Here is a 72,089-nt window from a genome sequence, read left to right as displayed (position 1 = left end):
CATTGAAGGTCCCAATGAGCACAGTGGCCTCCATCATCTGTAAATGGAAGAAGATTGGAACCACCAGGAATCTTTCTAGAGCGGGCTGCCCGGCCAAAATGAGCGATCAGGGGAGAAGGGCCTTAGCCAGGGAGGTAACCAAGCACTCAATGGTCACTCTGAAAGAGCTCCAGCATTTCTCTGTGGGGAGAGGAGAACCTTGCAGAAGAACAACCAACTCTGCAGCACTCCACCAATCAGGCCTGTATGGTAAAGTGGACAGACGGAAGCCACTCCTCGGTAAAAGGAAAATGGCAGCCCACCTGGAGTTTGCCAAAAGGCACCTGAGGGACTCTCAGATCATGAGAAACAAAACTCTCTGGTCTGATGAAAGAAACATTGAACTCTTTGGCCTGAATGCCAAGCATCATGTCTGGAGGAAACCAGGCATCACTTACCACCTAGCCGATACCATCCCTACAGTGAAGCATGGTGGTTGCATCATCATGCTGTGGGGATGTTTTTCAGTGGTAGGAACTGGGAGACTAGTCAGGATCGAAGGAACGATGAATTCAGCAATGTACAGAGACATCCTTGATGAAAGCCTGTTCCAGAGCGCTCTGGACCTCAGACTGGGGCGACGGTTCATCTTTGAACAGGACAATGACCCTAAGCACACAGCTCACATAACAAAGGAGTGGCTACGGGCCAACTCTGTGAATGTCCTGGAGTGGCCTAGCCAGATCCCAGATTTGAACCCAATTGAACATCTCTGGAGAGATCTGGAAATGGATGTGAACCGACGCTCCCCATCCAACCTGATGGAGAGGTACTGCAAAGAAGAATGGGAGAAATTGCCCAAAAATAGGTGTGCCAAGCTTGTAGCATCATACTCACTCAAAACAACTTGAGGCTGTAATTGGTGCTAAAGGTGCTTTAACAAAGTACTGAGCAAAGGCTGTGAATACTTATGTACATGTGGGGGCTTTTTTAGTTTTTTATTTTTAATAAATTGCAAAACAAACTTATTTCACGTTGTCATTATGGGGTATTGTTTGTAGCATGTTGAGGGAAAAAATTAATTGAATCCATTTTGGAATAAGGCTGTAACATAACAAAATGTGGCAACAGTTAAGTGCTGTGAATACTTTCTGGATGTACTGTACATGCGTATGTGTGCATGGAAATATAGTCTAACATGAAGGAGCTTTCAGAGGCAGAAAAAAAATGCCAAACGCCTCTAAAAGCAGCAAACAGAGCAAGAGAAGTCTTAGGCTACTTTCACACTGAGGAGTTTTTGAAGTGTTTTTGCGTTACAAAAAGCATCTGAAAAGCTCAAGAAAAATGCTTCTCATGTATGTGAAAGTATATCTATGTATGTTTTGCACACTGAGGCATTGTGCTTGTGGTTCAGTGTAAAAACTCCAGCTTGCAGCATGTTTGGTGAGTTAAAAAAAATGCCCCAAAAATGCCACATCTCGTTGAAATCAATGAAAAACGCCTAAAAAGCACCTCAAAAACGCCCCTGAGAAGCATTTTTGGTGCAGTTTTTAAGTCATGTGTCCTTTAAAATATGCTCAGAAAGCACAGCAAAAGTGCAGTAAAAATGCCTGTGCGTTTTTGCTGTGTTTTTGCAGCGGATCTGTGTGAAAGTAGCCTTACTCTGTACCTATATATACAAAATAAGAACACATGCTGAAAAGTACATCCGGTATATCGAGGTATGAAATGTAAAAAAAAAGTGAACAAAAATGTTGTATTACACAATATATATACAATGTATTCATAAAGTATTCAGACCTCCTTCACTTTTTTCAATTTTGTTATGTTGCAGTCTGATACTACAGTTGGTTTAATTAATATTTTTTTCTCATTAATCACACTCAGTCCCCCATAATGACAAAGTGAAAACAGAATGTTAGAAATGTTTGCAAATGTATGAAAAAGGAATAATTAAAATATAAAATTGGCATAGGTATTTAGACACTTTGCAACAAAGGTTTCTACACCTTGATTAGAGTCCACCTGTAGTAAAATAAATTGATTGGACAGGATTTGAAAAGACACACAGCTCTCTATAAAAAGGCCTCACAGCTGACAATGCATACTGTATCAGAGCAAAAGTCATGAGATCAAAGGAACTGCGTGCAGAGCTCAGAGACAGGATTATTGCAAGACATAGATCTGGGGAAGGCTACAAAACAATTCTGCTGCTCTGAAGGTTTCGTAGAGCAGAGTGGCCTCCATAATTCTCAAGTGAAAGAAGCTTGGCACAACCAGGACTCTTCCGAGTGTTGGTCGCCCTGTCAAACTGAGCAATCAGGGGAGAAGGGCCTTAGTAAGGGAGCTGACCAAGAATCCAATGGTGAATGAGCTCCAGAGATCCTGTGTGTAGATGGGCGAAAGTTCCACAAGGACAACCACTGCAGCCTTCCACAGATCTCAGCTTTATGGCAGAAGCCTCTCCACAGTGCAAAACATGTGAAAGCCAACTTGGAATTTGCAAACAAGCACCAGAAGAAGAAATATCAGTATTTCAATATAAAAATATAGAAAAAATAAATAATGTGTGATTCAATCAGTATTGATAAAAGTGTCCAAGTTCCCTATATACTGTAAGTCAACGCAACAATGTATACTACCATGAATAGGTGAATCATGATTAAAAGGCTCTTGTCTATGATGGATTAGGATTAGTTCTATTAATTTTCTGCATCACCCAGAATGACTTTCCCTTTTGTTTTTATACTTTCCCTTTTTTTCAAGAAAATCAACTCCCAGCTAAAGTGCATGCGAAAACAAATGACACAGATGTTTATTGATACACAGATACTATTCTTATTGTGCTAAGATCACTTTGATCCCACAACTATGGGCTCTTTGTCTTGGTTAATTATCAATTAATTTGCCTATTAAGGCATTAAATTAGGAGTAGCAGCCCCTTAACTCTGCTCATCAAAAGAATTCAATTGCAATTACAAACCATAAGTCAGAAAGCATTCCTTAACCGCTTTAGGACCGCCCACAGTAGATTTACTGCTGCAGGGCGGCCCCCATGCGCAAAATCACGTATATATACGTGATTCTGCATTTCCAGGTAGGGGGCGCGAGCACAACCTACCTGCGCCACCGACTGTGGCCCCAGGTGTCAATTACCCACCGTCGCCCGGGGATTACCGGCGATCAACGACAGGGAAGAGGGCTGCGTTGTTTACCAACAGCCCTCCTCCCTGTCAGTTTAGGAACACTGCTCTGGGTGGCTGAGCAGAGCCATCCCGATCAGTGTGCTTACAGTGAAGCACACACCCCCCCTAGTAAAACACTCCTAGCACACAGTTAACCCTTTGATTGCCCCTCATTGTTAACCCCTTCTTGCCCAGTGCCATTAGTACATTGTCAGGGTTTTTTGTTAGCACTTAACACTGTATTGGTGTCACTGGGGATGTCAGTGACACCAAGTCAGTTCCCCCCAGTGTCAGAATGTCCGCTGCAGTCCTGCTATAAGTCACTGATCGACGCTATACGTTGCTGATTGCCGCCATTACTAACCGTTCCATATCTGCCACCCCTCTCTGCTAACCCCTCCACTGGCTTCCCATTGCCCAACAGATAAAATTCAAAACATTAACAATAACATATAAAGCCATTTATAACTCTGCCCCAAATTACATCACCAATCTTGTTTCCAAATATCACCAAACCATACTCTCCGCTTCTCGCACGACCTCTTGTTCTCTAGCTCCCTCCTCCTGCTCATCTACAGGACTTCTCCAGAGCTTTCCCCATCCTCTGGAACTCTCTACCCCAATTTATCAGACTATTGCCTACTCTGCTCACTTTAGGTGATCTCTGAAAACCTATCTCTTCAGGGAAGCCTATCCTGCCCTCAGCTAACAATGGAACCTTCTATTCCTCCTACCAGTCCATCCCCCAGTTATTACCTTTTGTACCACTAGCCCCTCCCTCCTAGATTGTAAGCTCCAAGGAGCAGAGCCCTCCTAACCCTCTTGTATTGACCTGTATTGTTGCTGTATTGTCTCCCATTATATTGTAAAGCGCTGAGCAAACTGTTGTCGCCATATAAATCCTGTATAATATTAATAATATAAATCCATCCACCTGTACCAACAATAAAGTGTTTCTGCTGTGCCTTCTTTGGAGAGATTTACTTATGCTCCTTGAGCTGATGACAGGGAGACAGGGAGTGAGGGGAAATACCCCCAATGAGGACACAGCAATAAAAACAATAGAGGATTAAATTCCTCTTCATTATAAAATTCTTTATTCACTATGTATTTATAGAATATATATAACATTTTATTTTATTATTTTTATATATATATATATATATATATATATATATATAGTGTATATTGTTTTTACTATATCCACAGTTACTAAGGCAGCTTCTGGCTTTAGCAATAGAAGAGGTATGGGGTGACGGTGATCTCTACTGGAGCCTGGAGAATCCCTGAAAACTAATAACCTTTGAACAACAGTTCCCTGAATGTGAAACAATTCCTGGACCCAATCAAAGGCCATACTGTGCATAAAAGAGATTTTTCATAGCGAACAACAGATCAAACAAATAGTGGAGGTTTGACGGTCCTGTAGTCTAAACATGAAGACACATGCTACTTGGCAATTAGTGAAAACAGTTATGTTGAGAACAAGATAAGACTTCAGTATGATGTCATTTGCTGACACTGCACTCCCTTATTTCTTCATAGGAAGTATAAAACACTTGAAAGGGGACCCGGGTAACCCGCAGATAATGGGAACTGGGTAATTTATTTACAATTCTTATGATGTTGACAATTGCGGCCAACACTCTCTGTGCTACTCACAGCTATCACTCTCTTGTGTTGTTTAACTATGTCACTGACAGCACAGAACATTCCAAGTTCATGATCTACTTATCAGTCTCCTCAGCTTGATGTATAAAATGTTCTCATATCCACAAGCTGAGTGAACTAATAAACATAAACAGTATTCCTGCAGGAATGATATCCAATCAGGAGCTCAGTGTGTGGTAATCTGTTCCATGGAGGCAAGCTGGCAAATCCAATGTGGTGTTTACCAGTAGGACCAGTGAGTGCAACATCAACAGACACATTACAATCCTGTAATATTTTGGTTGGATCAGTAGAAAATTAAAAAGTGTACTGATATTTTTTCATCACTTTTGTAATATTTGTTTAAGTCATACTGGAAAGTATAACATTTTTAGGCCTCATGCACACTGGGAGGCTTTACATCTGCTGTTTTTGGCCTCTGTTGTTTTTTCCTACAGCCTGCAAATTCCCCAGCATGTTATCCTATGTGTACATTCACACATAGGCTTTAATCAGCATTTTATGGCAGGGGCATTTTCTGTCTGGAAAAAAACCCAGAACTGCCTTCTTCAGCTCTATATATACAAAGGAGCATGGGGGAGCTCTTGTCCATGATGGGCATGGTATTGACACAGCTCCAGATGATCCACATTGGCTCACAATTGATATGATCCAGAAATATTTAGAATGAATAAGGGTAAATAATGCACCTGGGTGGCATACCCCCACAGGTCCTTAAAGAATTGAGCTCTGTCATTTCAAAGCCATTGATTCTAATTTTTAGGGACTCTTTAATGACTGGCATAGTACCACTGGATTGGCGTAAGGCCAGTGTGGTGCCTATATTTACCAAAATATCACAATCTTTACCAAGTAATTATAGACCTGTTAGTTTAACTTCTATAGTTGGGAAGATACCAGAGAGTTTAATAACAGACCACATAGATGAGTTCTATATTTCATACTCTGAATGGTCTAGGGTTATCAGTGGTGTACCCCAGGGTTCTGTGTTGGGACCCTTACTTTTTAATATATTTATAAACAATATAGGGTCTGGGATTAAAAATATAATTTCAGTCTTTGCAGATGACACCAAGCTGTGCAATGGAATAACGTCCTTACAGGATGTCTCCAATTTACAAGCCAACCTCAATGCACTGTTTAATTGGGCAACTATGTGGGAAATAAGGTTTAATGTTGATAAATGTACAGTTGGGGGCTACGAATATGCATGCATTATACATACTAGGGGGGTACAACTGAGGGAATCAATGGTGGAGAAGGATCAGGAAGTTCTGGTAAATCACAAGCTTAATAATGGCATGCAATGCCAAGCTGCAGTTTCTAAAGCGAGCAAAATCCTCTCTTGTATTAAAAGAGGTATAGACTCCAGAGAGAGAGATATAATTTTACTCCTGTACAAATCATTAGTAAGACCTCATCTGGAATATGCAGCTCAGTTTTGGGCACCAATTCACAAAAAGAACATTGGGGAACTGGAGAAAGTACAGAGAAGGGCAACCAAACTGATAACTGGCATGGAGGAGCTCAGCTATGAGGAAAGATTAGAGGAACTGAATTTATTCTCTCTTGAGAAGAGGAGATTAAGGGGGATATGATCAACATGTATAAATACATCAGTGGTTCATATAGTGAACATGGTGTAGAGTTATTCACCTTCAGGTCATCACAGAGGACAAGGGGGCACTCTTTATGTATGGAGGAAAAGAGATTTAATCTCCAAATACAGCAAGGTTTTTCCCCTGCAGGGGCAAATTAGATCATGCTTTGCTGGGGGTTTTTTTGCCTTCCTCTAGATTAACTGTGGGTGTAGGATTATAACTTTTTTATGGTTGAACTGGATGGACTTTTTTCTTTTTTCTGCCAGACTATGAAACTAGTGGGTTTGAAGAAGAGCTTTTTAGCTGTAAAAACGCTCTAATGCTGAAAAATGCTGATAAAAGCTGAAAAACACTAAAACAGTGCAGCTATCCGGTGTTTATGAGCGTTTTTGAGCCTCAAGCTTTTATGGGAATATTGTTTTGGCAAAAAATGCTGTAAAACGCAAACGCTGAAAAACGCTAAATAACACTGAAAAACACTAATGCAAAAACAGAATTTTTATAGCATCCAATGTGTATGAGGCCTTATGATTTTCATTGACACCATGTGTAATTTACTATAACTTCATTATGATCTCTCAGAAATTGAAAATATAATAGAACAAAGAAAAATGTCCAGCAATTTCATTTTCAAATTGAAAAACACTTTGGGCACATCTGTAGCACCATCTAAAGAAAACATTACAACCTGACATAACACCCAAAATAAATATAAAAACTAATATCCATAACGACTTAAAGCAAAACTTTACCTGCTACAGTAAGTACTGCTGATCCTTCTCCCCCCCCCCCCCCCCCCACCTTTTCCTGTATTGGAATTTTTTTTTTTTTAGTCTGGGAGCAGGTACCTATTTCTGACGCACCCCCACTTCCACTCTTCTCACCTAGGTTCTCCCACCCTCCACATCAGCAACCTTCCTGAACACGTCACATTTCCAAGGAAGCTGCAGGAGCATTCAGAAATCACAGCACACCTCAGGCATGCGCAGTGAGAAGCTGACTGTGATACAGCAGTAAGTCACAGCTGGATTCCCACAGTTAAGATGGTGACGGCAGGGCCCAGAAGACTGGCGAAGAACCAGCCTGAGTGATGACAGCGCTGGATCTCTGTTAAATGTCTATTTACTAAAAGTCAGTAGTCAAAGTATTATCAGCTGCCGATTTTTATTTATTTTTTATTTTTTCAAGACCAAAGTTCCTTTTTGTAGTGTGCGTCAAGCTAGAAATATTTTTCTTTTTTAGTTTTGAGTAAGTTGGGGAGTGCAAGAATATCTCTCTAATGGAGCCCTGGATAGCAATGCATGACAATGAAAACCTGATAGGGATTCTAACCCTTCCTCACCGTTTCTAAAGCTAAGTTTTGGCTTGACCTACAACATAACATTCTTGGTTCATGCTTCAACTTGAGCTTCTTCAAGCTTTTTTGAAACTTTTTTGTGCTTTTTTCAAATGCGTATTTAAGTGTTTTTAGGCATTTTCAGGCTTGAGCAGTTTTGTTTTAGCCATGAGAAAGCTAGTTACTGCTTGGAGAGGTAAGCAATCATGTTACAAGTCTTTCCAGGTGTTTTTCAGGCACTCCCATTGAAGTCTATAGAAACCAAAAATGTACAACTGTGCCCAAAAAGTTAACTCCCTCATATGTATTTGACCAGTTTGTTTAGTTTTCTGCCTGTTGTTTAGCTTTAAAAACAAAATCTACTTTAGCACCCTGCTATGCTAAATGACATTGCATTTAGTTGATATTCTTGTACTCAGAAGACTTTGGGGTAGATTTACTAAAGTCAAATAGACTCTGCACGTTGCAAAGTGCAGTTACACTCTGCAAGAGCAGTTGCTCCAGAGCTTAGTAAATTAGGTAAAGATTAACTTTGCAAACAATATCCAATCACATGCAAGGAAAATTAAAAAAACAGCATTTTTGCTTCAACATGATTGGATGAAGTCAGCAGAGCTTCTGCTCATTTACTAAGCTCTGGAGCAACTGCACTTGCAGAACGCAACTGCACTTTATAAAGTGCAAAGTCTATTCTCCTTTAGTAAATCAACCCCACTGTCTGGAATGGAGAGGGGTTGGAGGTGGCAGATCCTGGAACTCAAGTAGTTAAATTATAACAAAAGCTGTCTTTTTTCTCTGAACTCTTCTTTATTCATTATTTAATGACCATATTTATCCTAAATTGCTTGTAAAAATGCCATGCTTAGTTTTTTCTCTGGTTATTTAACTCTTCGGTTTGAAACTCATTAAAAGAAAAACGAACTGTAGTAAGTAAAAGCTGTAACAAAACACTCCTTTTTCTTTTTTCTCTCTGCCAATTAGCACTCCTCAGAAGAAGAAAGGCAGGCTGAGCACAATAAAAGGGGTCTTACACAGGCCAGATGAATGAAGCCTTTTTTTGAGGCTCCAATATACAGAAACCTACTTGAAGACACATATTGTCCAGATATAGCATATAATTCTGTCTGCTGGAATATCCTGAGGCTTCTGGACTACTGGAGCTTAATGGCACAATGTGAGCATGCCATTGTATACATGGTCTAAAAACCAATAGAGACTCGAGCGGGGCTAACACAATCACTGCCCAGAAAACTCAGTGGGATCACTGTGGCTACCCATCTTTTAACAGTGTCCTTAATTTGACCCACACATTTGAATTATTGCCCCACTGTTAAATTTGCCACTGGACTTTGTTATGTCCTAATGATTTTAATTAAATATTATTATTTTTATACCGGATTTATATAGCACCAACAGTTTATGCAGCACTTTACAGCATAAGGGCAGATGGTACAATTATAATACAAATTAATACAGGAGGATTCAGAGGGCCCTGCTCATTAGAGCTTACAATCTAAAAGGGAGGGTTGCGAGATACAAAAGGTAATTACTGTGGGGGATGGGCAGATGGACAAAATACATGTACAGTTGTTAGGTGGGGCAGGATAGGCCTCTCTGAAGAGATGAGTTTTCAGTGATCGTCTAAAAGTGGACAGAGATGGAGATAGTCGGACACATTGGGGAAGGGAGTTCCAGAGGATGGGAGTGGCTCTGGAGAAATCCTGGAGGTGAGCATGGGAGGAGGTGACAAGGGAGCTAGAGTGCAGGAGATCTTGGGAGGAACAAAGAGAACGATCTGGTTGGTATTTTGAGACCAGGTTAGTGATGTAACTAGGGGCTGTGTTGTGGATGGCTTTATAAATTGTAAATATCTTGAATTTTATTTGCTGGGTGAGCGGGAGCCAGTGGAGGGACTGGCAAAATAGGGTGGCAGACACTGAATGGTTGGTAAAGTGGATGGGTCTGGCAGCAGCATTCATGATGGATTGGAGGGGGGATAGCCTATGCAAAGGTAAGCCAATGAGGAGGGAGTTGCAATAGTCAAGACGGGAGATGACCAAATACCTCCTCTTGGGTTAACCATTAAAGGTCAACTCCTCCTAAAACTCTCAGTTTACATGAATGCTGACAGTTAAAATGATATGATGGCTTTTTGTATTTCTTGGTAACTTCAGTGGTGATATAATTCCATCAGGAACTCCAGCCCTGTCCAACTGAGATGGCCATTTGAAAGCCAAATGAAATATTATCCATTATGTAGACTAAACTAATTCAGGCAATGTAGTTACGAGAGGCTTTGTTATAGCTTTGTAAAAGGGGACTAATACATAAGTTATGGAGTGGAAATGAAAGCAGGCCATACACACAAAGATTTTCCTCGTTCCCCCCAGGAGGCTGAACAAAAGAATTCCTCCTTCATCCATGTCAGATAGCATGGATTGATGAATTTTACACTGGAAGTTATTGTATTCTGATAGCCAGCTATACACATAAAGCGTGCCATACACACAAAGATTTTTCATGTTCATCCCATTGGGCTGAACAAGAGAAATACAATACACAGATTCTTCCATCCAAGCTAAATAACATAAAGAATTTTTTTCTTTCAGCTTATGTATTCTGACAGCATTTGCTCCAGTCACGATTCGGCCAGCTTTTTTCCACCCTGCTTCTTCGCTTATTCAACTGAAGTTTGTTGAGTTGTGTTGGCAGGGCCACCCATGGCTCAGATTTCAGCAGATTTACAGAAATTGGTTGAAATTCGAGCCATGTATGGCCAGCTTTGTTCACTGGAATGTCTGAGAAATATAGGAAGCTTCTGGGTGCTTTAAAGTGTGTGTAAGGTGCAAATATTTTTTGGTTGTTTTGAAGTTTATAGTTTTTTCAGTGGTGAGGGATTAGAACATCTTTCAAGGTTTTTATTGCGGTCTGTGTCTCTGCTAGCGAGATTTACACTCTTTAGTTGTCCTGGTTACCATTGTCTCCAGTGCAGAAAAAGGTGGACATGAGGACAGGAGATGAGTGCATGAAAACTGTCTAAGAAGGGATTCCTTCATGTAGAGAATGCATGTATTTTCTGCATTAAAGTAAAAAACACCCAACTTCCTGTAAATACTACCTCTCTCCTTAAACATTTACCTCCAGCAATGTTCTGGCTGCAGCACCGCTCCTCTCAATTCCTGATCTCACAGAAAACACTGAGAGCAGCGGGAGCCACTGGAGACACTGTGAGAAGAGAGAGGGGGTGTGGCTTACTGGTGTTGCGTATGCCTATGGACTCACACAGTCTGGCTCGGGAGCTCCTTCAGGGGTGCCCCCTTAGCACCTGGCTTGCTAAGGAGCCACCCAGAGGAAGGAGGAGCAGATATCACTGGCAGGGGATGTAAGGGACCTCTCTTTGCAATATCATAGCACAGAGTAGGTAAGTATAACATGTTTTTATTTCAAGACAAAAAATATAATCCTCTTTTATCACTTTAAAGAGACATCATTTTATTTATACTGATTCAGAATTGAAAGGAAATTTTCTCAATGGAACACAGACAGCAAAAAAAACCTGACAGGATCTTAACTATTCCCTGCTTTATCCAATACCAAAATTAGGTTGACCTGCTGGGTGGATGGATCTGAGAAGAAAGGGTTAACATTCCTAGCCAAGTTTTCCCACTAATATTTTTAGATCCATTGCCCCCTGCAGGTCAGTCAATAAAATTAGGGGCTCTTCAGTTCCCTAGAGAGCTCTGCCTGTAAAATACTGCCAAAATGTAGATTGCTATGCTACTGGACTGTGCCCAAGTTGGGGGGGGGGGGGCAGTTGGGGTTCTCTGAGAGGCTAGGAACCTGATGACTTTATGAACTCTTAGCTGTCAGCTATGGACTGTCTGCCTTTAAGGACTATTACCAAACATAAATCTAAAGACACTTACTACCACTATGGGGTATTTGCCTTCAGGGACTCTTGCCTTTTAATAGACTTCTTTAAAGACTTTGCTGCTTCTCAGGTATGAGTAGCCACTGGGCACTAGAGCACCTCTGTACAGGATTATATGAGAAGTTGCTTTGTAAGGACTGATCTTGTACATTTTCATTACTTCGGTAAAGTCTGTTTGTGTTTCTTTAGATGCCTGGTCTGAAGTCTCCAAGTGGTGGACTGCATGGTGTATCTAAAGAACAGGGCTTGTAAGAAGGGGACTGTAGGTTAGAGGAAATATAGTACATTTTAGTCCAGCATGTAGTTTGCTGTCTAGTGTAGGCTATTTTACCATTGCTAGAGATAGGCAGCCAACCAGCCAGAAGGTGAGTGATTTGGCATAGGGTGACAGTTACTCTGTTACTGAAGGAGTGTTTTACCTGGCTCCCTAACTTGCGGCGAGTTCCCCACATATTGGGACCAGATCTGTGGCACAGCGTATCTAGGGACCATGTCTGGGAGTCACAGGAGAGAGAGTTATGTAGAGGGACCCATGAGAAGTGAACAGGCATGCAGTTGTGGTGGAGTACGTTTCCTGTATCCAGTAGCAACAGTTGGACATGTCACTGAGAGTGAGGTGACAGGTGTTACTGGGTTGGTGGATGCCGGAGCAGGCACTGTGGCACCGGTTCCTGAATGCTGCACACCTGGGAGTTGGTGTTCTTTAACTGTTGTTTTGTCTAGAGTCCTTAGTGTTAACAGTACAGGCAGATAGCCTCAGGTTACTAGAAGGTTAATTGTCTTCATTGTGGCTCACTTTTAAGTCTGGAGTTGTGCCCTAATCCTGATTTTGCATGACCACAAACTAGAACCTAGACAATTATCAAGTGTAGTCCCGCCAACACGCTGTTACTTGAATACAGTTTAGAGTAGGCACTACAACCAAGTGACAAATTATTCACCAAATGTCTGCATTCCACATATCCACGTAATGACATCAGTTGTATCCCCGACCCCTCTGTTTATATTTGCCTTTCAGCCGGGGAATCTCCCGGCCATCAGCTGGGTGGGGCGAGGGATGCAGCCCTGTGCAGGAATCTGTTATGTACATGACAGCTTCCCAGCACAGACATGGCCTGCTCTGAGTACTGGCGTACCTCTGTACACCAGTTCAGAGTTGGTCTTAAGTACAGCCAGTTTCTTTAAGAATTTGTCACAGCAATAGATTCTTATGTAGCACCCTTCTAGATAGGTGCTAGGATTTGTACAGTTAGGATAGTATAGTTGTGTTTCTCTGCTTAACAGAGAGACTTAGGTAAATTTAGTTTGGCATCCTGCTTAACAGAGTGCTGCAGTCTATTAGTCAGGACTGCTCAGGATGCTTTGGTGCTGTTTGAGTTTGCCTTGAGCTCCTCCTGCCTTTTGGAAGCAACTAGAGCTTTCCAGAACCTAGGTGGGAACTAGGCAAATGAACAACATGAATATTGATACACCTCTGGCCAATTACAGTGGAGGATTGACCCATTGCATGCTGGGAGCTGGTATTTATATTCTGTGAACATAGGGCTCAGTGTCTGGTATTTATGTTCTGTGAACATGGGCTCAGTGTCTGGTATTTATGTTCTGTGAACATGGGCTCAGTGTCTGGTATTTATGTTCTGTGAACATGGGCTCAGTGTCTGGTATTTATGTTCTGTGAACATGGGCTCAGTGTCTTTCCAGGAGTAGACTGCACTACACCAACATCAAGGCAGGCTTGCCTCCCCTGACATCTGCTTCCATGCAGCCTCGGGTGGGTGACTTGAGGGCCTGAAGTCAGAGAGAATGACCCTGTTTCTACAAAGAGCTGGCTGAGGGGGGATGTCTATTGAAGATCTGGTTTGGTATCACTGGTATAGAGTGTTGCTTGGAAGTTGAAAGGAGGGACCAACTGTCCCTGGACATTTTGTGAGTACAGACAACCTAAATGATCTATAGACTTGTGCTTTTAACCCCCTCATGATGCTATAGAGTCAGCTAAGGATCCAGACAAGGGAATAATGGCTAGTGTTCTGAAGAGCTCTGTCCATTTACTATTTGCTTCAATCAGGGCCATCTTTAAGGTGGGGCAAAAGGGGCAGCTGCCCTGGGCCCAATCATTGTTGTGGGGCCCAAAGCAGCTGTCCCATACTTGCCAAGTGTGCTGGTTTACATTCCATTGTCCCTGGAAGTCTGTGTTCCAGGCTGTGTCCGATATCTCAATGTGAAGTGCTGTGTCCTATTGCCATATACAGATGATTCAAGTGTGCAGACCCTGTCACCATTCACATATCAATAATGGAGGCATAACATAGCCTAAACAGAGATGTGACAGTCATATGTTAATACGTGGCAATGGCATTCACATGTAAATAGTAGTGGCAATGTGGCATTCATATGTATATTATGCCCCCCCCCCCCCAGAGGTTCCAGCCACCAACACCTCTGCTGGTGGTCAGTGTAAATTCCCCTTTACATTGGTGACCAGTGTAGAAATGTATTGGTTATTGGTGTAAAATCCCCCATTACATTGGATGTCAGTGTAAATTCTTCATTACATTGCTGGTCAGTGCAAATTCCCCATTACATTGCTGGCCAGTGTAAATTTCCCTTTACATTGGTGGTAAGTGCAGAATTTCAGCAAGCAGAAATTACCTCTAGCAACTAATCCGTGAGCCGTAATGTGTACTGTAACCAGTCAGTGAGTGGTAATAATATGCTGTAACCTCCAGCAATCAATTGCAATTGCTGCCTGATCTGCTGCAGTAAACTGATTTTGGGTCTAGCTGCTATTTATTATATGTCCCAGAGCAGATGAAGAGTTAAATTTCATGGTGGCGGGGCAAGAAAATATTTTCCCAGGGTCCAATCAATATTAAAGATGGCCATGGCTGCAAGGGATTCTGCTCTAACCTGAAGTTACTGGTACTGCTACTGCAAAGGAGAAGTATTTTACCTGCTTCAGCATGGACTTCACCTAAAGCTTGACTAAGATCAGATAGTGTCCTCAACTGTAATTAGTTCTAGTCTTGGAGTATCCTACTAAATTTCCTATCCTAATCCCAGTTCTACAATAAAACTAAACAAACAACATCCCCTAGACTGATCATTGGAGTAACGAATGAAAGTTGTGTGCAGCTGGCTATAGGAAATACTTGGCTGTGGGTGAAGATTTGGGGAAAGGCCTGGAAAAAATACCAGTGTCTAATATGGGGGTAGCACTACACTTAAAATGGTGGTAGGTAGTAAGAACTAACTGAATTTGTCACACTCATCAGTAATGTTACCAAGACTGGTGCAAATGCTTGCCTGAACGAGGCAAAGGTAATTCTTAAGGAAACCACAACCAGAAAAGTGTGAATTACCCCGACAATGTCTGCAATCTCCATTATCAATGCTGACATTTTTGTCTGAATTTCTTTTGGGTTCTGTATCTTTGGCCATCTCGATTGGTTGGACCAAGAAGATGTAACTCCAACATGTGTACTGGCATTAAGGCATGGCAATAACCTACTATGTCTCTTCTGCAATAAAAATACTTCCTGCTTGTTTTTTTTTTCAGGTGAATAGCTTTGAATAACAGAAACACAGGGGAATTACAACCTGCGTAAACCCCTGTGTAAACATCTGAAAGTTCTGAGACTTGTGCTGAACATCACTATATTGGATGTGATATCAGCAGCCCCAGCAGACTCAGAGCTATCACTCAATCGACACTCTATCGTTTGCCCCTTCACCCCTTCCCCAGCAGCCACATAAAAGGTCATGTGCAGAGGTGAAGGAAGATGCACTAGTGCAATAATTAGACACTTCCAGAGGATAGTGGTTATGGCACACAAGGAGGAGGAGGATGTGCTATGGAATTGTCTCCTCCCGGAGTTGTAAAATTTTCTACCAAATTCAAAGGCACATTTCAAGTGAATAAAAATAATTTATTAAGCAGAAAAACACTGCAGGTAAGCATGGACATTTTTTTTTTCTGCAGAGTGGATAGGTCATAGGACAGCACTAGGTTTCTGGCAGGATCATCAGGTATTGTTTGCACTTACTGAACAGACAAAACAAAATGCTTCCTATTTTATTTAACAGACTAAACGGGAGCAGATAATAAACATTTATAAGATACTGCAGTACCTTTTCTGCCACTAGATGGCCTCAGTCTGATGGTCAGCGTCTTTCTCTGAGCCCAGGTCATCTGGAACCTGGCCTAGCCTGTGACTGTACTGTAAAAGAAATAGATTAGTTTATCTCTTCATCCCTTTGTTCTCTTCTCCTATCAGCATGTTCCTTGTCAGCACATGAACTGATTGGGTCCTTATGCTGCTTTTTCATCTCACACTCCAGTCCTGCTGCACAGGGATTGCAAGAGGCTGAAACTAGGTCAAATTCAGAGACACTGCTTGAATTAAAACAAGTTTAGTGATGTGTTAATAGTTACAGGGCTACATTTATTTGGAGTTCAGCTATAAACTCACCAATGTCATACAACTGCTTGAGGAGATTTTCTGTACCATGCAATTGTAAATTCTATTAGGAAACCAATTAGTACATGCAATGAACTGGATAGAAGCAGAAGGCAGCAGACACAGAGACTTCATGTGACAGATATTGCTTGGATACCCAAAGAAACCTTACAAGCCAATTACTTAGTTACATATTCCAAACACGAGAACAAATGAAAAACTGGTTAGAACCAAACTTGTTTGGGAAGAAAAACATGAAATGTAGATGATTTAGAGGTGAACTGGGACACAGACTTAATTTTTTTCTGCTTTACAATATTCAACTGGATTTGTCTGATATACTATGTTTATTACACATGACTACTAGTTATTGTGCTGCTGGATTTACTAAATATGTCTTGTATGTACAGTGCCAATTATTCTGGTTTCAGCAGTCTCTTTACTGGGTACAGTTATCTATAAGTCATAAGATACTACACATTAGAAAGAACAAAGGGGTCATAAAGGTTCAAACCATTGTGTTTTCTGGGGCTGCTGACATCACATCCAAGATGGTGGTGCCCAAAACAACAAAAAAAGATGGTGGCTCCCAGCAGAAGTCTCAGGGCATTTGGAAGTCTTTTACAGGTAAATAACATTGCTAAAATACGCTAAATGCACATAAAATCTTATGGGGATATTTTTTAAATGAATGGTCTGGCAACTGAAAGAATTTTACCTTTTCATAAATATTATTCACTTGTTATGTGTCTTGGAACTTTCTAGAAAATTTGCCTTTTTGCATGCCATCGCCCTTGTCTTCTAGGAGTGTCTAATTACTTGTCTGTGCTGGCCCAGTTGTTCCACCCCTCTTCTCACCTCCATACTTTTATGCACAGTGGGTAAAGAAAAGATTCCCCCCCCCCTTTAAAATAATCACATTTTGTTGTTTTGCAGCCTGAAATGAAGACAGACACAGTTTTTGTTTTATCCAGCAGTATTTATATGCAATTTATAATATCCAAGTGAAAGCTATAGCACAAAAAATAAAAAAAAATTCAAAAACAGAATCATTGAGTTGGAAAAAAGGATCACTCCCTTGTTTCAATATTTAGTTGAACCGCCTTTTGTTTTAATTACAGCCTTTAGTCTGTTGGGATATGTCTCTACTAACTTTGCACATCTGGGCTTTGCAATGTTTGCCCGCTCTACTTTGCAGAACTGATCAAGTTCAGTTAAATTTGATGGTGACCGTTTGTGGACTGCAGTCTTCAAGTCATTCCACTGATTTTCAATGGGGTTTAAGTCTGGGCTCTGACAAGGCTATGCACGGACACAGGGGCGGACTGACAACGCATGGGGCCCCCGGGCAATATGGGATCATGGGGCCCCTGTGCCCTTGCCCAAACTCAAAAAAGCCTATGAAAAAGGTACCAGGGGCATCTCATGGGGCCCCTTACTGACCCTGGGCCCTCAGGCAGTGCCCGAGTTTCCAAATGGTCAGTCCGCCCCTGCACGGACATTCACCTTTTTCTCTTTTAACCACTGTGTATTCATTTTTTGCTGTGTGCTTTGGGTCATTGTCATGTTGGAAGGTAAACCTTCTTCCCACTGAAAACTTTCTGGCAGAGCGCAGCAGATGTTCCTCAACAATTTGACAGTATTTTGCCCCATCCATTTTTCCTTCTATCCTGACAAGTGTTCCAGTCCCTGTTGCAGAGGAACACCGCCATAACAGGTTATTACCACCCCCATGCTTTACTGTAGGAATGGTGTTATTTGGATGGTGAGCTGTATTGGATTTCCGCCAAACATATCGTTTAGTGTTGAGGTCAAATAGTTCAGTTTTAGCCTCATCTGACCTTAACACGTTTTTCCATGTGACCTCTTCAAGGTGTATTTTGGCAAAGCTCAGTTGTGACTGCATTTGGCCTTTCTTGAGGAGTGGCTTTTTTTTGCAACCCTCCCATACAAAGCTTATTTGTGGAGAATTTGTGATGTTGTTGTCACATGCACACAATGACCACACTTTGTCATAATTTCCTGCAATTTCTTCAGAGTTGCTGTAGTCCTCTTGGTAGCCTCTCTGACTAGTTTCCTCCTGGCTCTTTCATCCAGTTTAGAGTGACTTCTTAATCCAGGGACGGTCTGTGTTGCATCAAATACCTTCCACTTCTTAATAATAGACTTCACTGTGCTTATAGGCATTGATAAAACCTTTGAATTTTTTTATCCAACTACTGACTTGTGCTTGTTCACAACTTTATCCTGGAGATCTTTTCACAGTGCCTTGCCACCCAGTTCATTGTTTGCCTCAGTAGCACTATCAGGGACTGAAATTCTCCAGGAAAGCTCTTTTCATGCTGAGTTAATCAAAATGGTCACAGCTGATCACAGTTGAAAATCAAATGGCTTTGTGTGCCATTGAGAAGGTGATGAGTTAAACCTGATTGAGTTTACAAATCAATATTAGGAGGGGGTGTTCATTTTTCCAACTCAGTTATTCTGTTTTTGATTTTTTTTTTGATTTTTTTCTGACATGTTGGTATTATATCTTTCACTTAGATGTTATAAATTGCACTGAGTAAATACAGCTGGATAAAACCAAAACTGTGTCGGTCTTCATTTCAGGCTGCAAAGCAACAAAATGTGATTATTTTAAAGGGGGGTGATTCTTTTCTATACCCACTGTAGCTGTCAGGGGAGGAGCAAAGGGGACTACTACAGAGTATCACTTGAGTGACAGCTGGGGCTGCTGACATCACATCTCAGGGCTTTTGGATGTCTACACAAGGGAGGCTTCTACAGGTAATACAATAAAAAAGAAGTTTGGGAATTAAAAAAAATAACATCCATACTCACCTAGGTGGATGCTGCATCTGTCCCTCGCCACCAAGAAATGAACTGTCAAACACCAGTGATCGCTCAATTCTTGGTCTTCAGTCTGCAGAGAGCAGCTGACTGTCCATCCAGTATTAAGAATGTAGGAAAATTTTAAATGCAAAAATCAACAGGTAATTTTTGTTACCTCTTACTCTGCAGAGTATCACTATATTGCTAATATCATTAAAAAGAACCTCCCAATTTTTTTTCCTGATAAGATCTTGCATGTTTTTTCTGTTTTATCTCCCAATCATGTAGTTTCCAGCAGCAGAGTAACACCTTGATTATCTTTTATCTGGTTCATATAGATGTGGACTAAAATCTTGCAGATACTGCCATCTGCACTGTGTGACCAAGGAATTTATTTCATATCCCACAAAAAAAAATGTAAGATTCAACAATATATCAGTTTTGGTACAGACCATTTAGTTTATCTTATCCAGTGTACTGCATGTAAATTACAGTATGCACCATCCGTCTGCTTCCCTGTAGAATAGCTGAACACTACTGCGATAGTCTTAATGAAAATTCTAAGAACATTTCAAATGTATTATTTATTTCAGGTACTTATATAGTGCCGTCAATTTACGCAGTGCTTTACATATATATATTATACATTCACATCAGTCCCTAACCCTCAAGGGGCGTACAATCTAAGGTCCCTAACTTACATTCATACATACACATACTAGGGCCAATTTAGACAGGATCCAATTAACCTACCAGCATGTCTTTGGAGTGTGGGAGGAAACCGGAGTACCCAGAGGAAGCCCACGCAGGCACAGAGAGAGCATGCAAACTCCAGGCAGGTGGAGTTCTAATCCTACCTCTACACTCTCCAAAAATGAGAGTTCCAGTTTCAAGAGATACACAGGATAATGACAGCACAGTTTAATTCCGTTTTCAACTGCTATTAGTTTACAGATCTCATAACATTAAAAGCTGCATGGTTACTACTGATTCCTACCATTTACAAATTGTTTTTTCCTTATGAAAACAATATTATAGTCCACAGTGTTTAAGTCTCCATCAATGGTCTGAGGTCTCTTCCCAGCATCAGCATCTTCTATCTGGATTCTTCCGGGTGCCAGGATGCAGCCATCTTCATTGGGTGGTGCAGGATGACGTCACTCCTGCACATCCTGGTACATAGGATCTGTACCACAATATACATTCTAAAGAAGACTATGAGCAGGCATGTCTTCTCTGCAATAAAGAGCCGGCCTGCTTGCAGTTTTTTATTTGGAGACTTCTGTTCAACTTTAAATAAAGCCCTTACTAATAATGGCCATTACTGTGGATACCAGTAATGAGCAGGTGAAAGTTGTGCCCTGGAGCCATGAGTGAAAAGAAACAGACAACACCACCCAGAAGAGCAAAACCCTTCACAGACAAATATAGGCCTTGTGTTACCGCGTGACCAAACTACATATTTTTACAGACTTTCTAATATATGTCTATGTATATGTCTGGACAGTGATAAAATGACTGATGACTTGTCTCATGAACAGACAATGAGGGTTTTATTCACTTTTATAAAATATAAGGAGGAGCTGAACTCACAGAGCACTATGGTCTCTATCCTCAATGTATGCACTATCTGCATGGGAACCTCTGGATGATAAATCATGTGATGCAATCCTGAATGGACAATGGATAATTGGCTCGGTCACTCAACTTTCTTTGACATCACCGAGAAGGCAAACATGAAGAAATCATGATCTCTGGAGAGTTTATAGTGTTTATGAGGAGACCATTCAGGATATTAATAAACACAGGAGCATGTGGTATTGCGAAGGAAAGGTTTTGTACAAACTAAATGATAAAATTGTTGCTTCTCTACTTTAAAGGTGTCGCATATATAATAATCATGTAAAAAAAAGTTTATTATTTTGTTAAATACAATCACATAATAAAAAAAACAGTACTCCCACCATACTGTACGGTATTTGGATAAGATTTATGCACACATACCAACGCCCTCAACCATTCCTGTATACAGAAATAATATTCTGAGCGCAATGCTTCTTCCTTACAGAATATGCTAATTGTCAAAAAATAGTAGGGAGATGGTACTTTTCTTGACATATTTCAGACATAATACATCAAATTAATGCTTACTATTATATATACGTGGTATGCCACCATTTTTTTTCTTACTTCATATCATACATACAGTATATAAAGTTACATTGTATGCGATGTATGATATGAAGTTAGAGGAAATGGTGTAATATCACCATACTGTATATATTTATGAAAAAATGTGGCGCTTGCTCTCATCCACAATGATAGATACAATCAAAATAATAACTCAATACATGACCCAACACTGATGTGCATCAAATAGATAATAATCATAAAATATCCTCATAAAATCTAATTCACAATGTAAATACTAAATGTGCTCACTTCCATGAATATACCTATAACCAATATTACTAAAGGTAAATCAGTTAATCAATCATTAAAGACAAAGTGCAAAAAACAAATATATGACAATTGTAAATCACATTGTGAACATTTCTTTGTGTCCCATAAAGTGCTTTCAGTACCGTATATACTCGAGTATAAGCCGACCCGAATATAAGCCGAGGTACCTAATTTTACCACAAAAAACTGGGAAAAACTATTGACTCGAGTATAAGCCCCATCATTAGTATCAGTTGGAGGAATAGTGCCCCATCATTGGTATCAGTGGGAGGAATAGTGCCCCATCATTGGTGTCAGTGGGAGGAATAGTGCCCCATCATTGGTATCAGTGGGAGGAATAGTGCCCCATCATTGGTGTCAGTGGGAGGAATAGTGCCCCATCATTGGTATCACTGGGAGGAATAGTGCCCCATCATTGGTGTCAGTGGGAGGAATAGTGCCCCATCATTGGTGTCAGTGGGAGGAATAGTGCCCCATCATTGGTATCACTGGGAGGAATAGTGCCCCATCGTTGGTGTCAGTGGGAGGAATAATGCCCCATCATTAGTATCAGTGGGAGGAATAGTGCCCCATCATTGGTGTCAGTGGGAGGAATAGTGCCCCATCGTTGGTGTCAGTGGGAGGAATAATGCCCCATCATTAGTATCAGTGACACCAATGATGCGGCACTATTCCTCCCACTGACACCAATGACACTTGCTGACCCCTGTTGCAGTATGGTGCTGCTGCAGCCAGCATATGTGGTTGCAGCAGCACCTCTGCACTGCACACTTACCGGCTTTTCCCTCACTCGATTTTTGTGGGTCCGCTCGGCTCCGCCTCCTCGCCCGTGATTGGCCGCCTGTGTACCTTTCCTGAGCTACAGTTCTGGCAGCCAATCACCGGTGAGGAGGCGGAGCCGAGCGGCAGGAGTGAGGGAGTGGCCGGAGTGACGGAAGGATCAGCGCTTCCTGGATTGATCATCGTGGGAGCCAGGTAAGAGACAGCAGCCCTCTGCCCACCCCTGTACACGCCCCCCTTGACGTTGACTCGAGTATAAGCCGAGGGGGCCGTTTTTCAGCACAAAAAATGTGCTGAAAAACTCGGCTTATACTTGAGTATATACGGTAATTGTCCATGCATTCACAGAGTCCAGATATCAGCAATGACAAATCTGTGGATAAAGACAATGAGCCCCCTTAAAAAACTCCACTACACCGTGCCCAAAACTCCTGTGCTTCACCCGTGTATAAAGTGGCCGCTCACCTTAGGCTTAGACCTATACTCTCATACAGGTTTAACAGTGCTTGGTCATGGCTCCATGTAAAATCTCCGTTCCTGCTGCAAGCTCCGCTCCTTTCTGCCATATTCTCCAACATAATCATACAAATAAAAGGAAGCTTGCCATAGTGTGAACCAGTATAAAACACGTTTTATTTAAAATAAGAAGTGCACTCACATTTAATAAAACCCTTAGTCAGGTAAAGGATACAATACAGTGACCATAACATGATTTCATTTATTGTTAGCTGTAAACAGCGAGCACATACGGGAAAAACAAAAACACTCAATTTCAAGAGAGCTAATTTTCCAAAGCTGAGAGCTGCTCACCAAGACTTAGACTGGGAGAGAATATTGGCATCAATGAACACAACACAGAAATGGGAGTTCTTAAAAAAAAACTGTATGTGAACACACTGCAAAATATGTATTGGCACAGCTCCAGATGATCCACATTGGCTCACAATTGATATGAATCAAAAATATATAGACAGTATAAAGATGAATAAAGCACCTGGACCAGATGGCATACACCCACAGGTCCTTAAAGAATTGAGCTCTGTCGTTTCAAAGCCATTTTTTCTAATTTTTAGGGACTCTTTAATGACTGATATAGTACCTCTGGATTGGCGTAAGGCCACTGTGGTGCCAATATTTAAAAAGGGGTCAAAATCTTTACCAAGTAATTATAGACCTGTTAGTTAGTATAGTTGGCAAGATACTGGATAGTTTAATAAAAGACCACATAGATGAGTTCTTGCTGGAAAAAAATATTTTAAGAAAAAGACAGCATGGATTCATGAAAGACAGAAGTTGTCAAACAAATCTGATTTATTTTTATGAGGAGGTGAGCAAAAACTTGGACAGAGGGGTGGCGGTGGACGTGGTACACTTGGATTTTGCAAAAGTGTTTGACACAGTTCCCCACACACGGTTATTGTGTAAGGTACAGTCTATGGGCTTGGAAAAATCTGTATGTAAATGGACAGAAAACTGGCTAAAAGATCGTACTCAAAGAGTAGTGGTTAATGATTCATACTCTGAATGGTCTAGGGTCATCAGTGGTGTACCCCAAGGTTCAGTATTGGGACCCTTACTTTTAAATACATTTATAAACAATATAGGGTCTGGGATTAAAAATACCATTTCAGTCTTTGCAGATGACACCAAGCTGTGCAGTGGAATAACGTCCTTACAGGATGTCTTCAATTTACAGGCCGACCTCAATGCACTGTTTAATTGGGCAACTATGTGGTAATTGAGATTTAATGTTGATAAATGTAACGTTATGCACTTGGGGGCTAAGAATATGCATGCATCATACATACCAGGGGGGTGCAACTGGGGGAATCAATGGTGGAGAAGGATCTGGGAGTTCTGGTAGATCACAAGCTTAACAATGGAATGCAATGCCAAGCTGTGGTTTCTAAAGCGAGCAAAATCATCTCTTGTATTAAACGAGGTATAGACCCCAGAGAGAGAGATATCATTTTACCCCTGTACAAATCATTAGTAAGACCTCATCTGGAATATGCAGTTCAGTTTTGGGCACCAATTCACAAAAAGAACATTGGGGAAAGTACAGAGAAGGGCAACCAAACTGATAACAGGCATGGAGGAGCTCAGCTATGAGGAAAGATTAGAGGAACTGAATTTATTCTCTCTTGAGAAGAGGAGATTAAGGGGGGATATGATCAACATGTATAAATACATTAGTGGTTCATATAGTGAACTCGGTGTAGAGTTATTCACCCTGAGGTCATCACAGAGAAAAAGGGGGCACTCTTTACGTCTGGAGGAAAATAAATTTAATCTCCAAACACGGAAAGGTTTCTTCACGGTGAGAGGTGTGAAAATGTGGAATAGACTCCCTCAAGAGTTGGTTTTTGCTGGTGGATTGCTTCAAAAAAGGGCCTGGATTATTTCTTAGATACACAGAATATAATTGGATACTAACATTTATAGGTAAAGTTGATCCAGGAAATATCCAATTACCTCTTGGGGGATCAGGAACAAAATTTTTTCCCAGCAGGAGCAAATTGGATCATGCTTTGCTGGGTTTTTTTGCCTTCCTCTGGATCAACTGTGGGTATAGGATTAAAACTTTTTTTTTTATGGTTCAACTGGGTGGACGTTTGTCTTTTTTCATGCAGACTAACTATGTAACATTAAAAATCCAAATGCTGTAATGCAAATGAGACTCACAATCGAACTTCCACTATTGGCCATGACCAGAAGTGACGTAACCTAGCTCCATCCAATGTGTTGCGTCACTGATCAGGTGACTTCATCAGGGATTTATTTATTTGTTTATCACTATTTTGTTAATTTTATGCACTTTTTGGCACAGTAGTAGTGGTTAGCTCATAGGGTCAATTGTTTCACATACAGTATATTGCCAAAAGTATTGGAACGTCTGCCTTTACTCGCACATGAACTTTAATGCATCTCAGTCTTAGTCCGTAGGGTTGAATATTGAGTTGGTCCACCCTTTGCAGCTATAACAGCTTCAACTCTTCTGGGAAGGCTGTCCACAAGGTTTAGGAGTGTGTCTATGGGAATGTTTCACCATTCTTCTAGAAGCACATTTGTGAGGTCATGCACTGTTGTCGGAAAAGAAGGCCTGGCTTGCAGTCTCCGCTCTAATTCATCCCAAAGGTGTTCTATTGGATTGAGGTGCAGGCCAGTCAAGTTCCTCCACCCCAAACTTGCTCATCCATGTCTTTATGGACCTTGCTTTGTGCACTGGTGCGCAGTCATGTTGGAACAGGAAGGGGCCATCCCCAAACTGTTCCCACAAAGTTGGGAGCATGAAATTGTCCAAAATATCTGGTATACTGATACCTTAAGAGTTTCCTTAACTGGAAGGGGCCAAGCCAAACCCCTGAAAAACAACCCCACACCAAAACCCCCCCTCCACAAAACATTACACTTGGCACAATGCAATCAGGCAAGTACTGTTCTCCTGGCAAATACCAAACCCATACACGTCCCTTGGATTGTCAGACAGAGAAGCGTAATTCGTCACTCCCAAGAACACGTCTCCACTGCTCTAGAGTCCAGTGGCGGTATGCTTTACACCACTGCATCTGACGCTTTGCACTGCACTTGGTGATGTAAGGCTTGGATGCAGCTGCTCGGCCATGTTAATCCATTCCATGAAGCTCTCTATGCACGGTTGTTGTGCTAAACTGAAGGCCACACAAAGTTTGGAGGTCTTTAGCTACTGACTCTGCAGACAGTTGGCGACTTCTGCGCACTGTGCGCTTTAGCATGCACTGACCCCACCCTGTCATTTTACGTGGCCTACCACTTCGTGGCTGAGTTTCTGTTTTTCCCAATTGCTTCCATTTTGTTACCATACCACTAACAGTTGACCGAGAAATATTTAGTAGCAAGGAAATTTCACAGATGGACTTATTGCAGAGGTGGCAACCTTGAATTCACTGAGCTCCTGAGAGGGACCCATTCTTTGACAAATTTTTGTAGAAGCCGTTTGTAAGCCTAGGTGCTTGATTTTATACACCTGTGGCCATGGAGGTGATTGGAACACATGAATCCAATGATTTGGAGGGGTGTCCTAATACTTTTGGAAATATAGTGTATACGTTTATGCTTGTTTATAAATATTCACCACACTTCTGTGGACTTTTTCTAGGAAATGCATCAGAAAAGAATACCATCCTCCTACTCTGACCATCAGCATATTGTAGAAGGAAGCATTCTCTGAATATTATATTTAGATAGAGGAATGGTTGAGGTGTTTCCAATGAAGAAAACAAGACTTTTTTTTCTGCCTAATTCAATTTTTTTCTTCAGATGTAACTTTTATACTGGCCTATCCAAACAAACGCTATCCCCACTCCAGTCTATCCTGAACTCAGCGGCTAGACTCATCCACCTCACCAACTGCTCTGCATCTGCCACCCCCCTCTGCCAATCCCTTCACTGGCTCCCGATTGCCCAGCGCATCAAATTCAAATTATTAACTCTGACCTACAAAGCCATTCACAACGCCGCCCCAAACTACCTAACTGACCTGATACCCAAATACCACCCTACCTGTGCCCTTCGCTCCTCACAGGACCTCCTACTCTTTAGCTCCCTGATCTCCTCCTCCCACGCCCGACTGCAGGACTTCTCCAGGACTTCTCCCATCCTCTGGAACTCCCTACCTCAATCCATCAGACTGTCACCTACCCTCCTCACCTTCAGGCGCACCCTGAAAACCCATCTCTTCAGGGAAGCCTACCCCACCCTCACCTAACAATCGATCTCCTCCACTCCTCCCACCACTCCATCCCCCACAGCCACTTCCTCCTGTACCACTATCCCCTCCCTCCTAGATGGTAAGCTCGAAAGAGCAGGGCCCTCGAACCCCTCGTGTATTGTATTGTTACTGTATTGTCTCATGTTCAGTCCCCCTCGCTATTGTACAGTGCTGAGCAAACCCTTTGGCGCTATATAAATACTGTTTAATAATAATAATTTACTTGCATATGTTATTAAAAAAATAACATTTTTTAAATTTGTCATCCTTTGTTGCATCTCAATAGTGCTAATATAGTGCAGTCTGAGTGGGCTTTCTAGTGGTAACTACAGTGGACCGTAATTGCATAATGTGTTTTGAAATGGCCACTTGGAGTCAACATTAAAAGCCCTTGTGATAGGATGACAATAAAGAAGCATAATCAAGAGACAGGCACAGAGTGTTGTCACGCTATAACAGAAAGTGCCCGAACAAGGTCCTTTATGACAGGATCTCTAAGAATTATATTGATGAAAGTTGCAGATTTAAAAGTACTAAAAATGACATTTATAATGACATTAAAATGTTAAAGTTTTTTATGAGATGTTAGCAACTGGGTTTACATATACTTTAAAACCAAACACTAACTAAACACTAATTAATGCAGCTCTCCAACCATTAATACATCATTAAATTACCTTTTTAAAGCAAGCAGTGTAAGTACCTGAATTTGACCTGGTATCAGCCTCTTGCAGTCCCTGTACAGCAGGGCTCTGATGTGTGAGAGCCAAAAGCAGCACAAGGAGTCAGTCAGTTCATGTCCGAAAAGAAGCATGCTGATAGAAGGAGACAGCTGAAAGACAAAGAGATAAACTAATCACTGTGCTGTGTCTCCTTTCACTGTCCAGTCACAGGCTAGGGCAGGTCCAGGACAATCTGAACTGAAGGTGAATATTGCAGCAAAACCCAGTTTTGCTATGTTATCTTTTAATCAGCTATTCACTTTTTGCTGGAGTTCTTCTTTAAAGGATATTTCCTTCAAGTGTTACATAGTCAATATTGGGTATTGGAAAGGTTACTCGACACACTATAATTTGTATGTGAATGCCATAATACCAAATTTATATGGTCTACTTTTTGGGAGGTCCAATGCTGCATATTTACATACCCATCCATCAGAGTTTTCCCACCCATATTGTGAATGTGAGCAGAAATGTGCCTGCAGGGTATTTTTCTATGTCATTGGCCGGTACAGATCTGCTTAACCAGAGAGAATGAATGAGCAGACAATAATCTTATTACTGTAAATAAGCTATGGAGCCTGAGTCGATTCTTAGAAATGAAGATAAATTAATTTGTGTGCCACAAGATTGTTATCAGCTAGTGGATAAAAATTAGGCATTTGCTAATTATGCATCCGCTATGGGCAATCCGGAAGACTCTCTATCCAAGATTCATAGAAATGTGGTTTTTGCAGCTGGATTGCTACTCTGATATTTTGTCTTAAAGAAAAGGAGTTGGCAACAAAAGCTAAAGTGTGAAAGCTTAAACCTACTCCTGCCCCCCAAGCCCTATACTAACTACCCTGTAAAGGAAAGATGCCTAATCTAAGGGCGCTCTGTTCTGGTCATGTGATCAGCTCCCACGCTGGCTTTGGGGAAGAGGAGGGACAGTATACAATGGATGCCTCATAGTAAGTCTATGGGTGTTGTTACCACCCAGGGGAGTTCACATGACTGGACCACAGTACCCTTAGATTAGGTAAGTATACACATTTTCCCTTACAGCATAGATAGTATAGGGCTTAGACGGGGGTGGAGCAGGTTTAAGCTTAGGTTTTGACTAGACATCCACCTTTTAATGTTCTTCCAGAAGATGCAGAATATAATGTTTGCTTTTTCCTGAGATAATTTAACAAAGAGTTTGTAATCCATGGTTCTGCAGTCTTCCACCCTGCTGGTTCTAGTAGTGACAGCTGGTCCCCTGAAGTCACTTTTCTTCTCCGGTCGCCATCTCTCTTGCTGATATCATCATGTAAAATGGAAGACCAGCAACCTCTTCTAATTCTGTACTGTGCTTGACGATGTCAGGGGTCTGCCTATATTCTGCCGTTGGAGAGAAGAGGACCAGAGCACCAGTTGTAGGTGTTACTCTGTTAAATCCCCACTAGGCTAAATTATTATATTTATTTATATTTGACATATTTTGGGGAAGGGCAATTTCATTTTGTTGGCCAACCCAGAGTTCAGCTTGAACAGACTCAATCATTGCAGCAGGAAGGTTTCTGTAGTACTCTTGTGTTTAGGTGGCACTATAGAGGTGGTAACAGGGTATCCTTAACAGTAGGGTTACCTTGGGGTTAGCCACATCCTAGAGCCAGCAACCCAATAAAATCCAGACTTGCTGAAAGCAGCTTAAGACCTGCTACTGGGCCTGCACCAAATATTTTAAATCAAAAAGTGTCAACTACTCAAATTAATCTATAGATAAAGTCCTGAGGGAAGGGTGCCCCAAGGTAAAGCAATGTACTGCGTGTAGGTGTTTTATAGTTATTGCACCAATTAAATTTAAAATAATTGCTTGAAGTCTTTTAATTAGTGTTTAGTGAGTATGCAAGAGAGAAACACCTTTGATAAAAGATCAGATATATACCGTATTCTTCGCTCCATAAGACACACCTGACCATAAGACGCACCTAGGTTTTAGAGGAGGAAAACAGGAAAATAATATTCTGAACCAATGGACTGCATACATAGTACAGGAGATGACCAGAGACTGCGAACATAGTACAGAAGATGACCAGAGACTGCAGACATAGTACAGGAGATGACTAGAGACTGTAGACATAGTACAGATGACCAGAGACTGCAGACATAGTACAGATGACCAGAGACTGCAGACATAGTACAGATGACCAGAGACTGCAGACATAGTACAGAAGACCAGAGACTGCGGACATACTACAGGAGATGACCATAGACTGCGAAAATACTACAGGAGACCAGAGACTGCAGACATAGTACTGGAGACCAGAGACTGCAGACATAGTACAGGAGACCAGAGACTGCAAACATAGTACAGGAGACCAGAGACTGCAGACATAGTACAGGAGACCAGAGACTGCAAACATAGTACAGGAGACCAGAGACTGCAAACATAGTACAGATGACCAGAGACTGCAGACATAGTACAGGAGACCAGAGACTGCAGACATAGTACAGGAGACCAGAGACTGCAGACATAGTACAGGAGACCAGAGAATGCAAACATAGTACAGATGACCAGAGACTGCAGACATAGTACAGATGACCAGAGACTGCAGACATAGTACAGGAGACCAGAGACTGCGGACATACTACAGGAGATGACCAGAGACTGCAGACATAGTACAGGAGATGACCAGAGACTGCAGACATAGTACAGGAGATGACCAGAGACTGCGGACACAGTACAGATGACCAGAGACTGCGGACACAGTACAGATGACCAGAGACTGCAGACATAGTACAGGACATGACCAGAGACTGCAGAAATAGTACAGGAGATGACCAGAGACTGCAGACATAGTACAGATGACCAGAGACTGCGGACATAGTACAGATGACCAGTGACTGCGGACACAGTACAGAAGACCAGAGACTGCGGACCTTTGGAGGGGGGGAGCGGGTACCTGAATTTGACAGATACCCGCTCCCTCTTGTTGTCCTTCCCTCCCATAATCTTCTGGGACACGTGAAAGGTCCCAGAAGATTGCAGGGCCATTCACAAAGCGCAGCGCTTCTCGCGCATGTGCAGTGGGCACCTGGCTGTGAAGCTGCAAGCTGTCACAGCCAGGTGCCCATGCCGGCACTGGGGAGAGAAGACTGAGGACACCGCTGGACCGAGGAACAGGTAGGACCGCTGGAGGTCTGCAGAGAAGAGCCAAGCGGTGGACCCGATATTCTAACACGGGGAGAATACTGGACCAGCTGCTCCATATTTGCTCCGTAAGACGCACAGACATTTTCCCCCATTTTTTTGGGGGTGGGGAGTGCGTATTATGGAGCAAAAAATACAGTAAATGGATTTTTTTTTTGTTGAATATAAATGTAAGACTCTTTTATAAATCAATGAAACCACAGTTTTATTTATTCTGGAAACTAATCTTTTAAACATACAACCTGATAATGGGGTGCAAATGCACCCTAAGATCAAACTATTATTCATCATAACAGACTGTTTTTTTGGTAAAAGCTGGCCATATACTAGTAGAATTGTGTTCAAAACCTCTCTTTTTCAGACTGTTTCTTTGATTTTCTATTTGCTAAAGGAGTTAAATTAGCATTAATGTTCTACCTTCTTAGTGACAAGAAAATTAAAAGAGCAGGATGCAAAATGTTCCTTGAATAAATTAATTTCTAAAAGTGAATGTGGTTTTCATTCAGGAAATCCCATTCATTCAAAAATCACATGTACAAATGGTCATTCAGAAATCTACTGTATCCCCAGATTATGAAAGGACTGAATTTTCTTTTCTCTTAAACTGCTCAGAAATTAGCAGAGTATCATTTGAAACTTTCTATTTTTATGAATGTTCAATTTTCTAATCATTACTGGGATTAAATCAATGTTTGTTTTTCACCCAGTGATGAGAAATTTTGAAGGAGCAGGATAGAAAATGTTTCCTGAACAAATTAATAACAATGAATGAGGTCTTCATCCAGGAAAGTTTGTTCATTCTAAAATTGAATGTTAAAAGCAAATGTTTTCGAAGTACTTTCAAATGGCACTCATCATGTCATCAAATGTAAAAATGAGTATTTCTATGAATGTTCATTCAAAAGGTTACTAGTGTATGGCTTTAGCTGCTAGGGTAATGATTTCAGGACAGTGGATGACAAAAAAGAACTCAACAATGAAAGAATGGATGGTTGAACCCAACCAACTAATGCAAATGGAAATCTAACATAACAACCATTAGATGTATGCTCCATATAGTTGCTACATGGAGTGCTTGGATTGGTTCATCAATAATAAAGAGGACAGGATTCTATATAAATCATGTTACTAAAAAAAAAAACCTCTTTAATTAGAGCAGCTTCATAAGCAACAAACAACCGAGACCTAAATTTGGGTTTAATGCTGTACTAATGCTTAAAGCGGCAGTAAATCACAGGAAAAAAAAAGTGCCCTTCAAGGTAATGTCATAATTATGAAGGGCTTATCAGAAAACAAAGCCCTCCAGTGGCACGCTGTCACAGCTGCAGAGGCCTCCATCCTCACCCAGTCTTCCTTTCGGGTTTGCAAGTTCCGGCCGTCTAACAGTCTGGGCCATGGCACAGTACTCTGAAGGAACGGTATGCCGTTCCTTCAGAGAGCCAGCTCTAAAAAAGAGCTAATATCTCCTAAATGGTGCACGTTTAGGAGATAGAAATTTTACCAACAGGTAAGTTGTATTATAAGCTTGCCTGTAGGTAAAAGTTTTAAAAAAAGTAGTTTACTACCACTTTAAAGCACCTTTTGGGAGGGAGGGGGGAGCGGGTACCTGGTTTTGACAGGTACCTGGTCTCCAATCCAGGTCAGTGCGCCGTGGCAAAGTAAGCCAGAAGTTCGTCCCCTCTCCTTCCTCCTGCAGTCTCCTGGGAACCTTCTCAGAAGACTGCTGGACCAATCAGGAAGCGCAACGTGACTTGCGCACGCATGCGCAGTGGGAACCCGGCTGTGAAGCCGCAAGCTGTCACAGATTAATACCCACAGTTGAGATGCCGGCACCAGGGAGAGAAGAAGTAGAGAAGGGACGGCACGGGTGAGCATGTCGCTGGACCCTGGGACAGGTGAGTGTGTGTTTATTAAAAGTCAGCAGCTACAGTTTTTGAAGCTGTAGCTGCTACCTGACTCAAAAACTGTAGCTGCTGACTTTTAATAAACACACACTCACCTGTCACATGGTCCAGTGACGTGCTCATCTGCGCTGTCCTTTCTTTCCTTCTCTGCCCTGGCGCCGGCATCTCAACTGTGGGCACCAGGCTGTGACAGTTCGCGGCTTCAAAGATGGGTGCCCACTGCACATGTGCAAGTTGCGCTGTGCATGATTTTTATTAAACACAAAAACGACTGGAATTCTGCTGTAACCATCTTTGGAAGTCTATTGTATAGAATATATTACTCTGTTCAGTTCATGTCACTCAAAATATACAGCATTACGTATCGTTTATCATTCCTAATAAAAAACAACATACTCAAAGAAATAAAAATGTTATGATATATATATATTGGCAGACCAGTTTGCATTATTCACGCAATTCGTTCATTCAACTATCCCTTATGACAACCATGCAGTGTCTGGTACACAAGAGGACAAGGAATATCATGGCAGAACTTTCCCAAGTTTTGATTAACTGTTTCCCTACACAAACAAAAATTTTACAGTGCATCAATATTATAATATTTATAATATAATAATTAATATAATATTTATTATTTTTATTTTGTAATACTTGAAACATAAAAAAGTATACTTATCCCACACAAAAGCAAAAAAAATTGCTTTACAAAAGAATTAAGGTGATGCAATACTTTTATTACATTTATTATTAGTTTCATCATAAAATCTACACATCCCATAGTCTGTTTTAAATACTTTTTTATTGCAAAGAACACATTTAGATTCATCTGCTTTCATATACACAATGTTAGCAATGTACACAGGTGCCAAAAATTCCTACTACAAACATTAACTGTATTTAGGCTGCATGTTCCAAGGTGTCGTCTTTACTATGTGTATTGAGCTTTGTCAATCTCAAATCCCTGCCAACTGGCAGAACTACATATTGCTCCACATCAGTGAAGATATCATTTCTGCACATACTTCATGTTGAATCATTTGTTTCACTGGTAAGATAGAGGCTCCAATCCACATATTGTATGGTATAGAGTTTGTTCAGTCCAGGTTTTTCTTAGATTTGGGTAACATTCTTGCATTATTGTGGATGCCAGTAGAGAGCTAGAGATGCTGGATTCATCTGTGATGTTCTTTTGCTTAAAGTTTACATTTAGTGATGAAGCTGCTAAAATTGTATTAACCTCCCTAGCGGTCTGATTATGTCCATATTTCTGTGCTCAAAGCGGTACATTTTTTTGCATGGAAATATGTATATTTTTTATTGTAGGCCTGTAATTTTTAGGAATAACTCACTGAAATCTGAGAGTCTAGTAAACATCCCAGGTATGTTACAATTTGAAACATGAAATCATAAATTATAATTTAATAAATAATCATAAAAAATAATAATAATAATAAATTTAATTCAAAATTATAATCAAACCAAAAACACTGAAATGTTAAATATAGCGCCAAGTTCGCACATCACTGAGCAAAGTCGTAAAATCGTGTCTGATGACGAATTTCCCCACTAATTATTATCACTCAGTTCTGCAAGTAGTTCTGATTTACTATCGCTGTTCTCTAGCTGGTCTAAAACCGCTTTTGACCTAAAGGGATGCTTTTTGGACGCCATGGACATTTCTCAGTTTCCAGGCAGAAAGAACTGAAAAATGCAGGCAGGGCACAGGACAGAGCACTCGGGACAAAATGTATGTGAAATGGTTTGATACAGTAATGTTTTACTATGTGATTTCAGTGAATTTAGTGAATGTCACTTTTTGTCATTTTCAAATTTCCCGCCGTTCCGTCCCCGTACGTCCCGACGCTCGCAGGGGACAGAACCCAGATGACAGATGTCGGCATCCGCTGGAGGATATTGCTGGGGACACTGCAGGAGGGACATCGTGGGAGCGCAGGACAAGGTAAGTGAAGAACAGATTCTGGAGCAGCCCCGTTTGGTAAGCCCGAGTGTAGCTCCGGGTTACCGCTTGTGGTACTGAAACTTTACCCCGAGCTACACTCAGGAATACCGCCAGGGAGGCTAAGTAAATATTGTATTATACTGTATGCACAGTTTTCTTACTATTTTGTATATACTCTGTGTATATAATTTCTCACGCTTTCTCTCTCTCTCTCTCTCTCTCTCTCTCTCTCTCTCTCTCTCTCTCTCTCTCTCTCTCACCACTTATAAACTTCATGTCCAACCACCTAATACTGAGTAGGTCACCCTTTTGCTGCCAAAACAGCCACTTTTGCTGCCAATACAGCCCTGACCCATTGAGGCATAGATGACACTAGACACTAGATGCTGTGGTATCTGGCACCAAGCTGTCAGAAGCAGATCCTTTTAGTCCTGTAAGTTGCAAGTTGGGACATCCATGGATTGATGGATTGAACTTGTTTTTCCTACAGATGCCCAATTCGGTTGAGATCTGGAGAATTTGGAGGCCAGGTCTGCACCTGAAACTTGTTTTCTTGTTCCCAGACAATTCTTGAACCATTTTTGCAGTGTGGTAGTGCACATTAACCTGCTGAAAGAGGACACTGCCATCAGAGAACATCTTTTCCATGAAGGGGTATACTTGGTCACCAACAATAATTAGATAGGTGGTAAAATGTGATGGAAAATGTGATTCATCGAAACAGGCTGCCTTCTTTTGTTGCTCTGTGATCCAGTTCTGATGCTTACATGACCATTGTAGGTGCTTTGGACTGTGAACACGGGTCAGCATGGGCACCCTGACAAGTCTGTGGCTACGCAGCCCCATACACAACAAACTGTGATGCCCATTTTTTTTCGCTTTCAACATATCAACTTCATGGACATGTTTACTTATTGCCAAATATATTTCACTATCAGATGCCACTGTAACGAGATAATCAATGTTATCCACCTACCCTGTCAGAGGTCATAAATTTATGGCTGGTCAGCCATATATATACACATTTTTGTACTCATGTGTGGTCAGTCTAATAACATTCTTTTTCAGCCACAGTGTTTGCACTGGATATAGTTAATAGCCTGATATTTAACTGAATGCATAATTTTATTTAATACATTTCTTTTTGATTTGATCGTCAAAAAATGATTGGCTACTCTAAATTATTTTTGTTGGTTAACTGAATACATCCTTTTTTAATACATGAAAATATCCTTTTCATTTGTTCTGCAAAAAAATGGTTGGCTACTCTTACAATAAATGTAGGCTGTCCCCATAGAGACATCACAACAATGAGCCCACTTGCTGCCTCCCTTTTTTTTAATTCTCTTCACTTCCCCTCTGAATGACAAGTTCATCTCTTTTTTTAAAAAACCCTCTCTGCTTTTACAGCTCTAAGGATCGTCCAGCCCCCTTGTGTTACCTCATTGGCCATGACACATCAAACAGACAGCCTATATGGTGTCACTGGACATAGTAACTGCATCATATAAAGCTTCCCTGGCCAAAAACTCCCCTTAGAACTCTCAGACGAGGAGGACTTAACTGTGTGGATCTGTTCTAACCTTCTGCCTTCTATATGAATTGTTCAAATGTCTACAAATAGAAGATCTATGAGCTGAGAAACTGAAGATATCCATTAAGGTACTTTCATATTTTTTTCTGCATAACAGCACTTTAACTTCTTTTCATTTGTATTTGTTACATAAGGAAGAATGCTATACAGGAAATAAGTGCAATTTGTCTTTCTGTGTGCACATCTGCTGGAAATGTTAGGATATATAACTTTAAAAACTGCTCTAAAATTCAAAAGAAGTTGGCTAACCTTTGATTAAACAGTGAAGATATGTTGCTGTTCTAGAGCATGGGGGGAACATAATCTGATTTGGACACATCATTATTTTTAAATATGTTACTTATTAAAGCTGAATAGTTTTTTGACTGAGCAGTAAATTCCATTATGACTGATGGAGAACATCTCATGTGTGAGTAGTATATGATGTGATGGACAGGAGGAAAAAGTGATGTTATAATTCCACTAATGGCTCAATTCACTAAACTGTACCATATGATCAAATAAGGAACGTTATGGCAGATAACTATCACTATAGCTTAGCGAATTAAGCCTGTTTCTTACATCTATCTATCTATCTATCCATCTATCTATCTATCTATCTATCTATCTATCTATCTATCTATCTATCTATCTTTCTATGTTATTATCTAGTTGTTTATCAGTTGAAATTGCATCTCCCAGATATCTATATCTATCTATCTATCTATCTATCTATCTATCTATCTATCTATCTATCTACCTATCTTACTATCTATCTATCTATCTATCTATCTATCTATCTATCTATCTTTCTATGTTATTATCTAGTTGTTTATCTATCAGTTGAAATTGCATCTCCCAGACATCTCTATCTATCTATCTATCTATCTATCTATCTATCTATCTATCTATCTATCTATCCTATCAATATTAGGAAAACAAAATGAAAACTAACCTAAAGTGATTCACATGGTTTTATGTATCTTTCTATATCCTGTTACATAGATATATAGATAGATACTTTGAGAGCAAATAGATCAATAGATATGTCATCTATCTATCAATCTATCTATCTATCTATCTATCTATCTATCTATCTATCAATCTATCTATCTATCTATCTTTCATCTATTAAACATCATAATACACCTGGAAGGTACCAGGTGTCTATTTGGCTATCTTTTCTCTCTTTTTTTTTTGGCATTTCAATGTTCTTTTAATTACAGGCCTGACAAAAGTATTTGTAAGCTCAATCAGTAACATCCTATAAAAGCTTAGGCAAATTAATATTATTTCAAAAGTTATTTTCATTTTTTTCCAAACTATTTAAATCAACAGCTTTCATTAATATAATATGTGGTGATCCTTCCATGAATGTCCTGGTTGAGGCACCTTTTGTTATAGGGTGACAATGCTCTGTCCCACTCTGCCAACTGTGTTCCTATGTTGTCTTCCTGTCCCATGCACTGCCGGTTGGGGCTATAAGCAACCTTGCTGACATACATTGCTCTGCCATAGTTCACCATTGTCACTATGAGTAAACCTTGCCAGAGCAATGCTATGCAAATGATGCAGGGGCAAGAACATGTAGGCAGGAAGTAAAAAAGGCTGGAAGAGATCAGCAGCAATGAGATGGATGGATGAAAATATATGAAAACATAGTAAACAGTAGTTTATCAAAAATATGGCAATGTTTACAACACCAGTGCTTTAGAGACTGAAATGCTCTGGAGTTTTAATCCATACATGGTGGCCCTGCCCAAAACTGTTTACATTTTGGTCCAGAATTTTGGGGCTTCTTCAAACCTTGTTCCACCTAGTTGTTCCCAGGGATGCTAAGTTTGCCCTGCTTCACTGCCCAGTTTCAGGTCTCTGTGCTCACCAACAATGAGACCAACTATGTATCTCTTTCTGACAGCCAAACAAATTCTAGCTAAAGCTTGGAAGAAGTCCTCAGTTTTTTTACTAAAGAAAGTCAGAGATTGTATGACTCTGATGCTAATCAATGAAAAATTATCCAGCATCTTTAACAATTCCCAACCATAGCTTAATTATGCCCTACCCCCTTTAAACCCTGCAAGCCTATACTACCTTTAGCCTCGTACATAGACTGGGATCTGAGTTCATGAGAACATTCTCCCAACTCCTCCCCCCCAGCCTTTACCTTGTTACCCCTTTCTTTTTTTCCACCAAGTTCCAACCTCCCCTTCACCTTTTTCCCGTTAGAACTTTCTCAACCCCTTGAGGCAACCTATCTCACCAGTTACTCATTGATTTCAGTACACACTTTGTACCATTTACCTCTTGAGAGTTTGTATTTATCCACTACTTCTGATTTCCTTGCTTATGATCTGTTGTCTTTTGATGCCATAGCCCCTGCGTTGGCTTAACAGCTATTATGATTTTTCTACCTGAAAATCTCAGTAAAATTATTGAACAAGAAATAAAATGCTCTTAGATTTCAGATCTACTTTAGGTATTTCAAAGAATGAACTTCAACATTGACAACTATATGGCCTAGGAATATGGCAAAGAGAAATGGAATGTTGAAACTAAAAGCCAGTTAACATTTTTTCTTTCCTTGAGTCTAGAATAGTCAGATCAGTGAAAGCTGAATGCTAATTTGTCCTTATGAAACACTCTGTAATATACCTTTCTTTTTGCCTTAAGCTATAGAATTACAAGGGCGGTTGGATGTGCAGACACAAGCTAACCACCCTCAGGCACAGTCTTTGGCTGCTGGGCATAGGCATATCAGCTTTGTTCACCAAAGTGTAATGTTTGTTTCTATAGGGAGGAGGTGCTGGAAAATTAGTGAACAGGAATTTTTCCATAAAAATGGTTGTTCTCACAGCCAGAATGCGTCAATTTCTATAGATGTGAGATCATCATCTTATGTGTATGGGTAACATTACTACTTAAACTAATGTTATTAGTTACTGGTTTACTGTTGAGCATTGTGCCTAATGTTCCTTAAAGTGGTATTAAATCCGAAAAAAACTATTTTAACATAATGCAGCTTACCAATTCTTAGATGTTGTGGTTGTTTTTTGTTGCCTTTTTTACTTTCACCTTTCTATTATTTTTTTTTTTCATCTGGAGATCTGCCCAGTAACACTGTTATTTTTCAATTTCCTTTAACAGACCAAGCTGTCCAGCAAAAGTAACAGTTAGAGGGTTGAGAAAAACTATTACCAGTGATAGGGGTGCTTACAATGGTCAGCTTTTATTCATTTATGGAAAACCTTTATCCCAAAAGAGAAAAAAACTGTTGCTGTAACTGCTGTAAAAAGTGTTAACTGGAGTTCAGCTTCAATTTATTAGTCAAGTTCATCTAAATCTGCTAGTATGTTTAACGTTACCCTCTCCCCAGTCTGACAATGGTACTGTCCAAAGGTGTCTCTGTGGCTCTTCCTTTCAGAGTGGAGGCAACCTAAGACAGGAAACATGTTACGGGCCAGATCACTAGGTGAAAATAAAAGAGAACACACCTAAAAAATGAATGCAGCCACCACATCTAATGATTAGTAAGCTGCAATATATTCAGTATTTGTTTTTGGGCTTAATACCACTGTGCTACAGGTAGCCCAATAGAAAAGGAATTCTGTTGAGACAAAAATGCCTGTTAGGTTAGATCACATAAATTATATGTGCATGATGTTCATGAAATCTAGAAGTAATGATCCCTTGCTGGCATGCTGCAGAGAAGAACCCTTGTTCTCTGAGTAGAAGCAGTTCTCTGGTTGCAGAGGTCCAACATACCCCTCACAAATCGATGCAAATAGTATTGCCACATTGGTTGAACCACAAAATGAGAAGATATTTAATCTGAGGCCTTAATGTAATAATTGTTACTTATGTGCATTGCTTTGCTTTTTAAAATTAATTGTATCCCAGTGCACACCTACAGAAGGCTGCAACACACATGCATTTTGGTGCATACCAAGGCACTGATGCAGTTGCCCTGTACTGAAAAAAATCACGCAGGGCCTATTTTTTATGCTTTTTTAGTGCCTTGATAACCTGTTCAGAACAAATGGCCCAACTAACGTAATGCATATCAACACATGAAAATGTGTATGTTGCAGCACACTGAGTTATAGTCTGAATGTGTAATAAATGGGATGACTGTAGATAATGCGTTGCAATTTTCTGAAAAATCAGAGTTCTTCTAAACGTGCTAAATATGTTCTAATCAACAACCTATGGACTTTGCACTGGTATGAATGTGAACTGTCAGTGTGATGAAAGCACCTAACAATCGGGATCAAATGTGCAAACATGTATGTACTAGGTTTTTATCTGCATGATTGATTTCAGAATTTGTTGGGAAATATGACAGGGAGATCTCTCTGTTGGGCACATTCAAGGCATATAAGCACCCAGGGGCTGACTTAGCTCACAATACCACACCAAAATATCACTTATGTATGAACTGACCCTTTATTTAAATTGGAGCTATATAAATCCTGTATAATAAAAATAATATCACAATTTCAAGAATGGTCTATTGACATTGTTGATCTATTAACAAATTATGTGTCTTCTCGCATGCTTTCTATAAATTATTTGACCTTGTCTGCTCTCAACCCTTCATCAGAATAACCATGCATCCTCTTAGAAATTGTATTACTTCATGGAGACATTCTGTAAGACAAGGGATCATTTCTCAGGGACTGCTAGTTTAGATTTTGTTCTGCTATGCCTATTGAGTAGTAGAGTGATAGGTTTCTTGTAGCTTTGTTGGGTTTATTTACTACAGCAGTGAACAGCATGCAAGGAACAGTATCTCCTAGCAGCCAGAGTTTATCTCGCTTGCTGAAGTAAATGCGGTAGTAAACGGCAACCTCTTTTTTTTAGTAAAAAACTAAAACCTGCAAGACAATGGCATAATGTGCTTACCTTAAAATGAAGCCCTTCAGTGGCACATTGTCACTGCTTACTGGGCTTCCATCTTCACCCGGTCCTTCTTCCAGGTTCGCGGGCCCTGGCTGCTTGAGTGGCTGAGCCGCGGTGACGTCACTCCCACACTTGCTTTTTTTAGGCTGCTTTCTACCGCTTTAACTGCTTTGTTGCTATCGCTTACGCCCACCTTCCTTAGATGGCTCGAATTTTGGCTGATTTCTGCTGAATCAGACAAAATTTGAGCGGTAGGTGGCCATGCATTTAAAAATCATCTGAACCAAATGTATTAGCCAAATTTAATAGCCCAAATTATTGTTTAGCAGTGCCAGTGACTGCGGGAACCATGGCAACTTGAACAGAAGACTCAAGTGATTGGCTCTGGTTAAACACACTTTGACTGAAAATTCAAAGGGGCTGGGTGTAATATTGTCAAATAAACAGATACTGTAGTCAGTCACACACAGTCACTGTTTAGGTATTCTGACAAGCAGGTACTCTGGCTCTCCCCCCAAAAAAAGCTGGTAGGGTAGAATCCCCTATCCACACTCTTTAATATGTATGGAGGAATCAACTACTGAGAGAAAGCTATGTGTGTATGGCCAACCTTACTCTTCTTTACACACCATCATCACTGTCCTCATACTGAATAACATACTCAAAGAAGCACTGGGAACCATTAGATTTGCATGTGTAGTCAGATGAAGGTAAGCTTATAACATGTTCAATAGCTCTGGCGAGGCGACTCTGACAAAGCAAGGCTTCCATCAGTGGGAACCCAACAGCAGCTCAAACCATCAAAATACAGAAAGGAACGCCAGATCAAAACCAGATGAAAGAGTCCAAGATAATTTTAAGTGTTGAAAAGAAGTCACATAACAACAACTAACACGTTTTGAGGGCAGCATCATCCCTCTCCCCTTCATCATGGCTCAACATAGGATAAAACTTGGATGGACTCAAAGAAAACAGTGACTTCACAGATCTATAAAACCTGGAGTCCATCTAGGTTTTATCCTGTGTTAAACCCTGATGAAGGTGAAGTTGCCCCTGAAGCATGTTGGTTTGTTTTTATATGTCTTATATTTACCAACAATTAAAAGATCTTGGGCTCTTTTATTTGGTTTTGGTTCTGTGCTCCTTTCTGTATTGCTCTCACTGAATAAAACTGTTTGTTTTCTCTTACCTGCCTGATGGTATGTTCCAGGTAGCAACACTGGAGTCGTCAAAAAGTTATTATTATTTCAGTGTGGTGGTAGTATTTTCTTTAGGACCTAAATAAAATAAGAAGGTGAAAGAAGGCCTGTCTAGATGTGTCTTCATCCATCAGCTGTCATGCATAACCTGGATCTGCAGAAAGCAATGAAGCCGAATGTGATTAAATACATATGATGATTTAAGGCTAAAATGCTCATTTGTAAGGTGTCAAATGTGAGGTGAATGTGTGCAGCCAGTGAGAAAATATGGGTGAACATAGGGATCCTCAAGACAAAAAGAAGGGCAGCATGGAATGCTCGTCAGCAATAAGTGTAATTTTATTTGAACAATATTCAACATTGAATAATTTGTTCAATTAAAATTACACAAATTACTGACGAGGATCCCAAGCTGCTGTTCTTTTTATCTTCCCAAGCTGCTTTGGATCTCCCCCGGATCTTTACTGGTAGCTGCAGGACCCCCTGCTTGTTCTTCACCCTGAGAATGGTCTCCTACATCCCCGCAGCAATTTGAACACTGGATTTGAAAGGTTGGGACCTGTGGTGCACTGGATGGGTTCGTGACTTGCTTTATATAATGATTCTCAATGATCACCTGTAAGCAGCAAATATAAAAATGCAAGTTAAGCCTTTGCTTTAAAATGTGTTGTGTATAAGTATGGTGAATCTTACTGAGACTAAACTTTTCAGTTGAAAAATGGAGAATCCAGATGTGTAGAAAATGGTACCTCTTTATACTCTCCCACCTCCCCATTAGCTACTCAGAGCACAAAAAAATACCAAGTATTTCAGGGTATGGGGGAACATGGGACCCTCTTCCCTAACTTCCACAATGCCACTATTGATACTTGAGCAGCCAATCACCAAGTTGAAATATGTGGGGATTAGAGAAGTAGGGGTTCATTAAGCTTGTCTATACTCTGAACCAGACCTACAGTACATCCTACACTCATATTTTTCTTAGAGCCCCAGCAGGTGAGTGGGGTGCCTGAAGTGCACAGAAAAGGTAGGTATCAGCAGTGGAGAGGGCAGGCTATGAAGCAGACCTGTTACTTTTCCCTGATTTGGCAAAACGCTGGATTATACAAAGAACATGTAAAATTGTAAATGCATATTTTTTTATTAAGTATATTTTATTTTCAGTGAGTAATAATTCTGAGCAATGATTAATCATTTTGAATATGAGGGGAACATTTACTTCTTTTCCCCTCTCTTCTGTGTGGCTGCCCCTGCTCGACAGAATTTGATTATTTAATCGACTTTTGTTTTGGAAAACCTTTGTTGATCAGTGCCTGCAGCTGCTGATCAGTATATTCTAACAGAATGTCCTGACGGTGGAGGGGAATGGTTTGTGTGGATGGAGGAGTCTATGGCCAGCTTTAGGCAAAATCTCATAAAGAGGGATATACAGTATGTTCTAACCTGATTTCTATCAAAAGGAAAAAAGAAAAAGAAGTTTTGTGTGGACTTGGGCTTTAGGTTGAATACATGTACAAACAGATTGATAGATAGATAGATAGATAGATAGATAGATAGATAGATAGATAGATAGATAGATAGATAGATAGATATTAACTACTTGCTGACCACAGATAGCCGAATGATGGCTGCACTGCGGCCGGCCAGTTCTGGGTGGATGTCCTATGACGTCCTCCCAGAATGCACTCTCCTGCGTGCCCCCGAGGGCGCGCACCTGGCGATCTCCATGATCGCTGTGTCCTACGGACACAGCTGATCATGTGACGTGGTAAAAGGCCAATCACAGCGGCCTTTTACCACGTGATCAGCCGTGTCCAATGACACGCTGATCAGCTGGAAATGCAACTGCCGGTTCTCAGCTGCACTTTCCTAACGCTGTCAGATCGTGAGGAAAGTACTGCTAAGAACCGGCAGTTGTCAGAGCAGGGATCGGCACCAATCCTCAGGGCACTGATCATCAGTGTCCTGATGATCGGTGCCCAGCAGTGCCACCCACAAGTTCCGCCCACCTGTGCCCAGCAGTGCGCCCACCTGTGCCCAGCAGTGCACCCACCTGTGCCCAGCAGTGCGCCCACCTGTGCCCAGCAGTGCCCCCACCTGTGCCACCCAGCAGTGTCACCACCTGTGCACAGAAGTGCCACCTACCTGTGCCAAGTAGTGCCACCCACCTGTGCCCACCAGTGCCCATCAGTGCAGCCCAGCAGTGCTGCCAGTCAGTGCCCAGCGGTTGTGCCAGTCAGTGCCCAGCAGTGCTGCCAGTCAGTTCCCAGCAGTGATGCCAGTCAGTGCCACCTATCAGTGCTGTCTATCAGTACCCATTATCAGTGTCGCCTATCAGTGCTACCTCATTAGTGCTGCCTATCAGTGCCGCCTATCCGTGCCACCTCATTAGTGCTGCCTATCAGTGCTGCCTATCAGTGCCCTTCAGTGCTGCCTATCAGTGCCGCTTATCAGTGCCCATCAGTGCTGCCTCATCAATGCACATCAGTGAAGGAGAAAAATTACCTGTTTGAAAAATTTTATAACAGAAACAAAGAAACTTTTTTTTCAAATTTTTTTTCACTTTTTTTGTTTATAGCGCAAAAAGTAAAGCTCCCAGCAGCAATTAAATAACACCAAAATAAAGCTCTATTTGTGAGAAAAAAATGATAAAAGTTTCATATGGGTACAATCTTGCAATTGTCAATCAAAGTGCGACAGCGCTGAAAGCTGAAAATTGGCCTGGTAAATAAGGGGGTATAAGTGCTCGGTAGGCAAGTGGTTAAAAAAAACACCATAGTTTGTGTCTGAGAAATTGTATGTAAAATAAAAACATACACACTATTGTAATCTAGTACTATGAAAGGTCCCTTTGAAGTGATAATTGCTTCTTAATTTAATGGGAACTAAACTGTCCATTCCAAAAAGTCAGGGACGCCTTTTACCATGGCATGGATTGACGGGGACAGTGAAGGAAAGTCAGACAATCACTGCTTTGTGCTGGGGGGGAGAGGGAATATTTATTCATTGCAAGTGTAATTATCCCTAATACCATGTAGACACAGCAAATTTTCAAAGCCCGGGGCTGTGAAGGGTTATACATTGTCAGATAAAATATAGATTAATGAGGCTATAAATGAATTTAACAAACCATTCTGCATGTAGTCTAGAAAAGCCAAAATAAACCCATGCTGCTTTTCTAATGTTTCTATTCATGATTATTCTTTGCACATTGGCAGATGTGCTACAAATATAACTGAGGCAAAAAATAGAAACTCTGTTGTAAAAAGACATTTTCATCTGTGAGGACAAATGAAAATGGGACATGGATGTTAATTATTTACACAGTGACACTCTCTCTGGGAAAACTGTGCAATGTAAGGCACATTGGGAACTACCAGATTAAACCAGATTAACCAAGTATTGGGGAAATACTGCTGACAGTGGGCAGAATATGATTGGAAATCTCCCCAATGCTGATCCAGAAAGCAAACAAAAAAAGATGGAAGATCTAACCTAGTCTTTGCTCAACCTTTTCAACATAGAGGAATGCTTGAATTAACTTTCTGGTCTCAAGGAACCCCTGCTAAAAATGACTATATCTACAACTCATGATACATTAGTGTGATGGCCAGTGGGAAGAATGCTCCTTACACTTGTGGTCCTTGGGAGGAATACCCCCTTACAGATAGCTAGAGTGATCAATGGGAACTTATCTGAAAGGCAGGAATTGCTCATTGTTCAAGGAACCCCTAGCAACATCTGGAGGAACTGTAGGGTTCACTGCAACCCTGGCCGAGAAACCCTGATCTAAACATTTCATTCTCTAGCCAAAAATAAAACATAAAAAACTGATTGAAGTTGCATTTTGATTTGGGATGTCAAACACTGACATATGAACTTTGTCTTCATATTCAGTCAGGAATCTCTAACTCCATGGCGTTAATTTACTAAAGGAGTAGAGCGTTCACTTTACTAAATGAATGACAAAGCTTAGCAAATATGATAAAGCTGTGATCATTCTCAATAACCAATCATATGCAAAGGAAATTCAACTGGTGGTCAAGCTACAGACATCCATTTAATTATATAGTGATAACAAGCTGTAAATAATTCTTAAAACATATGTCATGGCAAAATAAAAACCTGTTTAGTACAGCTCTGCAATACATGCACATTCTCCACTGTTTTATCCCTTTAAGGAACATGCAAGCACAGCATATACATGTTGATCTGCCAGAAATGAGCTCATCTCCCATTTTTCTTGTCAAATGACACCACGTGCCTTTTTTTGTGGACTGAAATTGCAGTACTTGGTGTCAGCCCTACCCAGTTGTCTGTTGTTAAACTACTGAATCCAACTGATTTCCCTCATTTGCACAGCATAATGACTAATTGTTCTGCAGTGAAAAATAAGAACTGGGAGGAATCCTTGAAGTAACACTGGAGGTGCGCACAAGACAAGTCTGAATTTCTGACATGATCAACAGGTTTATTTTGCACTCATCAAACGGATGTAACAAAATGCTTTTATGAGTATAATTAAACCCCAAACAAAATGTTAATATACTGCAGCTTACCCATCATTAGTTGTGGCTGCATTAGTTTTCTTTTTTCAGGCTTTTCCCTACATTTTATCTGGTAATCCTGTGAATAACCAGTTTCCTGTTCCTGGCAGTATACACTAACCTTTCCACTGTATCTGTGGAGGCAACCATTACTGCCACCCAGGTAGGCCTACAATGTCTGCCTTTGTTCATCTGCATTACATTTGGGATATGAAGATTAGGAGTTTACAGAAGGAACACAAGATTGTTTTGCTTGCAGTGGATCTTAGATGAAGTCACAAAGACACTGTAATTCTGGCAAGCTCAACAGGTTTTTCCTACACTTGCTGAAAATGTTCTTACCTGAAAATTGAAAACTAACACCACCACCACTTTTGTGGACTGGTAAGCTACAAAATATAAAATGTTTTTCTTGGCTTTAGTTCTCTAACCAACCCTCACTGATCTCTGTAACTTCAGAGACTGTGGAGTAATTCAACCACAAAATTCATAACACTCAAGACACTCTAATCAGGCTCTAGTCTAATTTTCTTGGCAGCTCACTCTGCTCCCTATGACAAAAATGACTTTGTAGTCTCTCAGTCTTCTAATGTAAATGCAAAGTACCTGCTCTGTGTTTATAGTAGAAGGCTGGAAGGTTTCCAGTTAAAGATAAGAAATTAACTAGAACCCAACTATAGTGCCACTTTTGTAAACTTTTAGGATGAATTGCTCAGATATGCTTTTGCCTCTGGGAGTGCCAGATTCCAAAACTGTAACTATTCAACAGATTCCAAAATTGTAACTACTACTTGCATGGCCAAATGAGCTCTGTGGACAGTAATGTCTGATACTCAACCCTTCCTCTGTAGACAGAGGCTGGATTTTACTTATTAGGCTTTTAAATGTTCCACTTCTGTGTGTTTGTTGAGTCATAAAACTCCTGGCAACTGGTACCCACATGTTTGAGGATGGTCAGTTGTTTCCTTACACTTCTTCTTGTGGAGACACATGCCCATCTATGAGCATCATAGTGTTTTATTACCAGGTCTGGTAAGTACCATACAGTATGATGTCTATGGTTAGTCTAACTGTCAAGGCCTAAAAAAAAGAAAGTGTGCTACATTGTTCACAAGCACTTTGTAGTCAACTGAGAGAAAAAGTAAAAAATCGGTTCAAGTCTTCTGAATCTCTTTATTCATGAAGACACAAATACTTGCTCTTACAAAACAACTCTTATGACCATATTCTTGTTAGAAAACAGCATATTTCTCTTACTTTTCTACACATAATACATATGATGATAATGTATCTTCTCTTCTAACCAATCGACCCACACCTTGTGCTTAATACTGTAAGAACAGTGTTTGTGTGATTAATCTTCTAATGCCCGCTCATTATACTGTTTAGTTCAGATTTATGGTTAGTAATAAAATATGGGTACCTGAGGGCATGTTTTGCTGATATGCACACTGCAATCAATGCTTCTCTTGTGCTCCTCTGTCCAATGTCTTGCTCTTTCCCTGATTCTCTGGCTCCTCACCACAGGTCATCAAAGCTAGGATTTTCTAGGCACTACATGTGAAGAGCCCCAGGAAAAACAGGACACTTATGACCTTGGATGATAAGACAATGGACTTTACAGAGACTAAAGCTTTATTTGTATGCTGGATATTATGGCAAGGAGATAAGAAAGCATGTGGTGCATGTGATGGCCGTGAATATGTAACAGAGCAGAATATTACACAGGCTTTGATTGAGTTGTTGAACTGCACTGCATAAATTGACAGCACTATAAGTACCTGTAATAAAATAAATAATAAATCATCTAGGAGGATAAATTTAGTACAAACTTTTCTTTCAGCTCTAGATGATATGTACAGACCAAGCAGCGAGATCAACAAAGAAGAGTGACTTATAGGGTAATAGGCATCACACTACATAGCCTTTTGTCAGAGATTGTTGTGGTTTAACGAAGCGGCCGTTGCTAAATGGGCCTGGTATGAAATTTGGGACTTGTTCATAATGGACATACGTAGTGGCAAGCATTCCAACACTGTTTAAAAAGAAACAGATTGCCAGGTGGGAACAGCTCTCCATACGTGGTGGACCTGTTCTAAGGCAGGCCATAGACGGCCGTTTATCAGCCGAATTGTCGGCCGATAAATGAAAAATTGGTCGGTGCTGTTGCCGATGCTGCCACCAATGTCCACGAAAAACGTCCACTTTTCGTGGATTTTCCAGCATGACCGATAAAACTAAATGAGAAGATCCGCAAACAATGGCCGACGGGCTGGCCCCACTAACAGCGTTAATATCGGCTGATTTTTAGTGTGGACGAAAATTTGGCCGATAAACGACCCGTCTATGGCCTGCATTAGGTGCATCGCTTCTGGATAAGGGTCCACACTCTTATACATTCAGTTACCATGGTCAACATCCCAAAGGATGTTTGGACAGCATTACTGAATGCCTCAATAGCTGATATCCCAAGACACTCACAGACTTTGAGCCATTTTATGTTTCTAATGGCTAAGATTGCCATAGCAACAGCCTAGAAAGTCCCAGAGATTGATCTGGCCTTGATGAAGTGTAAACTGACGTGGATCATGCTCAATAAAAAGATTTTGAGTGTTCTACATGATAAAAAAAAACATATTTGAAAAAGTGTGGAACTCCTAGCTTTATCTACAGGTTCCAGACATTTAGGAGTGGCTCTGAGACTTGATGATGATGGATCCCAGGATGGATGTATCTTTACTCTCTTCTCTTTTTCCTCTTTCTCAACCTTTCTTTCATTTCTATTCCCTACTAACTCTTCTTTCTTTTAAAGTAAAATGGTTTACATTTTTGAGACTCTGGCCTCTTCTACTGTTCACAACGAGGATGATGTGGTCCCACAACCCTAAAAATATTATATATATATATATATATATATATATATATATTATATAATATATATATTGAGTCGGATAGTTATTTCTGCATAGGCCTATTGCGGCTCCTCTTGGCTTATTTAGTGGAGATTAGAAATACAGCTATGGGTTAAATTGCTTTGTCACCTATGTTTAACCCTATGCTAATGCTCTGGGATCTTCCTGCCAATGTTATCAGCAATTGTAGCTGCTTCTTGTATCTTCTGTACTGAATATACTTTAATGCATATTCCCACACTATTATGTATTGCTTGCTTTTCAATGATAAACCAAATAAAATGATTGAAACAGAAAAAGAAACAAATTGGCCATGGGATTTTCCTTCAGAGTCAGGCATGTTCTACCACCCAATTCCACCATAAAGCTTTGAAGGAGGTGGGGTAGCAAGGTAAGTCAGAAAAAGCTATTTTGAGGGCTTGTTGTTGTTAAAGTGTCTCTAATGCCTGTCACATTTTTTTTTTTGCTACCTCTAACTCTGCTGAGGAGATACACTATCTATTTTTGTCCTGGTGACTATAGTCACCAGAACTGAATGTGAGGGAAACTCCAAAATTTTGTCATCAGAAAAGGAATATATCAATGAAGACACTTGTTCAGGTGACAACTTAAGATGGGATTTTCCACACTTGGCGTAAATGTCCTAAATGGGACACAGATGGCAAAAAACAACAAGGGCTTTAATTATTTCTTACATAAAAAAGTTATGCCTTTAGATACACTTTATTTAGGGAGAAGTAAGAAATGACTATACCTGTATTACTATGAAGAACCGCTAACTATAAACTGGTTTTTCATTAAATATACATTACCTAAAAGCTCATGTAAAAGACTTTTAAATAATATAACTGAGTAATGGTATTTATGTATATACTGTAGTAATTTATTTGATGGTTGTGAAATCTAATGTATTCATCTATAACATAAATTTGCAGACTATTTCATTCTGTATTAACAGGCTTGTTTGCTTGACCACTGAGTCCATTTCAGCTGTAATTTCAAGATCATTCTAAAACTCAAGGCCCACACCTACACATCTATGATGTCTCCTGCCACCTTTGTCATAGTATGGATGGCATGCCTAATTTTCAGTGTTTCCAGTCAGTATTCCCCAACACCGCAGTATCTGGAAGAAATCTCAGAGCTGTCACAGACATTAAATCAGGAAAAAGCTGGGCACATTATACAGCTGGGATCAAATCAAAGCCCCAATGGAAGTCAACAGTCTGAAGATGATATTGGAAATATGCCACCTCGAAGACCACCGCCCTGTCTCTCCCGATCTAAAATCAAGCATGCTTTTAAGTATGTCTCCACTATATTGTCCTGTGTCATTTTCCTAGTGGGGATTGTAGGAAATTCAACACTTCTAAGAATTATTTACAAGAATAAATGCATGAGGAATGGTCCCAATGTACTTATCGCCAGCCTGGCACTGGGAGATCTTTTCTACATACTAATTGCTATTCCCATCAATATTTATAAGGTTTGTATGAACTGACATTTATTGATTAAAACTGCTTCATAGACATATGCCTTATCTGAGTGTAATAATACCCAAAATACAGTATATAGTTTTTGGTAATAAAGCAAAAATGTAACATTCATGGGTGTCACTTCTTAGGCATGCTAAATTGTGGGAAAAAAACAGTACCGCCCAATAAAGCCTGTTAGGAAATCTATCCTTTTTATGCATAGGAACATGTTTCAGTACATTTAATGTAATCATGTCTATTAATAAGTATTTCATGGACATGGAGACATACAGATTGGTCTATGGTCATGTGTACATTGTTGTCCATGTCTCTACAGTTTTTTAACCCTTCCCTTCTTTTATTCCAAATGAAAAATATATATTTGAAAGGGATTTTAACCTTTCCCTACTTTATCCATAGTGAAAAAACAAGCATCAACTTTATATATACTATAGGGTACACCTTAATTAGACATAGATAACTTGTAGGGGCCTTTGGGAGTTAAAGTGTAATTCTAACGTGTTAACAGGTCCTGTATTCATGTCCTGGTGTTCTGTGTGTCCTATGGATTAATAAATACACACTATATTCATCTATCCTCCGGTGTGTGGCTGACCCTTCTTCCTATTACAGCTTATATACATGACCTGGGGAGTACTCTATATTGCACAACACAACTGGAGTGAAACTAAAAATTAATTAAGAGCAATATGTTTAATTATATATAAATCACATTGAATACAACCATTTCTATTACATGTTTTTCCTGGCGTTGATATTATAAACATTGCTCTGGTTTTGGGTAGTTGCTGGTGTTTTGAATGTCCTACTAGAGCCTTCTATCCAAACAAAACACAGCAGATGAGATGTCTGTGTTCACAGCTCCGTCTGTTTTGTATGTACAGTACATAAAAATCAGGTCTTGGTTTTACTGCTGATTCATTTCACTTTATGGAGGAATAGAAGAAAGAGCTCCCCTACATTTTTATGTGTAATGGTAATAGTGAGCATTGCATTGGAAACTTCCAATGCTGCTAAATACCCAAGAGTTATGATGCTTGTGAATGAATCCAGTAAAATGGCTTCCTGTAAAAATTTAGCATTTACCATTATGTGTTTCTGAATTTGCAAACATTCTTGACAATCAGAATTTGAATTACATAACCAATTGCCTATCTGAAACAATGTCTATATGATTGCAGCTTCTAGCTGAGAACTGGCCATTTGGCGCTCATGTGTGTAAGCTGGTTCCATTTATCCAGAAGGCCTCGGTGGGTGTCACAGTCCTGAGTTTATGTGCACTGAGCATTGACAGGTAACATTCCAAGCTTTTTTATTCCAGTATTCACACTGTAAGATGGAGATGTTGCACCTAAAAATGTGAATAGTGCTACAAAGATACTAGCTTTGCTGTTATTTACCATAACGATCTATTGCCTCCTATGCCATAAAGTATATAAACTCTAATAACGAACTTCACTTATTTGCTGCAATTTGGTCTGCTAAATAAACCATTGAAAGCATTATACTCTATCTGTCTGATACAGACAAAACCACTTGCTGTCCTGCAAGAAACCTAGTGAACTGATAACTTCCTGTGCTCTCTGCTTGTGCTGCATTCTTATCAGTTATAATTGTGAACTACAGAACACCTCCCTTCTATGTTATGGGGTTGAGGAACAGGTAATCATTCTATATTCTGTACACATCTCCTGTCTTATGCTTGGTACACACCATCAGTTTGTTTGTTTTTTTCATTCAGCCCAGCTTCTGAACGAAAAAAAAAAAAAAAGTCGGATGAGCTCACTGTACTAAATATCTGATGTACTATCCGATGAATTAAAAAATGGGATAGTTAGTACAGCAATATCCCTGCTGAGCTATTGTGTTCTGAAAGGGGGACTGCCCCCCCTCCGGCTACAACACACCAGTCAGCGTTGGTAACCAATGGCTGCCAGCACTGAGCGCATGCTGATTGGATACTGGCCAAACACAGAGGCTGGTTGTTTGGCCAGCTTATGTCCGACAGGGGGGTATATACACGGGCCAAATGTCGGATGGTTTCTATTGAACCTGCCGATACGGTCAATATCTGGCTCGTGTGTACAGGGCTTAGGGTTGACAACACTGCTCTTCCATTGATACAGTGAGTAAGCATTGCCACTCTAGAAAATAAAGTGTGTTACAGACAGGAGTACCATGTGAAAAAAAACCCAGAAAACAGAAAACTAATAAAACCACAGCATCTAAGGACTGGTAAGCTGCAATATAGTACATTTTTGTTCTTGAGTTTAAACACACTTTATGGTATATCTAAACCCAAGACAAAAAAGTAACACATTGCACTTTACCTGTCTTTAGATATGGCAGCTGCATTAATTGGAACAAGGTTTTTACTTTAATTAACACCGTTGTGGGCAGAGAAAATAATTTAACATATAATAATTGTTTATTGTTTAAAGATATCCCAGATACTGTATATCTCCCTTTTTAACAAATCTTATACATACCATTTGTGTAGCAACACATTGGGCAATAGCACTTCATTGGAAAATAAATATAGTTCCCTTTTCACAAATTATTACTAGGGTGGATGCAATTACGATTATGGAAAAAAAAATTCAAACATTACACAATATGAATACATAATTTGACCTAAAATGGGATCCTTGGTTTTTTATAGACTTCCAAATGACAATTAGATTGTGAATCTCGATTCTGAAACCTTGCAATGTACTTAATTTGCACTTCGTATGATTGTTCCTTTTGTTTTGTACCCTATTTTGTATATTTATGTTTTGTACTGAGAAGTAACATGGATATATATTTGTATTACATTTAAAATGTATGGTATATTTATTCGATAGTACTACCCCTCTTTATGTACATATTTTTATATATTTATGTACTATAATTGTTACCTCTCGGGTTGTTATTGAAAGTTTATTTCAATTTAAACTTTGTGAACAAAAAAATAAATTTTTTCCATGATAAATAATTCTTCTACAAATACAAAAATTCCAGTTGATCCTGTCGGAAACCTTGGGGATGATTTACTAAAGACAAATAGACTGTGCACTTTGTCAGTGCAGTTGCACTTATTGTCCCCATAGATTAGTGAATGTGGTGAAACTTCACTTTGTAAAGACTACCCTATCAAGTGCAAGGAAAATAACAAAACAGCATTTTGCTTACACATGATTGGATGATGAAAAATCAGGAGAGCTTCACCACATTCACTAAGCTCTGTGGAAAATGAGTGCAACTGTACTTGCAGAGGGTACAATCTATTTGCCTTTAAACCAGCCACCCTTTGTGTCCTTGTGATTTTCTGTGCACTAAACTTTAATCTCAGACAATGTTATCAGCTCTTTTAGCAATCTTCTGTGAACTACAGAACATCTACCCCTTATATAGTACAGATGAGAAGAGTGGGAGGTGTCCGAAGTCCAAATTAGGAGAGCAATCTAGTCTGACAACACTGCTGCTCCACAAATACAGTACAGCGAGGGGACGTTCTCACCCCAGAACAGGAAATGTGTTACTTTCAGAATTACCAGGTGAAAAAGAACAAAAAGCATGAAAAAAGAAATCTAATGCAGCTACGACATCTGAAGACTAATAAACTGCATTATATTAAATTTTTTGTTCATGGAGTTAGATATTCTTAAACTTAATAGCTTCAATGATCAGTTGGTTCAGGAATGGACAAGGATCCTAAGGCAGTCCAACTAAGACTTCAATACAGCTATAAAAAATTGATGTTTTTCCTTTCTTCTTAATAGTCTGATATAGCTATATAGATTAAAACAGACTTTAATATAAAAAAAATTCAAGTTCAGTGTGAAATAAAGCAAATGAACATTAATCAATAGTATCTAATCTTTTGGCAGGTATCGAGCTGTGGCTTCTTGGAACCGAATACAGGGCATTGGAATTCCAGTGTGGAAGGCCATAGAACTCACTTTGATCTGGGCTGTGGCCATCATCTTGGCTGTCCCAGAAGCCATTGCCTTTGACTTGGTTGAACTAGAATTTAAGGGACAAATTATGCTGGTCTGCATGTTACCGCTAGAGCAAGCATCTCCTTTTATGACGGTAAGTATTGTGGATAATATTTCAAGCAGAGTTATAAAAGATCTTTGCCCTTATAGTACATCGAATCCAAATTTTCTCTTCCTTATTGTGTCACATCCTATTATGTCCTCTTGCCAGTTCTTATACCTTTGGCAACCCTGAGTAAGACATGGCTGCTTACAATTGAAAACAAGCCTGGTAACCAATTTGTAATCTGTGTACCCTCCATTTTTATACTTCCTTTCTCCTTTTTTCCCATATTTTCCATTTTTCCTCTTCACCTAACATGCAATGTACACACTATAACAAACCTATCTTTTTCCCTTTGCATACCAACCCTTACAAGAAACAAAGGCAAGAAACCACCCCAATGCTATATACCCTAAAAAATACACTGATCAAAAAAAATTAAAGGAACACTTTGAAAACACATCAGATCTCAATGAGGAAAATTATCATGCTGGATATCTATACTGATATGGACTGGGTAATGTGTTAGGAATGTAAGGATGCCCCATCATTTAATGGAAATGAAAATGATCAACCTACAGAGGACTGAATTCAAGGACACCACAAAAATCAAAGTGAAAAAAAACTAATGCAGCAGGCTAGTCCATTTTGCTGAAATTTAATTGCAGCAACTCAAAATGGTACTCAGTAGTTTGTATGGCCCCATGTGCTTGTATGCATGCATGACAACATCGGGACATGTTCCTAATAAGACGATGGATGGTGTCCTAGGGTATTTCCTTCCAGATCTGGACTAGGGCATCACTGAGTTCCTGGACAGTCTTAGGTTCAACCTGGTGGCGTCGGATGGACCAAAACATGATATCCCAGAGGTATTCTATTGGATTTAGGTCAGGCGAGCATGGGGGTCATTCAATGGTATCAATTCCTTACAATGTATGAACTGCCTTGGCTAATAGGCTTTACAATGATCGCTTTTTATACAGGATGGGGTTAATAACTTCAAGCCCAATGCACAACCTACAGGACCAGAGTATCCCTTTTTTAAGGGCCATTGCCAGAGACTTTCCAGGCATAGATATCCCTGTTCATAGTTTAGCTACTCACAGTATACAGTAGCTCTCAGGCTCTTTTAATCATGCAAGCCCCATCAGCATGGTAATACAAAATTTTTTAGACTAGTTTTGTAACACAGATGGCAGCACAAGGCTGCATGCACAGTTACAGGGAGCACCGATCTTTATAAGTCAGTGTGCCAAAAGACATCATCCTATATACATCATTAGCTGTGCAACTGGTGCTATTCTTTTTTTTTTAATTTTAATTTTTTAACAGTTTACAATCCACAAAACCAAACCAACTTAAACAGCCTACAGTCTGGCCATACAGTCCTCACATAAGACATTATTATCATTATATACATAAATATAGTAAGGTCTAAGGTAGAAGTGGTATCATAACAGTGCTCCATTGCATCCCTGCTATTAAGTAACAAGAGAACATATTACAATCTGCATTACCCTTATGACTTAAATTGTTAAATTCCTACAGTGAGGTATAATTTACAAATAGTTTTCACATAACTAATTGAAACACAGTTTAGTAACCCACATTGTACCATGCCCAAGAGTAAGGAGCCAAAATCATGCCAACAACATTTCAAGCCTCTCTACCAATATCAGTGTCATATAATTCTAGTGTTTTAGTACCCACATGTCTTGGGACAGGGACCAAGAACAAAGAACAGCTAACACTGTAGAATGCTCAAGTATACAAGAGCTAAGGGGGGTAAACTTGGGAGTCTGAAGCCAAGGGTCCCAAATCCTATTGAATTTAAATGGAGTCCCCCTCTGTCTCATAATTTGTTTCTCTTTCAACAAGGTAGAATTAACATGCATCCACCACTCTTCAAATGTAACTGGTGCTATTATGACCACGTGCGTTACCACATTTGCTACTTCATCATGGACAGCAAGTCAGAACAAAGAGCCAGTGTTAAATTCAGTGTGAAACTGGGCAAAACTGCCAGAGAGACATTTGATATGATTTGGCAAGTTTACAGCAATGCTGCAATTATTTATTCAAGGTGTTTTGAGTGGCATGCTTGCTTCAAGAGTGGAAGACGGCGAGAGATCAGGAAGAACTCAATGAGTTCAACAAGCTCAAACCCCAAAAATCTCCTCTCCCCAAAGATGACCCAGCTCAAAGGTTGTCATTTTGACAACATTGCGGAGATCCAGCGATCTGCCCAGTTTTACACAGAATTTCACGTTTGCTTTGTTCTAACTTGCTGTCCGTGGTGAAATCACAGACGTAGTAATGCATGTGGTCAGAATATCGCCAGCCCACTGCTCCCGATGTACATAGGACAATGTCTTTTGGCACACTGACTTATGAAGGTAGGTGCTCCCTGTAACTATACAGGTAGACTTGTGCTGCCATCTGTTGCTGTGTTACAACATTAGTCTTGAAACTCTTTGATACTACTTTGTGTATATATATATATATATATATATATATATATATGTCTGTATCATGGTCTGATTTTGATGTGGTTTGCAAAGGTAACCTTGATTGTGTATTTGTTTATTAAATGATCAGTTTGCCTTACTGAGGCTTGTGAAAAGTTTATGTTAATTCTCATATGTGAGGCCTGGTACACAAACATAACTCTACAAAGAAACAGACATTTGGTAAATCTAGACATTTTACTTACCTGTTATACAAAGAAATAATTATTGACGTTGCTGCTTGTGTTCCAGTTTTATCAAGAAGTGAAAGTATGGTGGCTTTTTGGTTTTTACTTCTGCCTTCCTTTGGCCTGCACCGGAATCTTTTACACATTAATGTCCTGTGAGATGCTAAGCATGAAGAATGGCATGAGAATAGCACTCAATGATCACATGAAACAGGTAGGTGTTACCTTTAGACATTTCTGCTTATTAGTGTTTTTTTTCTCTCCCAGAGAGAGTTCTGTAGTCCAGGAGGGGAGAACTAGGCAGAGCTGACAATACTGCTTGGTATTGCAGTGCAGCAAAGACAGTGGTTTGTCAGTGCATACAGAAAAATAGGAGTGTATTTTTTTTTTTTTGGCAGGTCAACAAGTATTTGATAAATCACGGGGAAATGTGCATGTATTGTAGAGATGTACTGATATGTTTTTTAATTGATCCAGACATACACTTTAAGTAGCTTAGTGAATAGTGAAAGCAATTATAGATGTGTTGCCTAGGCTGCCCACTCTATCCAGTATGAGAAAAATCAAATCCTAAATCTAATTGCTTGTGAATACATATCCATCAATTTAGAAACTCTTGATGCAGACCTTTTTTTTCATACGTTTACAATTTTCTCCTTGAAATAAGTATTTTATACAGCCCTGCACTTGTCCAATTGGAATTTCCATGTTCAAGTATTCTGATGTTTTATTTCAGAGAAGGGAAGTGGCAAAGACAGTGTTTTGCTTGGTGGTGATCTTCGCACTCTGCTGGCTTCCTCTCCATGTGAGCAGTATACTGAAAAAAACTGTATATGATGGAACAGATCCACACAGATGTGAACTTCTCAGGTGAGATTCCAACTGAATTGATTCTTCGTCTGTATGTAGAATTAGGGAAGGATACAGGGATAGCTGCTCAGTGACCAGATGACAAAGGGAATTCAATATCACATTAAGGAAATAAAGGCTTTAAAACCAAACTGTTTGGCTTTAAAAAGCTTTGTTTTTTAACATTTTCGATAGTGTGGATATGCATCTGAACTTCTTTTATGTTTTTATTCCTGTCTATGTCCTCATTAAGGAGATTTTCCTTCACTTTCTGTCCCCAGTGACACCAAAACAAAAAACTGATAAATCACCCGGACAGGGAGACACAGAGAACAATAAAAACCAGATTGAATATTATTATACAGGATTTAAATTACACCAACAATTGCGCAGTGCTTTACAAAATAAAGACAGTACAGTTACAATACAAGTCACTGCAAAAGAGTTAGGAAGGCTCTGCATGTAAGAGCCTACAATCAAAACGGGAGGTTTTAAATGATACTAAAGGTATTAACTGTGAGGGATTAGCTGATGGAGAAAGTAAAAGGCTGTGTTTAGGTGGAAGCAGTTAGTGGGAAATAGCCAGACAGATTGGAGTAGGGAGCTCCAGAGGAAGGGTGAGGATCTGGAAAAATCCTTGAGAAAAGCAGTGAGAGGGTTTGGGTGATATTTTAGGACAGGACTAGTAGTATAGCTTGGGGCAGAGTTGTGACTGACTTGTATGTTTTCTTTAGTATTTTGAATTTTGTACGTTGGGTGAGTGTAAGCCAGTGGAGAGTTTGGCAATTAATGGGTATTAATAAAAAATAATAATAACTCAGTTTTGGAAAGATTGAGTTTGAAGAAGTGATGTGACATCCATCCTGATATGTTGATTATCAGAGATAGAAAAAGGGTTGCTGGAGAAGCTGCAAGGAGCACGGAATTGGGAGACTAAAAGATCATAAGAAGGCAGAGTAGATGTGTGTGTCCATTTTGTTAGGTTAAAGAATAGGTTGAGTTGAGATGCTAAGAGGTAACAGGGATGTTATGTCACCAAAGAAGATAGCGGGTATTTCAGAGGAGAGAAAGTATTGTACCTGGGCAGAGAAGTTCCATAGCCCTGCATTGGAAGTGAGGGCTCTGTAGGACAGTCCACCACTGGAGCATAGGGGAGCGCTGTCTGCTGGAGGAGTGGAGGATTGGGTGAGTATAATTGCTTTTTCTGCCCCCTAAATGTAAACAAACATTTAACCCTTGCAATGCTAGAACAGCCACACTGCATGGGAGGATTTGTATGTTTTCTGGAGTTGGATGTTAGGATGGATGTTTGAAGGTAGCAATTGCGTGTGAAGGTACAGAGAAGAGATGATGAAAAAATGATAAGAAGTAACATTTTAAAGTGCCCTGGTACTTGTAAATAAATTATACTTACGCAAAAATTGAACATGACTGTGCCTGTACCCTGTGACTTTGACAAATGTTCTGACCCTCCTCTACTAAATAACAGGGATTTTGTCCCTGCATCTGTCGTCATCACAAAGATAGCCCATCACTCCCTACTCTTGTTACACCCTGTTACCTGGCCAAGAAGTAAAGATAAATCTCCACAAAAGGGACACAAATAGTAGTAAGAACTTGAAAAAAGTTCTACCCCTTCCCCCCTTCCTCCCACAAAACATATTCATAAAAAAGTAAAAACTTATGTCAAAATGCTATTTCTGTTTTTGATCCCACTTTTATTCCTGTGTCACTACGCAAAAATATTAGGGGAAAATGTGTCACTGGGAGAGGAAGATAGAGACAGCAAAAAAACACTGCCAGAGTGCTGTAGTAGCTTCTATTGGGTACATGGTATCACCGCCATGGAACTGCAGAGCCCAGCAGGGGGTCACACTATCCAACAAATTCAGAAGCAACGGTACCCATAGCTCTTCAAACGAGCATAGATTTTACTCCTTGCTGATGGAAAGGTGTATCAAACAACTTCCTCTACAGGCTGTTACAAATATAATTTTTTACTGTAAAGCCAAGTACAGACGATGAGAATATTGGACAAATGATTGCCCCTTTTTTTTTTTTTTTTTTGGATGCTAGTCTCATATCGAAAACGAATACGTTTTTTTTTTTAAGTTACCAAAATTCTTGATAGACAGAATACAAGTTCAGAAGTTATATAATGTATTGTATTATATTGTTCATTGTATTGCCTTGGTCACTCAATTTTTATTTATACAAATACTATACTAATTACATGAAAATTGTTTGTTCCAATATCTTATGAGAAAATATTTTGTGCTTTTCTCTTCTGATATTTTCACATGAACTGATCGTGATAGGCTTTCGAAAGCTGTGTTCTAATGATCAGATTAATGGACAATCGCTCCGTAAGCTTTTTATTTTTGTCCGATTTTCTCACCATGTGTACTAACCATTAGGATCTCTGCAGAAGAGTAAAGTTCATGTTCACTTTAATAATAATTTCCAATAATAACGTCTGAACTCTTCTGAAAACATGTCTGCACACCTTCACATTTTTTTATACAGCAATATACTATAGACTCAGCAGAGTTACTAATTGTGTAATTAATAAACAATAGAGGACAAATGGGTACAATTACACTTATAGCCATTTTATTGCATTCCAGAAGCAATGTAGATTATGAATAAGTAGAGCTTCAATTAATTTACTAAATTAGGATGGAAGTTATTATGGTGATCTGCAAGAGATTGTAGTCTTCAGACCTGTAACATTTAAAAGAGGCTTCCAGGAAAAAAAAAATCCTGCATTTGCTTGTTTTGGTTTACTAAAGACACGAAATGCCTCTAAAACAGAGCCCCAGAAAGCAGTAAAACTCAACGCAGGCTTTAACCCTTCCCCATTCTATGCAAAAATAAGAACAAAAAAGGTTTTGTCCAGACATACCCTTTAAACAAGAGGACTGATTGGTTTCTATACATATTCATGTGCTTGTTCTTTCTTTAGCTTTTTCTTAGTCATGAATTACATTGGAATCAATATGGCCTCTCTGAATTCCTGTATAAATCCAGTGGCGCTCTACTTTGTTAGCAGGAAATTCAAAAACTGTTTCCAGGTAAGCTGTATTCTTGTTTTATTTACTGCAGTAGGCAATTTGGTGATGTCCCTTCCTTTTCCTCATCCCAGTTTAGAATATAAAGCAGCAGCACCACACTGGTGAAGCCTTCATCTTGCTATCTTTTACTATTTGCAAGTTCCCAGTGTTAAGCTGGCCATAGATGGCCATAGGGAATCTCAGTCGTTTCAGAATGTATGGGCAGGCCTGAATGTACCCAAGTTGATCGATCGATTGCTCAACTTGGGTACAACCAGCGTGCTGGATTTTACATGCGATTATTGCAAGCAGCTAATTTAGCCGCTAGCAATAATCACTGTCTTCTCTTGGCTTCCCCCGCCCTTAACCAGAAGAATGCAGTGGCCTGGCGGCAGGGATTCCCCTGTCAACACTGTCTGTGTTGATGGGGCTATCAAGGTTGCAGGAAAGAAATTTGCTCCTTCTATGGCCTTCCTTAGACTGACAGTGGTTTGCAATCTATCCCGCATTGCATAAAAATCACATTGCCCCTCCTTTTCACAGTCTACATCCCACTGTGCAGGAGATTAGAAGCTGAAAGGATAATAGGTTCAGGTACTTAGATTAACTCTATGTAAATACAAATTTTTGTTAAGTAATACCTAACCGTATTAGGACATCTATGGGATAGAGGTAAGTAGGCCTCTGGAAAAGAGATGAGTGGGGAACTATAAGTCAGTGATGGGGCCAAGAAGGGAAAGTAAACTTGTCTGAAAACGTATTTATCCTTTAAGCAAAGGCGCACTCCCTGCTTTAAAGCAGCGCTGGGACAGGGCAGAAAAATCACCCGTATCAGGTGCGGCTCTAAGGCAATATTGCTAGGGTGGGAGGGTGGGAGCCTCTCCCGCCTCCGCACCACCTGGCTATCACCTTGACTGAGCAGGGCAAATGTTTTTATCCCTGTGTTAACCCTAATTAGTTTATAATAACTCCTTCAACCCCTTCTTCCCTTAGCTTTTTGTGCTTATATGTAAATGGTTTACATATAAGCAATTTTGTATTTGTATTTGTTTGTATTTGTAGCACTTAATGTAAAAAATACTTTGTACCAGCAAAATAATTTTAATATCTTTACAAAAGGGAATAAATGCAAAAAAAAAAATAAAAATTGTACTTTTGATGATTTGAGTTATAAACTACTTAAGTTCCAAATAAAAGAACAAATATTGGTTACAAGTTATTGGAACCTGAGAAAACAAATCTTTTCCAGAGAGGCACATAAAGCAATTCCTCTGGTATGCTGTTTTGAAGGTCAGTGTCACCTTAGCAGCATCATGGTCCCATGGGCAAAGTAGGAAAAGTAGTGCCCTGGGGCTCCTACCAGAGAGATGTGTACAACAGCACACAGTGGGTGTGGCCACACATTGGGTCTGGCTTTGTAGTCTGATCAGAAATTTTAGTCTGATTTTATACAAATTGCAATTGTTTTTTTTTTTACCATTTTTGATTTTTTTTTTATTTAAATTTAATCATTGTTCACATTATTGTTATAATGCTGTTTGGGGGGGGGGGGGCTTTGGTGAGATGTCAAGGGTTTGAATAGACCTCTGAAGTTTCACTTTTGAAACAGAGAAAGGGACTGAATGCCCGTTATTTGTAACCTCAGCTGCACTGCAAATGAATGAACAGGAGACAGAAAAATCTGGATCAGTGCATAGGGTGGGGGGAATAACCGACACTGATCTTTTTGTGGCTCTCACTCCAGCATCTGAGTCAGGAGATGCATACCTCCCAACTGTCCCTGATTTTGAGGGACTGTCCCTCAATTGCAACAAAGTCCCTCTGTCCCTCCTTCCTCTTCATTTGTCCCTCATTTTGGTCTGATCTATATAGTTGTATATAAAATGCACTATTTATCTTTCAAAAAGTGTTTCCCAGTGCTAAACCTTTCATCCAGTTTCTAAATTGTTGCATTTGTAAACTTCAAAGGCCAATATAAAGGAAAAGTAGTGGTTTAAAAACAACACTTGAAGGTTTAACTAATCCTTTTTTTTTTTATAATTCTCCTTGATGGGGGGGGGGGGTGTCCTATGCCTACATATATTTGCTAATAGGAGTCCCTCATTCTCATCTCAAAAAGTTGGGAGATATGAAGATGTCGGCCTTCAGCTGCTGCAGTGAGAGCCACAAAAGATCAGTTTTGGTGTATTCCCCAACCCACTGCATTAATCACCTGCTCTATCCACTCGCTATCCCCCCATGCACCTGGGGCCCCTGGGCTCTACCTATGGGTGCCTGTGCGAAAAGATGGCCCTGTTGAAGGTCCCTGAACAAATATAGTAGTGCTATAGCATCTTTGGTCACATGTGCTAGGTTCATCAGTAGGTAAAAGGAGGTGTTTGGGTGGCTGGAGATAGTTTGTGAGATTGTTTAAAGGATCTTCAAGAGAGTTTTCACATTTTTGTTGATCCCTCCTGCCTAACTTCAATAGAAATATATATTTCTTCTTTATCTTGCAGACCTGCCTATGCTGCTGGTGCCACAGGCCCAACCTCACTATCACTCCTATGGATGAAAAGGGTTCTGGCGGGAAATGGAAAGCTAATGGCCATGACTTAGTCCTAGATCGCAGTAGTTCTCGTCTGACAAACAAATACAGCTCTTCCTGAAATGAAGATAAAGAAAACAACACTCCCCCAATGGACCACAGACCACATTTCCCTACCTGATCATGGCTCATTGTATATATGATGTATATATGATGTCAGAGATGGCATAAATGCCTTGTGGGCTGTATATATAGTGTCCACTTTTATGCTGTACTGTAGGCATTCAATCTATTTTCAAGGTGGAAACCTGGAATACCACCTACCAAGAACTTTTTTACAGGTCACATGAGACAGAAAATCCACCCCCAAGCTTCCTGTGAGTTTTACTTTTACTAAAATGTTATTTTCAGGGCCAGGAACTAAGGTTATATTTATGTAATATTTATATTCTGTATTTTTAAAGGGGTTGTGACAGGTTGAATGCACATTTTTTTACCTGTACTTTTATCCATCAACAAGTGCCAGTATTAAGAAAGTGAGAGTCTAAGATCTCTGGTGGAAACAGAAAATCTTTTTTGCTGGCTTCCACAGCATTATACTGCATTTTTGTTTAGTGAACTTCAAGGGACACAGAATCAGAATGAACAGATTGCATGTAATCTAATTTTTTTCCTGCACAGAATGTGCTTTCTTCTTGAAGCCTTCAATGTATCTCTATCATGACTGTGGTGGTCAGGTGGTACATGCTGTGCTACACTACATCACTACAGGACATAAGCCTGGAGATTAAGGCTGCATGTACACGGAACACTTCTGAATGATGGGAACTGACTGCTGGAAAACATAGGTTAAAAAACATCATTTATGAGCGTTTGCGTTTAGAAGTGTTTTTTAAAGATAACCTCAGGAGACCTTCCAAAATGCCCAGAATGCACTGAAAAACAGTAAAAAAATTACTATTTTGAGAGAAACAGAGAGAGCAGAAGCAGAGATAGCAGTATTTGTTGAGATTAGCTGTCTTTTTGTTTTGTGGTGTTTGGATGTGTTCTATTTCATTTCAGCAGTGTACAAGCATTTGGCGTTTGAAACGCTGATAAAATCTACTCCTCCTTTTCTGCGTTCAAAAAATGACTGTAAACTCAACTGCCTGTAAATGACGATGTGTACATGGACACATAGGAAAACATTGGGGTGAGTTCAGGAGCTGCTGAAAAAACACTGAACAGCTCCTGAACGTCAGTTTATCAGCTGCAGTGTATATGAGCCCTTAGGGAAAAAGTGAAACACAAGCACACCTCTTGTCATAATATTAGGTCATAGCACTTTCTGTGAGTGATTTATATTTTGCCTGCACAACCCTTTTAAATCAATTTTAGACATTCCTAGTAAAAGAAGTTTGTGAGCTAACACTGCCATTCCTATTCTTCATGTAACATAATTCATTTTATACTGAAAGGAATTAGACTTTCTGAATGCCTGGTGTGACTGTGTCACCTAACTGACATTCTGCATTTAATACTACAGATATTAAAGTGTTAACTGTGTTTAAAGGGTAACTCAGATAAGTATCATTAGAAAGGACTGAGGGATACAAGTAATTATGTTAATTACAATTACCACCATGCCATCTGAGATGCAGCTGTTTACAAGCTCCCTGCCAGCCCAGTGGTACAACCAATCACTGTGCATGTCATTCCAATGGAACTGGTTGCCACAATGATGGCTATCTAATGTTACTGATATGCTTCCATCAAGGTTTTGGACAGCAGCAAATAACAAAGGATAGCATTGAGGTAAGTGCATTTTCCACCTTTTCCAGTGGTAATTCACGGGGTTCTCCGTTAATCAGAAAAAAAGATGTGTTTGCCTAATCTTATAGTAGCAAAGTAAAAAAAAAAAAGTGAATAAAAGGAAAAAACACAGTGAATGCTCCTATTGTCTTATCAGAAATGTTCTTACATGCTCTGTCTTGATCTGTTCTATAGGAAGTCATATGTTAGATTTTGCTTTCTGCAGATAAAGTTTGCATTGTGCTTATATTTGATTTGTAAAGAATAGCTGTGTAATGTTACGGTTAGACAGTCTTACTATAACCCACATTGGAACATGCTGAAATGTACTACAGTCCAGCAGCAGCAAGTTGAATCCAAGACATAAGAACGATCGCTGTCAGTTATTATAGGAAACCTGAGATTACAGATTTATAGGTGAAGACCGTTGATGATCTCTCCTTCTTAAATTATTGCCAGGCACAGTAATACTTTGGCTCCGAGAAGGAATCTCACTACACATCTTTGCTCCTGTCCTCCGAAGGACAAAGTGCATGTACCATTTTGTCCTTTTCCTCTAGCCTGTCTAATTGCTGAGATAGCGTAGTCAATAGCATCCTTTCCCCTCCGGGTAGCCTGCATCCTTCCAACCGATGATGCTGTGCAACCCATTTGCATGGACAAAATGGTCATATAGAGTATGTTATATATTCTTGCAGACTCATCTGGACCACAGAATGGTAATTCTAGCAGAACCTGTCACTGCTTGAAAAAACAGAGGGGGTAGAACAGAGGAACTGGATGGGAGCCTTCTAGCTGACACACCCTCTAGTGGTGACAACTGTGCTCTGCTTGAGCAGAAACTCCCACAAATCCGGTTTTTATCAGGGGTGGGGCAGAGGAGCTGAAAAGCAAGGAATATAGAAGGAGTTTTATTCACATTTCAATACACTGGAGAAGCCAATACAAGTATTTAGACATGAATGTATGAAACTGTGTTTAAACATTTAATGCTCATGCAAATTCTTTTTTAATGCTTTCTGAGACCATGACAAGTATAGAGTTGCTCCCCGGCTTCCCTTATACAAACCGGATTCCAATCAAGTGATGTGCATGAGAGCAGCTCTCTTGGTTCTCTCTCTCCTCACTGGACAGAAAGGCAGCAGTGAGGGCCATTGGCTCCTGCTGCTGTCAATCGCAGCCAGTAAGGAGGGAATGGGAGCAGGGTCAAGCTGCGCTCTGTGTGTCAATGGACACACAGAACTGGCTCAGGAGCGAGCACACACGAATGCCCTCAGGAGCAAGCTTCTTGCTATGGGGGCACACAGCAGAGGGGAGGAGCCAGAAGCATTGGTGGGGGCCTGAGAAGCAGAGGATCAGGGCTGCTCTGTGCAAAACCATTGTACAGAAAGTATCACTTGTTTGTTACTTTTTTTTATGTACTTTTAGAATCACTTTAAGAAATTTGGATATTTAGGTCCTTGTGATAAAGCCAAAAACAACCAGGTAACCAGCATTTCAAAGTGGAACCTGAGCTAAAAGGCAAGATCTGATTATTACATCAGGGCCCACCCAGACCAAACCACCACATTAAAGCATAAAAAAAAACTAAAAAAAAGTAAGAGAAGGGTGACATCCCAATCCATCCAACAGGATCATGGGAACACTGAATATCCCAAATTTCATGAGAAGACACTCTGGCACACAGCAGGAGAGCCTGTAACAAAATCTGGGATCCTCAGGATCTCACTGGTAGGATTGTGATGACACCCTTTTTCCTGTGGGAAAGCCAGGTATAAGGTAAGTATATTTAATACATATTACCCATTTTGTAATACACAGTGAATATGGTTAGGCAGTGGCCTGATGTAAGAAATGGACTTTAGATAACATATTTCATGAACGATGAATGATTTTGGATTGTATCAGTTACATGGATGAGACAAACCATTTACCACTGACGGGTACTTTCAAATATGTGCTTTTATTTTTTTAGCAACATATTAAGCATAAGTATATAATCATAATTTAAACTGCATGCCTGCACGCTAGCATAGATATTTATTAATTTAAAAATTAACCAGTCAATGAAAGAAAGATGAGGGACACCATTGATGACAACTTCTGGAAAGGATAGCTGCCCAGCTTTGGCTTTGTTTCTTTGAGTCACTGTTCTGGTTTAGTTAAAAAAGGTACTTATTTACATACTTGTTCTGGGTCAGTTATTCAAATTATTGAAGCATGTGGGTCACCATGACAGTCACGCAATTAGCATTTTCAGCAGGGGTCCACAGTAGCAGTCTCCATGTTTCTTTCATGGCAAGCCTTTGAAAGCTAAGGCTACCTTTCTAATAATTTTGCTTGTTACACAAATATTTAGGGTGCAACATAAAACAAGGTGAGAGTCTGCAACCCCCAACCACAAACCACCCATCTCTCCTCCTACTGAATCCTAGGGGTTCTTCTCCCTACAGGCTCTTGTCATTTTTTAAACTTGGTGTGGCTGTGCATGGCATGCCTCAGCAGTAGATGGGCTTGTACTTTTAAATGGAGCACAAATGCAGTGATGCCACTGCACTCATAGCCCATTGATATTTCCTGCAGCCCCTTCAGACCTGTGGCTGGAGGAATAGTCTGCTGGAGTCTGTGCATTGCACCCACAATCCACTGATTGTGGTTGTGATGCTTTGCAGGAAAATACAATGAAAGTTAATAAATGTATATTCTTTTAAGCAATGAGGGCACATTTATTATTATTTTTTTTTGCAAAAGCTGGAATATGCCTTTAAAGGAGAGAAATACAGGGGCTAACTTCTAACAAATCAAATCTGTGCAGGGGCCACACATCCGTTTGATAGAAGCAAACTTGACCAATTACAGCAGAGTTTAGAAAACAGACCGTTCCAGCAGGGCTGGACCTTTTTTTTAATATAACCTCAAATCCAAGTTTGCGTTCAGTGACCAAAGCAATATACAGTTTTCACAAAAATATATTCTTTTTTTTTTTGTCCAGTTTCTCATGTGATGGATGATGGATTGCCCATTTGTTACATTTTGTGAATAATTCTCCTATATCAGTTTCGTGTGTGTCACTTTGTTTTTTAATAAATCTCACATTTTCTACCAACAGTTTTTCACATTGTCTGTAAACCATGTGACTATACTTCTTTCACCCCTCCTTCTTTCATATAATATAGCACAGCCTGTCGTGTAATCATCAGAGTATAGACACTTGACTTTTATTAAAGCAGTATTAAAAGCAAATATTTATTATATTGCAGCTTACCAATTCTTAGATGCAATGGCTTTATTCATTTTATTTTTAGTTTTTTCAAATTTTATTTTCACATGGCGATCCAGCCAGTAGGTCTTTTGTTTTTCAAAAGGACATGCACTATTTTGGATTGTATCAGTTACAGGGATGAGACAAACCATTTACCACTGACAGGGGTACTTACAAATATGAGCTTTCATTTTTGTAAAACCTTTATCCCAAAAGAAAAAGAACAGTTTGCTGTAACTACTTATAAAATGTTAGCTGGAGTTTGGCTTCAATTTGTTAGTGTATTTAAATCTGCTAGTACATCTTCACAACACTTCCCTACCCCCAGAGTGACAATGCTGCTGTTCAAATGTGCCCGCTGTGCTCCTTCATCCAGAGTGGGGACAGTCTAATACAGGAGGTGTGTTACTAGACAGATCACCAGGTGCAAACAGAGGGGAAAAGCCTAAAAAAAAAGAAAACTAATGCAACCACCACATCTAATGATTGATAATGTGCAATATATTACATTTTTGGTTTTGAGTTTAATACCATATTAATGCATTATGCTTTTAAAGTATACTGTTATATAAAGACAAAACTTTTTTTTTTTTAGTTTTGGATGAAGTGGTGAGGGAGTAGAACACGTAGAATTTTTATTGCTATATGCGTTAAGCAATTTAAGCCTGTCATACACAGCACAAATTTAGGCCGATTCAGCAGAAGGGATGAGCTTGGTTCGGTTTGAACCCAAGTTCAGCCTGAACCCAAGTTCAGCCCTCAGCTGAACACGGAAGTTGGCCATCAGTGCTTTGCCAATATGCTGCTGCCATGACATCCCCATCCCCCAGCTGCACACACACCAAGGGGCTGGGATGCCTGTGACATTTACCATATTTGACATTTGCCATATGGCCACAATTGGTCAGTGATGTCACAAGCATCTTTGTGCACATACAGCTACAGGGTGGGGTATAACCCAGCTGTGGCTCATCGGGCCAAGAATAACAGCTGTCTCTGAGGTTCAACCAAACTCAAACTCATCACTATGCTGATGGTTATCTATCAGCACCGCCCAGCTCAACTACGTTAATTTTTCAGTCGACTTTTGTTGGAAGTGCCCAGGTGGAAAATTTTGGGCCGAAAAGCAACTATATCCAATCAGATGCTGGCACTGGTCAGGTATTCTGACAGCCATGGGTGTCAGCTGGCAAAATACAATAGCTGGTAGGAAAGATTCCTTCATCTATGCTCTTTAGCACGCATGTCGGAATCTATTAGATTTCTCTTCTTCATTCCATGGGTTGAACCAGAAAACCCTGTATATGTATGGCACGTTTTACTGTGCTCAGTTTTTCCTGGTGACCACTGGCATCAGAACTGAAAGTGAGGGAAAATCCAAAATTTGGAGTTGTTACCAGGAGTAGAGGGGAGTTATTCCAATGGGAACAACTGTCTAAGAGGGTGTTTTTCTTTCTTTGGAGAGACTTCCACTCACGTCTTCTTGTGTCTGCGAAAAACTAAATGAACAGAAATCTCTCCAATGGAACACAAATTGTAGAAATAAAAGCTTGAACGGCTTAAACCATTCCCTACTCTATACAAAATGGAAAACAATTAGATATCATTTAATGCCAGATTTGAACATTTCTACCATTTCAGAGCTGGCACACCCTACCAAGCCTATAGTTGTAAATGATTAGAATTATATTAAACATGCAATATAGGAGATGACTGAAAATTTGGTAAAAAGCAAAGCTAAAATTCTATTTACCAACAATTCAAGTACCAACCAAACCCAGATGAATCAATTTGTTCTAACAGAGGTTTGCTTAGAACTTTTCCATTAACGTTTGATCGTAATGCATACGGTTTGTATTAAAAGTCAGTTGTTTGTTCACCCCACATGAGCTTTAGTTCAATGGGGATTATTTTATCTACTCAAAAGAAGCTGCTGACTCGCCACAGCCAACATTCCTCCCTCTATTACCTGAGAGGAAATACTCCACGAACTGAACGTGTAAGCATTTTTAAGAACTCTCTGCAGGCTTTTTGAAAAGCATATTTGTGGCATGGTTACAACTTCAAATTGAAGAATATTGGACTGCAAACCTTGATTTGCGCTCTAATTAAAATCTGCCGCTTTGCAGCCAGGAGCCAGATACTGATCTGATATACATTTTTGTCAATGTCATACTTTGAAGGTAAGGAAGGTAAAATAAAGAAAAGCTATACATAACTTATGAAACATGCTCAACTTTTGGTTTCTGTGTATGCAAATTGATATACAAAACTTAAACTGAGTTCATCAATAAACTGGTTTATTCAGATAGCAGGGAAAAGGTCAGTAAGTCATAACAGTCCATTAGATTACATTATATACTGATGAAAGCTGATTGGTTGCAATTCATTGTGTACTAAATATAAATATAAAACATATCTACAGAAGCTAAATAAATTTAGTGAGTCAGAGAACCAGTATGACCTAAAGCGGTACAACCCCCACCCCTTCCCCTACGTCTTTTT

General features: G+C 40.0%; 1 protein-coding gene across 1 annotated transcript; it reads left to right on the top strand.

Moving 5' to 3' along the window:
• The first annotated feature begins 36,258 nt into the window (after positions 1-36,258).
• Positions 36,259-69,428, top strand: LOC149447838 (endothelin receptor type B-like). Its single transcript, XM_089651944.1, has 8 exons — positions 36,259-36,414; positions 50,841-51,368; positions 52,560-52,672; positions 55,251-55,455; positions 58,167-58,316; positions 58,839-58,972; positions 61,917-62,025; positions 64,503-69,428. Exons 2-8 carry the CDS (start codon positions 50,922-50,924, stop codon positions 64,650-64,652), a joined length of 1,308 nt encoding a protein of 435 aa, XP_089508070.1. The 5' UTR covers positions 36,259-36,414; positions 50,841-50,921; the 3' UTR covers positions 64,653-69,428.
• Positions 69,429-72,089: the final 2,661 nt, after the last annotated feature.

The sequence above is a fragment of the Staurois parvus genome, unplaced genomic scaffold (genome assembly GCF_062004578.1).
Source record: "Staurois parvus isolate SC_StPar_1 unplaced genomic scaffold, SC_StPar_1.0 ptg000668l, whole genome shotgun sequence".
Lineage (NCBI taxonomy): Eukaryota > Metazoa > Chordata > Amphibia > Anura > Ranidae > Staurois > Staurois parvus.
Note: the sequence above shows the minus strand (reverse complement) of the source record. Positions and strands in the feature narration are given on the sequence as shown.

Coding starts and splice junctions, on each gene's coding strand:
- LOC149447838 (XM_089651944.1), top strand. CDS start 50,922: ATGATGTCTCCTGCCACCTTTGTCATAGTATGGATGGCATGCCTAATT. Junction 52,673..55,250: donor TGTGCACTGAGCATTGACAG/GTAACATTCCAA, acceptor ATCTTTTGGCAG/GTATCGAGCTGTGGCTTCTT. Junction 58,973..61,916: donor CACAGATGTGAACTTCTCAG/GTGAGATTCCAA, acceptor TTCTTTCTTTAG/CTTTTTCTTAGTCATGAATT.